Below are 72089 nucleotides of genomic sequence, written 5' to 3' on the forward strand. Positions count from 1 at the left end.
TAACTAGTGAGGTCATAAATGTATACTAGTAAACAAGTTCAAGACAAAATTCACACTAGTCAACTAGTGGTGCAGAATTCAAATTAGGAGGCGGAGAATTCTGGAAATTGAGGCTTTATATTGGCTCCCTATGTCCAAATAGAACATGACAACCAATCACAGCGTAGAATTTAACTAAACAAGGGTCTTCACATTTTGTGGTAACAGATAGTGTGTGTGTGTGTGTGTGAGTGACTGACACTTAGTTCCAAATAGGCCTATAAGATACAGCTATGTAAAAAACTAAGAGACCACTGCACATTTGTCTGATGTCATCCTACAGTTGCTGAGTGACATTTGAATTAGTTGATGGTCATATTCAAAATTAAGAGACAACTGCAAATTTGAATATGGCTCTCAACTCATTCGAATGTCACTCAGCAAATGTAGGATGACATCAGAAAAATGTTCAGTGGTCTCTTAATTTTTTCCAGATGAATATCAGGCCTATCCGTGTTCAGTGTCTCTCTCAGCCACCTGGGGACTAGGGAGTGTCCAGTAACGTTTCAAAGTTAAATGATGGTCATTAAAACCTCGTAAGGCATTTATACATTTCAAAGTTAAATGATGGTCATTAAAACCTTGTAAGGCATTTATATTTATAATTTATAATGTTAACATACTTTCGGTCCTCAACACAACTTCTGAAATAGTCTGATATTGCACTTGGTTGTAATCAAATCTAAAAATCTAGCAACAATCCATATATTAAAACAATAAATAAAACAATCCATACAGCGGGAGAAATAAGTAGTGAACGCATCAATACCAGTAGTGTACTTCCAGTAAGGCTATTCGCATTTAATTTTCACATAATTTGGTTACACTTTACTTGACAGTTTCGACATAACACTGTCATGAATGTGCCATAAACAAGTCATAAACGTTTATGACATAATGCTTCTGTCATTAAGTGTCATTCGGTTTTTGTCATAACAAGTTAGGGTTAGAGGTTAGGGTTAGGGTTCATGTGTCATGACAGTGTTGTGTTCTTGATAGTGCGCTCTCAAAAATATAGTGAAATACTGCACATTTCACTTTAGATCAGGTTTTTCTTTGTCAGTGGGGATCTGTTTCGACCTCACTCCAACATCACTAGGGTCTGAAAAGGAATGAGCTTCTTCGTTTTTGCCTATTCTCGAGACCTAGTCATGCCCATGTCCCCTGAAAGCGGAACATCCCACACTATAAAAGCGGAGCTAACTTTCTGTTTATTCTTGCCTCAGAAACCAGGTGCAGGTAAGAGATTTTTAGCAAGGTTAGAGGTATTTATCAGACACTATTCAATGAATTACCTTTGTGGTACAGGTGCCTTGTGTCCCTGTGAATTGTGTGGTTTGTTAAATGTATTATTGTTTGCATTAAGCTAGTAGCCTATTATGTTATTTATATTTCTAGGTTTTAAGCTGTTAAAATACGGTGCCCTATATCACTGTTTGCAGTTGGTGGGGTTAATGTGGGGTTGGTAAGTATATTTGCGCACTGGTGCAGCCCACGTTTGGGTTGGGTTTGTTACCTTCAACTGCTGTTCACAGCTAGTTGGATTGTATTGTAGCCTATTGCAGCCTTTCTCAAACTTCTTTGACCTAAGGCCTAGTCAAGGCATACTTTGGGGTCATAGGGCCCATCTACATGAACCCACCCCCCATCAAATTATCATTATGATATCACAATTATTATTGTTATGCTATATTGTTATACATGCACTTCAAAGCAGTCAATGTTTAAAGTGCTAACATTGTTCACAAAAAGTTTCTGAAAACATGCACATCAGAAGACTGCTTTACTAATGTAAAATATAATTACAATAGTTTCATTGCTTTTGCATGGTTGCATGATGCTTGCATGAGAAATACTTCTCAAAACAACAGCAATTATATGGGTGCCATTGTTTTGGGATGTTTCCCTTATGCAAGCATCATACACTGGTAGGCAAATGGAAAGAATATTGACATGCTATTTAATTAAATTTAATTTGAATGCCTGAATGTAAGGATTCAGGAAACACAATACCAGTTTTTGTGAATGGTAAATGGCGGATCAGATAGGCTTAAATCACTGATCTGGAGATCTTTAACAGGAAGACTAATTATGCTACAATAGCTTTTGGCCATGTTATATTCAAATTTGACTATACAATAATGCTAGACAGTGTATTTATGTAAGTTGCATAAATCCATGTCGTTCTATTCAATTTTATTTCATAATTAAATAGCCTTCCAATAGGTTGAAGTGGAGCTTCGCTACCAACATTATCGAGTGGTTTCAGTTTCTCTCGCGCAGACGTGCACATGCATGCATTGAATGAAAGCTCATACCACGACTTAATTGTATTCCTCTATAATTGATGACACCAAATTAGCAACTATTTCCTACTGATTGCAGAAACGTTTGTTTTCTTTTTCTGTCATAATTTAATTCCGTGGAACAGCAGTGTCCACGTTGCAGACTGGTGCCGGTCCGCGGCCCATAGTTTGAGAAACGCTGGCCTAATGTACTTAGTTTGGAGGCTAGTCTGGCTAGCACTAGGGTTGGGTATTGTTTGGGTTTTATCCGATACCGGAGCTAAATCAATACTTGAAACCAGGGGTGAAAGTAAGCCGGTACTGGCCGGTACGGGGTACGCCGTACCGGAAAGAAAACTATACTGTCTCTGAAAAATATTGCACTTTCAGCATGACAACACAACTGCTAACGTCAAATTACCAGAAGCAACACGTTTCCCCAAAATATATTTAATATACATCGTTCTGAACTGTATCTGAATTGTGTCTAAACCTCCCGTGCAGCTGGACAGACAACGAGCAAACTATAGCGCGCGTACAGTAGCCTACAGTAATTGCGCCAACGTGCACTGGTATCCAAAGTGTTTTAGCAGACGGACATTTCTTGGAAACTCTCCCAAATAAAAAAAAACATACAGGCTAAAGAAAAATATGTTGATGTTTCAATAGCCTATTCTGGTTTTATGTGTGCAGTGTTTCGCTGGAGAGACAAGAGACAGACGGCTTAACCAGATCTTGCGCAGCAATAATGAAAGTGTTTTACCGGACAGAAGTATGTTGCAGTCTCCCAAATAAAAAGGCATGACTCAAAGAAACGTGTTTCATGATATACAGTAGCCTATATAAAAAAAAAAACGATTGGAAGTGGGAGCGAGCAGAGTAACTAGGCTACCAAAGCACTGAGTGCACTGAGAACACAAAAGAACGCACGCACTTATTCAAACGTTCCATCATGTCCGTGGGAAAAAATAATCCAAACATACCAACAGAAAACCACAACGCTTCGAGAGAGATTCAAGTAGAGAGGACAAGTGGAAACTATACAAAGAAAATGCAGAGAAAAATGTATGATATGTTTATGTTTAAAAAAAAAGACCATAGCAATGAAACAGAAAACCCAGGTAAAGTTAGCAGAATGGTAATTCAAGATGAAGATGATTCAGAGGAAGTTCCAACCCAGGAGTCACAAAGTCAGGAGAATGAAATAGCTGAAGAATCTTCAGGAACAAGTACAGCAGGACCAGGTGATAATGATGATGTTAGGCCTACCGCTTACCCCTCAGTATGGAAAAAAGAACAGTACAAGCAGTTCATGGAAAAAAATGAATGGTTGTATGCTAAATCAGGAATGCTTGGCTGTACCCCATGCCAAGAAGTGAAAGATCTCGGTGTCATGGCATCCAGTGGTGTCAATATTGCTAGTCAGTGGGCTAAAGGAAAGAGAGCCCCATTTGGTACATCAAGGGATGTTCAACTTTCATCACTGCGAAAAAAAATTCATGAACATAGACAGTCTGCAGCACATAATGAAGCGATTAAAATTCAACTAACTGCAAAAAAATACATACTTTTGAGCATGAATGTCGCCAGTGAGGAGGCTGCATATGAGACCACTGCAAGAGTATTTAGGACAGCTTATTATGTGGCCAAAGAAAGCAAACCTTTCACAGACTTCGAGAGCCTAATTGACCTGCAGCAAGCCAATGCTTCTGATCTGGCCGTGTTTTGCACAGTAAGACTGTCTGTGTTGATATAATTGATCATGTGTCTTCACAAATGAAAACTGCACTTCTGAAAAAGATAATAGAAAATAGATGCAAGATCACAATACTAGCAGATGAGTCAACCAGTTCTGGACACAAATCAACACTAATTGTGTTTTTGAAGACCAGTGTTGATGGAAACATGGACCCCGTTGCCTTTCCTTTGGACCTGATTGAGCTGGATAGTCTGTCTGCTGCCCATATCAAAGACAAGATAATGACTTGCCTGTTCAAGAATGGCTTCACTACTGAGTTGCTGCAGGAAGTCTTCATAGGGTTTTGCAGTGATGGGGCCAATGTAATGTTAGGTGTGAAGTCAGGTGTGGGGAAGCTGCTCCAGGATGACTTCCCAGGCATCATGCTATGGCACTGCCTTAATCACAGACTGGAGCTTGCTGTGGACCAGGCACTGGACTCAACAGGGGGAACAAAAGACTTCCAGGCATTTCTTGACACCCTGTATTCTTTATATAGCCAGTCACCAAAAAATGTGCGACAGCTGAGTGAATGTGCTCACAACCTACACATCACCCTCAACAGGATTGGGAGAGTGTTCAGTGTCCGCTGGGTCGCTTCTTCATGTAGGGCAGTCACAGCTGTATGGCAGTCTTATCCAGCCTTGGCACAACATTTCCGGGAGGCATCAGAGGACACTTCCAGGGATGGCAGAGAGAGGGCCAAATTCAAGGGGCTGCTTACAAAATTGTGCTCTGTTAATTTCCTGACAAGTCTTGCACTGATGTTAGATGTTCTCATTGAACTGAAGAACTTGTCAGAAATTCTTCAGAACAGGAAGACCACACTTCAAAAGGCCCATGACATCATGTCACTGTATGTGAAACGTATCGAGAGCCTAAGTACACACCCAGGCCAACATGTTGTTGAAGCAAGCAAGGCAGAAGAAATTATGGAATTCAAGGGAGAAAAGTTAGGTGTTGGCAAGTCCCCCATCATTGACTCCGTGAAGTTCATCAAAGCAGTAGCAGAGAGTATGAAAGACAGACTCTTCACCACCACAGCAAACAGGGCACAGGCCAGTGTCAAAGCCACTAGAAAAGAGGCCTACAATAGCCTCATCGGTAAAATGGAGGTTCTTAATCCTGACAAATGGGACCATGACAATCCTCGGTATGGCGAAGAAGAGGTAAGGGATCTGTGTAATGCTTTTCACCTGAATGAAAAGGAAGCACACCTTGGGTTCATTGAATTCAAGGCAAGTGGAGGAAGAAGCGTTCCCAACAGGTTGAGGAAATTGCTCATTGCTGTGGACACACTGTCGGCAAGTAATGCAGACTGTGAGAGGGGGTTCAGCACAATGAACACCATTATAACAGATTACAGAAACAAACTAACAACAAAAAATGCAGCAAACCTCCTCTTCATAAACACAGTGGGACCTCCATGTAAGCAGTGGGATGCCCTTCCTTATGTGAAGACTTGGCTTGGCAAAGGAAGGAGAGCTGCTCATTCAACCCAAGGCATGGCTCGTCGTCAAGCAGATGAGGACAGCTACTTCAAGCCTCTTTGGAATTTATTTTAAGTGTTTTACCTTTTCTGTTCTGTTCCACTGTTCTGTTTCAACTATTCAGCTAAAAAATAAATAAATCAATGTTGAAATTAAGTGTTTGCAATTTATTCATAATCAAAAACAGATAAAGGTGGGTTAAGGAATGATACTAGAGTGATAAGAAGTCCTAGTGAATGCTTGATAAGTAGACTATAATACAGTAAATAAACAAATAAATAAATAATAAATAATTAGGCTAAGTGAAATTTTCGGCGCGCGCTATGTGCGCGCATTATAACTCTATATTATAGTACCACCAAGAAATAAAAACTACTTTCACCCCTGCTTGAAACACAATCAACACAATGAAAACATAATTTTGAACCTGGCTGTATCCAATGCTAAGATTTCGTGTTTTTAAAAATGTATGCACATTAGCGCATAATTAATTAGATAATGCCTAATTTGCATATGTAAACATAAAATTACAGAAAACTTGTAATACATTTTTTCACATATTAATGTAAGTAATCAGCTGGGGAAGTTTCATATCTGCTAGTTAAAAATTGTACCCTATTCACCTGTAGTGTCTCGCCTTAAAACGCAGTAATTCTTTTTAACATGTTACATTTACCGGTGTTGAAGTATTTCGATTCCCAGCACTAGTAGGCATTTTAACAGCAACTAGGCTATGTGCAAAACATTAGGCCACCTCCTGTCAGAGAAGCTTTATTAGCGATATATCGTACGGTTATGGTTCCGTAGCCTCTTTGACAGCTCGAGAATATCAATGCAGAAGAGGTATGCTTGTCACCTACATATTTATGTTTTTTCAAGCAAACTTTTAGCATGAGCTTCAAATTCATTGTGTTATGTTATAATGAGCCTCATGCATATGAAAGATTACTGTATTTTCCGTATTTGTCTTATTAGGGACTGTACGATATTTAGGGGGGGGGGGGGGGGGGGGGGGGAGGGGGGGTCGCCAGATGATCTGGTCAAATTTTTTTTTCCAGGGGCATCCCCCCCGCAAAAAAATGCTGTCATACTTTTAAATGGCTTCGCAAGAAGTAGGCCTACATAGACCAAATATTTGGTTTATGACTCATAACCGCGGGTGACCTTGCGACTTTTTGGACTCGCCCACTCTGTCAATGAGACGTGAATCATGTTTTGGCCTACAAATCTTTTAAAATATCGAAAAAACGGATCATTGATCAGGGGAAAAAAATATCATGGATCAGGAAAAAATTATTTTCCTCGGCCCTCCCCCCAGGCCAAAAAAATTCTCCTGGGCCTTCCCCTAAGGCTTAAAAAATTCTCTTAGCCCCCCCCCCCCCCCCCCCTGACGACCGGCCCTCCCCCCCCGGTAAATATCGTACAGTCCCTTATAGCTCGATCATTAACTAAACCCACGTAGAAAGACTACTGTATCGCAGGAAAAAAAAAATAGCAGAACTTGTGCATTTACATAACAATATTTAATACATTTTCCCAGTGGTGACACCCCTGAAGTACGAAAGTACTTAAGTACGAAAATGTCTGACCTGTCGCAACTTCACCAAGCTCCCGATCTCATTCCACAAGCCTAGAGCACCCAGACGGTAATGTTTCATGTAGGGTTCATGTCAATTCATACTGACTAACATTTAAAAACATGTTCAATTATATATATTTTGATATATAAGTCACAGGACCAGCCAAACTATGAAAAGAAGTGTGACTTATAGTCCCGAAAATATGGTAATGTCATTATGTAGTTTGGATGTTATCAGAACATACCGTGAAACAAAGTTTTCACGTTACAACTTTGCTGATGCCAGTTATAGTCAGGTTCACTATATATTTTTGTGGCAATTTTTTGGGGATTTGGTAAACTATACATTTTTGGAAAGGTTATTGTATAAGAGTCAGAAAATCGATTTTTGCATTTGCTCAGAAGTCTATGTGGCCATGTTGAATTTTTTATTTTTTTAATTTAATTTGTAATATCTCGGCATAAGCTGGAATGTTGGAATTGTAATTGCTAAACCCACATTGCCAGGGTCAGGGAATCCAATGGTGCTAGTTACAAAGCTACAAGACTTTACCCCATTAATCCATAGATGCAATATCATTGTAACGAAAAGTTCTTAACATTTAATATTCCATGTTCCCAAAAAACATGTTTTTTATCATCCCATTGAAATACATCCACAATACGGGTAAAAAACACTGACAATTCTAAGGGCTTAATAGAAGTCAGTGGTGCCAAACATACTAGAAGATTCACAAAGGTACAGTAATTTCTAATTTGGTATTGGTTGATGTAAAATGTCAACCAAATTTCTGGCATGTTTCCATACTACTGATACCGAAATATAATAAAAAAAGATTTTCCACAGTGCTCTACAAAAAGAACATAAGAGTTATTTGTCAAGACTGCATGTGCACAATAGCTGACTGCCAACCTTAAACACAAGGCTCTTTCAGAGCTATGTATCATGCATAAAATGACCCCCAAATATGCATGCATTGTCAAGGTGATCACTGATAGGGCTAGCTGTTGGCAGCAAATATTTCATTTCTTTAGATGGTTATTGACAGCATATGTGTTCTTATTATACTTACAGCTAGCTGCACACAACAAGTACAGCTGCACAAAAATGACATGCCATTGTGGAACAGGTCTCATTTTCTGGTGAAGTACCTCCATACATACGAATGGTATCACCAGACTCACTCACTTTGGACAAGAGTCTGAGTACTCGGTAACCGAGTTTAGGTGCCCTACCCTAGCTAGCACACAAACTACAAATGCACACTAAGGTAAGTAAATAATTAAAGTGTTTAAAAACTGTGCCCTATTATATCACTGTTCACAGTCTGTTGGGTTAGTGGGGGTCTGCTTAGTACGTGTGCATACTGGTGCAGACCACTTTTGAATTTTACTTTAAAGTGTTGTTCGCATCTAATGGGAAGCTCATTCATTCTTACCCCCTGGCAAGGTGAAGGTGTCTACACCTGGGCCTCAGTGCCATGGTGGGGAGGACAATCCAGAAGATGCTGATATCTGGTCCCTCTTTGCACCCCACTCTGCAGCTGACAATGCATACCCATCAGAAGAAGGCTACTGCTGAGGCGACCCCCATTCAGATAATGCATCAGGAGAGGTTTGTGTCTTGTGGGCTGACCTGGGCTGCCTATCCACACAGGGCTGGCCTTTGCGCCTGGCAGCATCTTACCTGTGTTCTAGCGTTGGTTCCTGCATCTTGCAGACCCACCTGAGCAGCCCTTCTGCCTTTCGGGCTTAGCCTTTGCATCTTGCTGGGCATCGACCCGGTTTGCATGTAAATAGTGTACATTTATAAATAGTTCATTGGTATCGCATGGACTTCTGGTTATGTGCGGAACAATCACCTCGTGTCTTAAAGAGTTACCGAAATATGTACAGTACCCTCCAGAATTATTATATATAGTATAAGTATGTATACTCTTTTGATCCTGTGAGGGAAATTTAGTCTCTGCATTTATCCCAATCCGTGAATTAGTGAAACACTCAGCACACAGTGAACACACAGTAAGGTGAAGCACACACTAATCCCGACGCAGTGAGCTGCCTGCTACAGCGGTTCTCGGGGAGCAGTGAGGATTTAGGTGCCTTGCTCAAGGGCACTTCAGCCATTCCTACTGGTCAGGGTTCGAACCGGCAACCCTCCAGTTACAAGTCCAAAGCGCTAACCAGTAGGCCACGGCTGCCCAAATATTGGCACCTCTGGTAAAGTTGACTAAAAACGGGTATATAAATGAATCTTTTGGCAATTTATTGTAAACTCACAGTGAAAACAAAGAGGAAAAATCCACCTTTGAAGGGAAGCAAATTTATTTTGAGAAAAAGGAAAATTTAATACAGAAAGGAATATTTTTAACAAAAACACGTTGCTCACAATTATTGGCACCCCAAGAATAAGCTTATACAAAATGTTTCTTCTTAATTAATTCTTTAAGTTAATCAAAGTGTCTTTGAACTTTCAAAAGTAGTTCATGACTTTCTTTTTCACAAAGGTATGAAAATAAAGTGACACAGAGGCTAAATCCCCTAGTCATTTTTCAATATTGGAAAGACGAGAATACACTAAATTTAAATAAAAAAGAAAGTGTTGACATTAAGTCAGGGAATGGCTATACAACCAGGGATGGATTACTGCACGGGCCTACCGGGCCCAGGCCCAGGGGCCCAAGGGGTCAGGGGGCCCTGAAGCCCAAGCCTTTGTATGGAATCATTGCCTCAATATCAACAAATCAGGATGTAGACTATGAATCTGATTGAATTTAGTATTGGCCATCCCCAAAATGCACCAGAATACAGGAAATCACATCAAACAAATTAAAAAATCTTCTGGGGGAGGACCCCCAAACCCCCCCTCCCACATATACGACAATAAATGGGGGCCCCTTAAAGGAGAATTCCGGTGTGATATTGACCTAAAGTGTGTTGAAACATGATACCGAGTGTGAACGTATGTCTCATAGCCCATCTCGGCTTGTCCCCTGCACTCTAAAATTCCAAAAAGAATTCAGTGGAAATGCATGGATTCTAGTTGCTGCTACTGGAAGAAACTGGAATCCATGCATTTCCACTGAATTCTTTTTGGAATCTGATCCCTTATCATACATGTTCATTCTTACTCGTCGCTCGACTTATCGTGACTAAATTCAAGATGGCTGCAAACGCTAAACTTCATGAAGATACTGTCTGTATAAATCGTCTTGTAAGTAAACTACCAGTGCTTTTTCAAAGTTCTCAATGTCTCGTTTTAAATGTCAGGGCCTTCGGTAGTATACCAATGAAGTGTGGAGATACATTGAGCCTCGTAAATGGTGTAAAACAGTGATTTATTTGCACGGCTAGCCCGATGCCGAAGCACCACCATTGAACAAGCTGTTGGTAGCATCGGCTAACTAGCACCAGATTTTGGAGTGCAGGGGACAAGCCGAGATGGGCTATGAGACATACGTTCACACTCGGTATCATGTTTCAACACACTTTAGGTCAATATCACACCGGAATTCTCCTTTAATACATCTGGGCCCAGGGGCCCGAAAGTTCATAATCCGCCCATGTATACAACCTAGGAACTTTGTTGAAAATGCCTATATTTTGCTAGCCTGATGAGCCAGACCCACACTGAAATGTAGGGTCTGGGCACTCACCGTTCGCAGTACTCAATGCGAGGGGCGGGATAATCGGTTGTCTTTCAGATTCCCTCTGCACGCAATAGGACAGCGCTGAGTCCCATGCGTTTTCCTACCAGCGGAGCTAGTTGGCTAGTTCAAACTTTTGCCAACTTAAAACAAGCTTAACTCGTGTCACACTGTTGGCCAACAGCAACATTCATCTTCTTTGTTTTCAAGTAGCAGGGAAGTCAAGCCAAACCGTTGCAACTCTGCCATCAATCATTATGTTAAGCCCGCCTAACGACTCTATACACGATTTGATTGGCCTCTGCTTCTTCCTTCCTGAGGATGGTTTGTAGTTAATCAATTTATCAATTATCATAGAGATATTGCTTATTACACATTGTTGAAGACAACTGGATGTGAATATCTTTTTTTCTAATTTTCCCTTCCTACCCAAAATATGGGGGCTGTATAAAACCTGCTGGCGGGCCTGACCTGACCCCCGTGCATTATGTTTGACACCCCTGGTGTAGGCAGACTGAGTGTAGGTGGAAAAAAGTAAAACTCCGAATCACGTCAAATATCATCAACAGAAATGCCCATAGACCAAAGATGTTGTTCGATACAATCAATTCTCGGATTACCCGGAGAAGCAAACTCTTTCAGATAGCCATCTCCAATACTTCACTCCAGTCTTACTCTCCCAGCTGTTTGAAGTTGTGGCAAAGATGAAGGCAACATGTTGTCCTTCTGATGTCATTCAATCACACATTTTTAAAGACATTTTCCTGCAATCAGCCCCTTCATTTAGCCATGATAAATTGCTCTGTCAAATGGCACTGTCCCCTCCTCCTTCAAGCACGCCATTGTACAACCCCTTCTTAAGAAGCCCAGCCTCGATCCAAATGATCATAAAAACTATAGGCCAATCTCTAAACTACCCTTTGTCTCTAAAATCCTGGAAAAAATGGTCTCTTCACAATTATCCTCCTACCTGGACACCCATAGCATCTTTGACAAATTCCAGTCTGGTTTTAGAGCCTTGCATAGTACAGAATCAGCCCTGCTGAGAGTTCTAAATCACATCCTGCTCTGTATTGACTCTGGCTCTTGTGCTATTTTAGTCCTACTTGACCTCAGTGCAGCATTTGACATGATCCACCACAGCATTCTTTTACACCACCTTAGGGATAGAGTACCGTATTTTCCGGACTATAAGTCGCTCCAGAGTCAAAGTCGCATCAGTCAAAAAATGTGTCATGAAGAGGGAAAAAAACATATACAGTAAGTCACACAGGACTATAAGTCACATTTAGAGTTTAGATTCTCTGCCCGAGCCCGAGCCCGAATTTGACCCGACCCGACCCGCGGGCCGGGTCGGGCCGATATTTCCAGCCACTAACCTCGGGCCGGGCCGGGCCAGGTCCTTGATCAAGCATTTTTTTTTTTAAATCATTAGCCTACTTGGGTGGGGAGCTAAAGCTATGCCATAGTCAGACTCAGAAATATTATAGCCTATATTTATCAAATTAGGCCTAAGTAACAAGTGTATACAACGTTATACAAGTTAGGCTCAGAGTTACAAAATGTCATTTGTAATGTCATCTACGCAACACGTGTCATGCGCAGCTTCTCCACTCGCACGCATCACACCAGGCCTGCTGTGCTGTAGGCCTATTGTGTAGCTTAAGTGCAACGTGAAGCTTGAAGATGTAAAGAAAAAAAATGAAAACAGGAGAAATAACTTAGAGCAAGTTTGGAGAAAAGTCGGAGGTATGCATTTGTCAGGTATACTTTGTTGCGTGCATTAAGTGCGCACGATGTTCACCTATGACAGCAAAAAGACTTTAAGATGAACATGAAGCATGCTTGCCATGACAGAAATAATGATAGCCAGCCTTCAATGTCCTCTTTTGTCACTTCTCCAAGCATACACCTGAGAGCGAGGCAAGCCCTCACAGAGAAATGCGTTGAGTTTTGCTGCAGGGACATAATTTTACATTGTAAGTGACGTTTCTTCATTCGGATTCATTTGCAATCCATTCCATTCTGAATAAACAAACATAGTTTAGCCTACATTCTTCATCCTCCGTTGCATTATTCATTAATATAATTCTAAACGGATTTCTGTAGCTCAAACAGCTCGGAATTGTAGTTGAGTCAGTTATAACGTCAGTTATAATGGCCCACGTATTTAAAAAATGTCGGGTTTAAATCGGGCTCGGGCTCATAATTACAGTTAATGTGTCGGGCCGGGTTATGTTAATGAAGACTAAGGGACTGTACGATATTTACCGGGGGCGGAGGGCCGGTCGTCGGGGGGGGGGGGGGGCCTAAGATAATTTTTTAAGCCTTAGGGGAAGGCCCAGGAGAATTTTTTTGGCCTGGGGGGAGGGCCGAGGAAAATTATTTTTTCCTGATCCATGATATTTTTTTCCCACTGATCAATGATCCGTTTTCGATATTTTAAAAGGTTTGTAGGCCAAAACATGATTCACGTCTTTTTGACAGAGTGGGCGAGTCCAAAAAGTCGCAACCCTACCTGAATCTCCCACAACTCCCCTCGTAAGCTTGCAGGTCACCCGCGGTTATGAGTCATAAACAAAATATTTTAATGATATTCGGGTCATTTGCCGGCGGGTCAGTTAAAATTAATTAAATATATATTTTCTACAAATAGGCCTACTTAAAATATCACGAGAAGGCTAGCATCAATACAGTAAAGCATCGATACAGTAAGTCAACAGTAAAGAAGCTGAAGACGAGAGTTAAAATAATAAAGACACCCCTTCAGGAAAAGCGATATAGGCTATAGGAAATATTGGGAAAAGTTCTTAAAGAAGATGACAGTAGTACAAGTTATGGTCTATGTAGGCCTACTTCTTGCGAAGCCATTTAAAAGTATGACAGCCGAAACGGGCAGCCTGCAGGAATAAATCTTATGGCACAGACTACACAGCCATATCTACCGCTATGTATAGGTTCGCGCATGCATAAAAGTTACCTTAGTTCGTTGTGTTTGTGACTTTAAACAGTGGATGTGCTTTAGTAAAGCTTTGTGCTTCATTCAGCATTTTAAACCAGTTCTTACGCTAACGTTTTGACCAGCAATGTATCTTGTGCTTCATTCAACATTTTCAACCAGTTCTTACGCTAACGTTTTGACCAGCAATGTATCGTTTTAACCTTGTAAACGTCATTTTTCGACCAGTTTTATTTGATTCACGTAGGGGGGAGGGCCTAGGGAAAAAAAATTTGACCAGGGGGGAGGGCCAGGCAGAACATTTTTAACCCGATTGTCTGGCGACCGGCCCTCCCCCCCCGCTAAGGAGTGAATGGTGGCAAGCTGAGGCAATAACAAAGGTTGCCAACGAGGGCAATTTACAATAGATTCACCAAACAAAAATGCTGATGTGGTAGGCTACATGAAAATGCAGCTACAAATGTGGAGAATGCAATGCAATCAAGCATTTTGGGCGACATGGAAGCACAAGCCGGCAGCAGAACAAATTTTTGGGTGGTTCGTTTAAAAAGATGCACATTTTAAAAGAACATGTAGAGGAAGGAGTGAATGGCTGCCAGCTGAGGCGAGCTGGGCAATAGAGCATCACAGTCCCGCCCCTCCTCCAAGAGAGCTTAGTTTCTGGAAGTAAGTTTCCCATTAATTTCTCCCATTGACGTTTTGGAAAAATCCGTATCTAAAGAGTTTTAGAGCATGTCTTAGGCTAATCAGCTACGGCGTAATTCATAAGCATACAACATATCATTTTGAGTGAAAAAACGAAGAGAAAGTCCAAAAAAAGTCAAAGGTACAAGACTGTGTACATTTCCAAGTGAAGGAACATAACTCATCCCATAAACCACCATGCCTCACTGAATAATATATAGAAGCAAGACAGAACCGGCGCGAATTGCCATTTGAACAACTTCCAACCGACGACAGCACGCAAACCTTTTCTTCTAAACAGTGATTTTTATATAGTGAATAGCAGTTAATAGCAGTTATTTCAGGAGTAATTGTGTAAATAATAGTGTTTTGGTATTGAATGTTATATTTACCATCGTGTATTTTATATGGTGTGTGTGTGTGAAAGCGGTTAATGTTAATGTTAGCAACATGGTGCAGTGCTTCGTATCTGACTGCCATCCTGATGCATGGACCGGTGCATGGTCTGCTCTTGGACCACCATATTCAGTTTATTAACTTGTTGTGAATTATTACACAAAATGTTCATTAAATGTACGAAGTATTTCTAGGTTAATGATTGATGATATGACTCGTACAGTATGAAGGCTACAGTAGCCTAGCTAATGTTAACTAGCATTAACAACCTCCATGCAAAACTCACCACGCAACTTTGTAGGTCTTGTCCCTCATGCTGGCCCTTACAAAACCCACAAGCTGACCCTCGGACACACAACAGTCAATAATGTGACCCGATTTAAGGTGGTTTTCACCCCTTTTGGACACTCTTAATTTCGTCCTTGAAACAGTGAAATATTCACAGGGGCATGTGTAACACCCTCCCTATGGGGAGACGGTGACTATGCCACCCTTTAAGTTATACCTAGAGCTAGGGGAACTCTGAAGCAGAAAACAGCACTACCACTGATTACAAACGGAACATCTTTTTATTTATACATATTTGTAAAATTTGTGTTGCCCCCTGCAGGTAACCTCCAGAACCTAGTAAACGTCAGCCGTTTCTCAGACGTAACCCCAGGCCTAGGCAGTTAAAACCCACGATACCCCCCTTGAGGTTATTGTAGATAGCAGGGACCTACTGTTGAGCGAAGTCGCACGTCTTCCCTCTGCGGCGCAGATAACCTAATGCCCTTATTTTAAATATCCCCCTTGGAAGTTGATCAGGCTTCTGTGGTGGATTTATTGAGATGTTTATGAAATAAGGAGCGAGGAACAGTTGGCTAACGTGCAAAGATGTTTGACCCTAGAATTTATCTAGAGACACAGGTTATAGGCTACTTCTTGCTCAGGTTTTATAAGGAGTGGAGACCTTATTACCGTCCTTCAGTATAAAGTCACGCTGACCCAAGTCTTAGAAAAGACAGATGAATAACCACAGAAGAGACAAGTTATCTTACCCTCCTGCTGGAATTCGTAGAAAAACCAAGAAAAGACAAAAATACTGCTTGAAGAATTAGATGCCAAGGTTAAATGAGTTCTTTACTTTTCAGCACTTTGGTGATGTTACAAAATGCGGCGTAATATCCACTTGCCGGTTACAATGTTGTAGAACATATAAAAAGAGTAAATCCACAAAATAGGAAAATAGTAAATCCACAAATGGAGAAGAGATTACAATAAAAATAGTAAATCCACAAATGGAGAAAAAGAGAATATACGGAAAAAAGTAAGTCCTCAAAAAAGGGAAAAAGTCAGCTGATTGTCTTCTGCAGTCACTCTCTGTCGGAGTAGCAGGTCTGATATCTGCAACAGGTTCCACGGAGTTTCGGTCCGCGACTCAGCCTGGCACGACGTCCAACACTTTGCTTCTCAACAAATTTCGGAGGACGAATTCTAACAACCGCACGCGACATCATAAAGCAAAAACCCAGCGAGTTGAAGGAAGGAAAAAAAAGAAGCAGCCCCGTTCGTTTAGTTCGACCCCTATTTATACTAGGTAGACTTGACCTCCCCCACACATTCCTGAGACAAATCAATCCTATTTTCCCACGACAGTTTAGAACCTTCTAGAAGTTCCCACGAGGGCTGGGAATATTCTCACGTTAGCTGGGAATATAGCTGGGAATATTCTCACAATAGCTAATACATTCTAGAAGTCACTGATCTTAACCAACAATATAAGATGACACGCATTAACATACTTCTCCGGGTTACATTTCGGAGACGATACATTACATTCAGGTTTACAGATAGTTTCCACAGGTTACACAAACAGTTTACATTCAATGGCAATTATAACCATGTGACACATTACATTTAGCAACATACACTTTTACAGTCATCAAGAGAGATCGGTTACATTCTTACAGGTTACAAACACTTATGGCATTAACCCTTCACACAATGCAATCTGAATACATTCATTTAAACAGTTTAAGGCACTTTATCCATTTCACAGTTTGAGACATACAATTCTTTACATGCATAATTCCCTAGACTTTACAAGGTCAGGCTACTAAAATACTTGTAATGATACATTTCATTCATCGCACTTTATTATTTATTATGAGGTCATTGTTTGCAGTTATGGTTCATTTTCCATTCTTTTATTCACATTCAATAATCATCAACTATTTCTGAGGTCAGGGTGATCTGGTTCTGGTGATCTGCACATTGTTCAACATCTGCTTCAACACATTCATTCACTTCCACGCTTTCAGGTGAACTTAATTCAAGAGTATGTTGCAAGGTCATTGGTTTAACATTACGATTCAATTCCTGGTCAGTTTCTTTCCTAATTTGTCTAATCATATTTTCCAGATCAGAGAGATTACCTTGATAGCTAGCGCTGAATCTAGCCTTTCTGCGTTTTCGCCTTGTAAGACGTATTGATTTTGTGCTATCGCTCTGGGGTCCATACGGTTGGTGTTCTGGCAACACGTCAAGTTCATTTTCTTTCTTTTGTTAAGGTAAAATGACACACACTTACACAATAAGACAGACTATAAATAGACGCACACCACCTAGTGGCTGCAATTATCACAGTCTCTAGCGCAGCCTATAGTTATCCCAGAGCGCTCAAGTAAGACACAGTTGAGAACGTGATTCAATTGTACACCGCAATTCAAGTGTTAAAACACTGCATATCATTCAATACAATACAAACTCCACCACAAGAATACACAGCAAATAGGCTACTATATAGTCCACGGGCAAAGCCCCACACCACTCGTTATAAATGAGTGCCCAAAAATACTACAAGGCCTGCTAGATGACTGAATAGGCCAGCCAGAACAAACGGACATAAAACACAAAACAAGGAAACAAAGAAATAAATTAAAGTAGCCCCCTCCTCTACGTGCGCAGCCGACTAGCTGCAAAAAAAGAATAACCATACACCCTTGAGCAGAGCGCAAATAAAACAAAACAAACCAAACAACTAAAGTAAAACAAACAGCGGCTAGTAGCAGTAATGCGTGAACCCACTGGATCTAGGAGAAACAAAACAATATTCTCGCATTACAATACATACGCTCATAGGAGCAGAAATAAAATGCATTTATTTGATAAAGTAGGTTAGTCCAAACGACGAGATGGCACTAATGTCCTGAAACACTAACTAAGACTATCTTAAGATGCATTATTGTTGACGAAAAAAGACGAGACTGAAATGTTTTGCATGAAATAAAAACTAAGATAAAATCTCTCTTCATTTTCGTCTACAAAATGAGAAGACAGAATATCTAGCTGTTACGTTTTCAAAATATTCCGAATGAGTTCATGCTCCTGTAGGCTAGTCTACGTGCTGTTGCTGCAACCCTGTGGCTGCAACACGAAACTACATGGAACAAGAACACCGGAGATTTCTGCCAGAGTTAAGCTAACTACCTAGCTTTATGACACAATGCTACATACCCAGAAGTTGAAGCTTCTCTCATACAAACTAACATCCCCCAGAATGTCCATACGAAAATGTTTAGCATGTAATGTCACTGATGATGCAAAGTTTGCTAGCAAGTAAGCTAATATGGAAAGTTCGCTAGCAAGTTAGATATGGATAGATATGGAGAGTTTGTTTGGGGGACCATTTAACTAACCCTAGCTAAAAAAAAAGAATAGACCTACTTCACCAGTATATTAGTCTACACAATAGGCCTACTCACTGAACCACCTTGCTTATTGTCTTTGCACTTTGCTTATTGTATCAGAGGATTCATATGATTTAAACTGGCATATCTTACATAGACAGTGTTGCAGAACTGTTTGGAGTTACATACAAGTTGGTTCAATATTGCAAACAACTTATCTATATTATATTTTACCACGTCTGCTCGCGGACCACTTGGGATAGCTTGCGGACCACCACACTTTGAGAAACACTGGTCTACGAATATCATGACAGTGGTCCAGTCAAATCTTTTACTGTCTATGGTCAAATCCCAGCCGAGCTATAATTGTAGCTTGACTTACCTGTGCATGTAAACATACTGACTGACAAAAAATCAGAATGAGTAATTATAACAGACGAGTAGCTCTGTGGACACACAATATTGTTGGAAATTTGAGATGTGTGAAACACTATTTGACTCAAATGGTAATCAGAAATAATTTGTTATAAAAAAAAGACTAAACTGTTTTGACTAAAACTGACTAAGACTAAGATACCTTTAGTTTTCATTTGACTAAAACTAGACTAAAATGACGAGACTTTTAGTCGACTAAAACTTGACTAACAAAAATGACATTTGAATGATTAAAAATGACAAAGACTAAAAAGGACATTTCGTCACAAGACTAAGACTAAATTAAAAATAGGTGACAAAATTAACACTATATTGGACTTATTGTTACAGACTAATTTTAATATATCCCACGTAATACAGAAGAGTAATACACTTCCCAAGCGTGCCTACGCGGCAGCTGCCACAAGAACAAAGAAACATACCACTTTCCAAACAGTGTGTCTTTTTTTCCTTCCCCAGCTGATCGCGGCCCGTCTTCTGTCTAGCTCTAATGGACAATATATACGGTAAGTAGGATATAGTGTAACAGCTTGGCCAATAGGTTTTAAATAAAACATAAACCACCTGACCTACCTCAAACAAACAAACAGGTGAGCATGGCAAGAGGACAAACAATCTTCCCAAGTGAGCTCCCCCTGATCTGTGCGCACCTTGCTTCCGGGAAGCAGCAGATTAGGAAACCGCGGCCATGTCCTACCTCATTTAAATACTCGTGTCAATCACAGCTCATTCATTGAGAAAAAACACAAAACCCTGCCCCCCTCCAAGGAGTGTCAGACACCCAAAGCGGCCAGCTAGTGCACTCTCCCACACATGGACGGTTTGCTAACCATTTTACTGCAGTGTCTAGCCGGTGGTAGCATCCAGCTTGGGCTATCAGCTAGCTAGTTCAAAAGTTTAAGTACTTAATGAGGATATACAGGGCTCGTTATGGCTCGACTAAGTTGATGTTGCCTATAAACAACAATTCATGTTAATAGAAACAACAAGGTCACTAAAACATAATATATTTCATACCTGTGTTGCAGCATCTAGGCTAATGTTAGCAGCATTATAATGACATTCTAATGTCTGAAAGGGAGCGTACGGAAATTGCATGGGATATGCTTGCGAGTGCACAAACGGTAGCAAAGTGTATTTTTCTGTCAATGTTGCTTGCCGTAGCACACCAGGTAGACCTACACATACGCACACGGTGTAATATTGACACAAGCCAGAAGGGCGATTTTCCTAACTTCCACGTTGAGTATAGCGGAGTAAAAGAATAGATGAAGAACATTTTTTATAACAGGCCTACAATGGTTTTACTTGTGTAGTGCTTCTTTACTGAATATAACGAGTTCAAAGTTAACATTCTAGGTAACTTCGCATTGTCCGCTTCAGCAATAAATTGAGGACAGCAACACACACGAGCTGCACCTCTCACAGAAGAAACGCGCTACAACTACATTAGCCTGGCCTTGGCCTGTCTACGTACTTCACTACATGCCTTTTTAAGTTGATATTTAATTGGTTTGTTTTGTTCATTTTTCCGTTCGCTGGCATGCTGCAGGGGGGACTGCGCGTTGCTTCGAAGCCCCTTTGGTCTGACTCGTCAATAATCCAAAAATGTCCCTTTGGGTCTACAGCCCAGTATAGTTTGATATCTCTTTGTTCCATTAAAATTAATCCCATTCTTCCGACAGCTCAACCAAAGGCTATTTTAGATCACCTCCTTCACCTCTTGTACAGTAAGAATCAACAATGACATGCCAAGTGCAAAGACAATGACAAGCTTGGGACTGAAGCCATGCAGACTCGGCTAGATTTAAACACAGCAGGCCGTTGCAGCAAGACAGTGAGCCAATCCTAATATCATAGGAAAACAGGTGGGGCTGTGTCATTAGGCTGATTGCCACTGACACCAGCGACTGTTACATACAAGACTTAAGTGTCTCAATTAAATCAATTAAACGTGACTATATCGCACTGGGCTCCGCACTGCGCCTCTGTGCAAAGAACTTCAGTTCGCGTGCCCCCTCTCCTTCCCTCATCACAAACAAAGTGTGGGCACGGAGCAACAACAACCCGCGCCTTGCCGTGCGGCTGCAGTCTACTTGGAAGCAGCGGGGAACATAGGACCCTTTTTTCAAAAAAGGGTCCTATGTTCCCCGGTAGCGGGGAACATAGGACCCGGGGAACATAGGACCCGGGGAACATAGGGATGACCCCGTCTGAAAGGCTTATGATTAGCCTATCGGCTACCTGAAAAGTTAAGTGTTTAAACTAGCATTTAGAGTGTTCTATTTGATGGTGTATTGGCCCTGAAGTTTGTGTGATATATAAACCACAATCCTTGTTGATAGAAGTACCAATGTTCGTCTAGAAAGTTTTTATTCACATTAAGATTTTCGCCATAGGCAGTAAAAGACTCCGCCATCTTAATCAGGGATTTTCGCTGAGAAAGTTTACGCCCTTTCAACCAATCAGAGGCATCACTGTGGGATTGTTCAGGATTATGGGTAATGAAGTACTTATCCAAGACATCGCGAATAAAAGACATTTATCTCAAAACAAGGTTGGTGCCCCTTGATTTTTCGCTCTCTATATGAGCATATACAATCGCTTAGTACAGCCGTAGCTGGTTTTTAAGTCTACCGTGTATGGTTACGTTTTTATGGCTTATATCCCAGTTGTCAATGGAGAAATTGTATTGAATTCTTACTTCCGGAATTGGCTGTGGGCGGGACTGTGATGCTCCCCAGATAGCAAACATACACTGGGACGGAACTGAGCCACACCTACCAAAACGTCCGGCACGGATCTGCATAATGGACCTGATCCGGCGTCCAAACGCACATCGGTCCAAAATTGGTCTGGATCCGTTTGACGGATCTGGTGCCAATAAGGGGTAAAACTGGCCCAGTTCCGTATGATAGTCTGTGTTACTGACGTGTTCCAGATCTGCTTATCATATGCAATACAGGTCTGCTTATTGTGTGTGGTACGGACCCGTTTATCAGATATCAGCCGGCTTTATTTTGACATGTGAAATGTGATTGTTAATTATCCTGAAAAATCTGTTTGCTACACATTTGCTAACAGGTTCATTATAGGTTCACCCAGGCTAAAGTTCGTAAAGTTTTCCCAACAGCTCAACTGCTAATAAACATAAGCTAGGCTACAAACACAATAGGGGGGAAAAAAACTTTACACATAAGTGTCTTATTATTTTTTATTCAACAACCTGGCTGTAGAAGTGCAATCCCAGACAAAGTTTAAGTCGTGTTAATTCCACTGTTCCCATCGATATTCAGGCTGTCCCCCTCAGTCATCTCCATGGTCAATCTGAAACAACACAAAATAAACATTAGCCATTTATTCCTTTTTGAAAATAGTCACAATTAAACTCGTTTTTTTATCATCAGAGATCCTGTTAGCGTTATCACTGTTTTTCCAAAATAGTTATTGTGATGGCTGTTTTGCTCAAGCTAAGCTAGTATATTGCTGGAAAATAATAGTATAACCTTACTGTAAAGTTATCAATTGCTCGGCTGCTTGTTGTTGTCTCTGAATAAACCAACAGAGATAAAAAGCAGATAGCCTACTTTGAAAAGTTGGGCTGCGTCCTAGTCCAACCCCAGGCTGGCAAATCATGTCAAAAGATTGATAGTGAGCAAACCAAAGATCCTTGATTAACGTTACTGCTTGGACTTCTGCATGCGTGGCAAGAATATGGGGTTGTCTCATAGCACTGTTAGATCTGACACAAACAACAATTGACTACTTTTACCACTGCTAGGTAATAATATAAATAATGAAACGAGCATATGATCAATATTGAGTCAACTATATATTCTTTTCCAGCCTTACTTTAGAAATGAAGTGGCCATGGGAACATAGTGCACCCCCATGGTTTCTAAATTTGTGCCATTCCAAAATAACCTTTTTTTTTCTTTAGCAGCCAGTTGACAATGAAGTAGGGAAAGGACAGTCAATTTAGCAGAATCAGCACCTTAATTAATGTCATTACCACCTGGGTCTGCTGTGAAAAAATGGTCCTTCGGCTCATATCCGTAATCCAGGTTTGGGCCAAATCAGTGTTTTGTATTTTAAACGCATCTCCTGACTTCCAGTTGAGTTGCGGAAATCGGACCTGGGTCAAATCTGTAAAACGATGATAAAACAGCATTGCTAGTGTTAGAATTAAAGTATGTTATGCCAAATGAGATGTGCTTTGAACTAAATGTAAAGACAGAACATAATGTATCAGCTGTAAGAAACTGTCAGCAAAACAAAAAGCTGACTGGCAACTAAGCAAAAAAAAAAAAAAGCAGAACCAATATTTCATGGCAAGACATAATACCAAACTTGGACATGTTCTGCCTGACCGAGAGGGGTATAAAAAGAGAACAGCCCCTTGTTCTTTGGTTCTTGGTTCTTCTTTTTCCTTTTCACTTTTCTTTGGACCGAGCATTTAGCCTTTAGACTTAGACAGTTTTTATTCCTTGTATTTTTGTTTATATTTAATAAAAGTCAAAATCCTAACCTTTGATTAGGAGTTTGTAAAAAGACCGTGTAGCGTTTTTTTTCGTATTTTTCTGCCTCTCCTGTGTTGCTGAGAACCCCGGATGCCTTGCAATAGGGCCTCCTGCTCCAAAGATTTGACATCGCTCCGGGTAAGTAAGGCGTCCGTTTGAGGGCTACTTTCTAAGACACTGTATATGGGCAAAAAACATACTGCACTGACATACACAGGAGTAGCGAACTCAGCCAGGCATTTGGGAAGGAAAGTCCTATGCTCCAGGGCAGACAAAAAACCAAAAGGGCTTTGTTAGCAAATTTATTTGGCGCGACAAATTGTTTGTGAAGCTAAAGTCTAGGACCCGTTGTGGTCTAAATGCACATCACACACCCAAGCGAGGATACGGAAATCTGCCTGATAAATACAAGTGTATTTATAGATAGAATCTAAATTGTTATAGATCCGTTGTGGTCAATTGAAGTTCTTATATGTTACAAGAACTGTCATTTAAAAAAAAGGAGCTTTAATTTAATTTTGACAAGAATCCCCAAATAATAGGGTAGTTGATTTTCTCTCAAATCTGGACGGCCAGACGAACGTCTGTAGTGAGTTTCTGACCTCTCTCAGATTTTGATGACAAACAACTCTTGCAAATACAGCTCTGAATTTCTTCCTCTTTTAGTGAAGTTAACCACAGCGACTAAGAGATAGAAAGTGACTCTGAAGTAGTCCACCTTCCTTAGCCCCCTCACCCCAGATTAGGGAATTTGATTCAGATGGGGAGAGCCTCTCCATCAAGTCAATCCTCTCGTACAGCCTAAACCCGTCGAAAAGGGGCCCCTGCACCAGACACACACACTGAAAGATACTTCCTCTTTTACCCTGTGATATTATCACAGTCCGAAGACGAACACCAACAGGAGTAGCGATCTCAACTGTGTTAAAGGGAATCCCTTTGGACACTAGAATAGTCACAAAACGCACACCTCCTCTTTTACCCTGTGAAATCCTCACAGTCCGAAGATGAGCGCACCCACACCCACAGGAGTAGCGATCTCTACTGTGAAAGTCTTGATAAAATAATAGCGCAGGCGTAAATCGGCCCAGTAAAGGACAAAGAAGGACAATAAGGTACCGGCCCTTATAAATCCTGGCCATATAATTACTGGCAAACCAAGTCGATCACTGAAGCCGACAGAGGCTGACTGTATCCGTAACTTAAGGTAAACCTTAGGTGTCACTGGTTGTATCCTCATGAGAACCCAGAACACATAGTGAAGGGGTAATTGCTAACCCCACGAGGAACCGCACCTATAAAGAGCCCTTATAAATGAGGAACAGTTATTAAACAGCCGAGACTAGGGTGACATGGCCAATGCAGCTGCAGATAGTGAATGGACGGATGACTCAGATCATGCCAAAGATGCAGATGATGAGCAAGAAAGACCATTTAACATGCAAGCCATAAGAGATGCCATAGCCCGCCATCAAAGCCCGGGGGGTAGGAGACAACTTCGTCAACCGACAAGCACATCTAATCCCACACAGAATTGCAGGTTGATCCTAGGAAGTGTGTTAGATTTAGACTTCGGCACTGACAGGAGCACATTCCTCAACCCGGCAAACATCCAACTGTCTCACTCAGCAGGAGTAGCTGCTGCAGTGCAAGGACGATGGAGCGAAGAGACCCGAAATAATAGGGCCCTCTTACTACCCCAACTCCCGCTGAAGTCGGGAACAGTGGTAACACAGAAAATCATTACTGATCCACAAGTTAGCACCGTTCTACATGTGGCTTACGAGGCTCATGATGGAACAATGAACCACAACCAGCAGGCACAATACTTGCAAACATTACGGCGGAAGGCCGTATTAACGGCATCAGGGACAATAATAACCACACCATTTGGTGATAGGGTTTTCTGCTATGAAGCAATAGCAGCAGCAAAAGCACTCAGGAATGTAATACTATTGAATTCAGGGAAACGGTTTGAAATAGTAGCGCTCACAAAAGAAGCCTTCCAAAGACTAAATACAAAATAAAAAAAAAACCCACGGCTCAGGCCCCGATAGTTTAAAAAGAGATAAGGAGTAGTGCGACAAGCTCCCCTACTGCACCCTTGTTAACCGACTTCACACCTCAACTGCCAGACACTCTAGCTCCAGCATTAGAGCCTGAAGAGCCTAGAACAGCCCCAAATACAGACTCAATAGAGCCTGAATTCCCAGACCCTCAGATTATTAAGGGGGAGAAAAATATATTTTCTTAGCAGTACCACCAGATCAGGTGCCCTGTCTTGTTGACATTATGACAGACCCTCACGAAGAAGCTAAAATAAGGACAACATTTGGTTCAGCTAGATACCGTATAGCTCATAGTACAATTGCCATCAGCATAGGAGAGCCCAAACCAGAGCAAATTGTGAGACTGAACACCCCAGGGACAGTTAGGGAGTGGTACTCCGCAGTGCAAATGGGAACCGCCAAGAGTAACCTGACTGTGAGATGCAAGTTGACATAGAAGAAAATTAGGCCCTTTTAGAAAGTCTGATGAAGACAGGCATATGCAAGCAGCCCAGAAGGGGCCTCTCAGATTATCACCACACTTCCAACCGCAATGGAAGGGGAAGTAACAAACAAGATGAAAACCGAAGTCATATCACAAGCAGTTATTTACTGACGGTTCGAAGAGAGTAGGCAAAAACCTTACCAAATGAGCCATAATAGCTAAAACTCCTGAAGGGAATCACATAGTTAGCCTGGGCTGACACCAGAAAAATAAAAATCCTAAAAATAGTGACATATAGTCAGTATTGTTATAATAGATTTACAGAGGACTTAGAGTTTTGGGAACAGAGAGAGTGTTAACCCAAAATACACAACGCAGTAGGACATAGTGGTCTGATGCGAACACATGCTTGGTCGAACAATAACCAAATACAGATAGCAGGTTTTAACCCACTATTTGGAAGAATAAAAAGCAATTGCGAAAACTGTGCCAACAAAGGAGGAGGTCCCATTCCGAAGGGAAAGATGTACCCCATAGCCATTAAAAAGCCAGGGGAGTGCTACTCCGCTGACATCGCGGGGCCTCTGCCTACCACTTCATTAGGAAATTTGTATTTTCTAATTATTACTGACAATGCATTGAGAATGACTCATTTCAAGAACAAAATAGTATTAGACTTACTAGAAGAAATGGGCACTCAAACAATATTCTCAATTGCATACCATGGTCGCAGAAAAGGGCACCCAAACAATATCTTCAATGGCATACAATGGTCCCAGAACAGGCAGAGAGGTTAGCGAGAGAGTACATGAAAGCAAATTCCACTGCAGACTGGGACAAGCCAAGGCAGTTGATGTTGCTAAATGAATACTCATCCCAACCTAAACTCCCAGTAACCGACATACCGCCCATTGATAACACCCCTGAACACTCCTATTCTGTTCCACAAGTCAGACAGAGACTGTAGGTCAGTAGAAGGACATGCGACAACACACAAAACACACAAACGAAGGTGGGGACGTAGTAGTGAACGTAGAAGACAACGTGGTGACCTTAGCGAGAACAGGCAGGGTACATCTCTCACACATACGTTTACAAACATGACAACACCCACAACACTAATGCCCATGTGTCTTGCCCGAGGACTGCCTATTTTTCTCAGCTACACAGGGGAGGGCTCGATCGACTGGGGCGAGGTGACCCCTCGGACCCAGCTGAAGCACCGCTCAGATGGACAGCTTATACACCAGGAGAGTGTGCTCTCTGTGGAGTAGAATGTACCATGCTCCACTGGAAAGGTGTACGAAGACTTAGGGGCAGCCTGCCCAAACTGAAGAAATACAAAACAAATTGTGACAGTATTGAACTGAGTGGGCTATGCAAGCTGACTCGCATGTCCTGTCTTGACTGTGCATGTCCTGTCTAGATGGACAGGGCAGACTCTATAACTATCTACAGTATGGATCATGTCCTGACTGGAAACTGTTTTAAGAAGGGATTCTATAGCCTAATCCCGAGCAATTCCAATCTGAAACCCCTGAACGGGCAAGTAGGATTTTTTTTTTAGCCACCCGGAGTAACACCGGTTACACAGACACTGCTATTAGTCAGTATTTGCAATGTGCTTACTGCACCACTCTGACTGTTGTCAGCAATAAGAGAGAGCTAATAAAAATGCCTGAAGCCTTCTGAGGCCAGATGCGTATGCCACAGGCTACAAACCACAAGAAAACAGAACAATCACTGGACTGTGAAAGCGATCAGTGGAAGCAGTATAACGGGCCCCTATGCTAGGCCCTCTACCAGCCTACATGGTATGATCAATTCCAGCATGAGCAATGGAATTGGAAGAAACTTTTAGACTTGTTTGAAAGGATAAAGTCACCTGAACTCAACTCGTGTACACTGGAGCTCAACTCGTGTACACTGGAGAGGGGAGAGAGCTCAGAGCCATAATAATCTTCAAATGCACAAGACAATATGTAAACTTGAATGTTCTCACCTGCGCTAGCTTTATAGCACATGGGATAACCACAAACCCCTGGACTTTAGAAACAAGTAGAGAGGACCGTTCTGATATGAGAACTGCTCATTTCAACAACATCCAACTAAAGAAAAAATTAGCTGCAGTATACCTGAATACTCAGAAATCCTGACCATGATGGTCAACATGCATCCAAATATATCACTGGAACAAGAAGAAGTATCTCCTATTCACACTTGGAGTTGTAGCAATAGTTGTATTGGTGAAATTATCCTATGGCTTACTTCTCGAATTATCATCCCAGAACAAACCACTAAGAGAGAAAATAGCTACTTCAGAAACAAGTGAGAGAGAAAAGGGGAAGTACGTGGAAAACTGACAGACAGATATGTTTATTGCTGTGACAGTTGAACAGTCACGTAGGCTGGCTGGTTCAACAAAACCACAAACCAAGACACCCAAGATGAACCGTGAACTTGACCTTTGCTGATACATAAAATGACCTGAAGGGTTAGACTAGAAATCACTCCAAGATCATCAGACTTTAAAACAAGACCTCTCATTCTCCACAAACGAAACAAATTTATCCAACAACTCCTTGGACACCAACTCTTCGACTACTCCTTTCCCGGTGGGGACCCAGCCGGTAGGCACTTTTTTGATATCAACAATGATGACATGTTTCCTGCTGCCGAATCTCATATACTACTTTATTGGAAGCATATTGTATGCAGCAATTAATCTAGGCAGACTGTACATAATAGGCAAGACTATACCTAGTGCAACAATTGTTTTCATGGGCTTAGGCGTCAAAAAGACAGGCCTCCCTGGTTGGACAACCATTAACGCCATAATGATGTTGATAGGGCTGTCAAATGATGTGAAGAAATATTACTTCCTTGAAGCATGGTGGGCCCCATTTATCATAAGGGCCACAGACCTCGGTATTGCTGATATATTTTGTCGCAATAGCCTCAACTATGACAACAGTCAACCCTAAGGGTGAGATACTGTTTATCGGCGCTCAGTTCATAGGATTGACAACAACATGTGCTGTGCTTGACGCACTGGAGCAACCCGTGTGTATACTCGTGTGTGCATATGTGTATTACACCGTAGGGAAGGCTAACCAAAGCAGACTCACTTCCCCTATAGACGGCCAACCACTATACTCTTTTCACAAATACCTGGATAACAAGCCAGCTAAAACAAGGACGGGAGGATTACTGCCTTCTACGAGGCTTAGATCAGGCCCCCAACACCCCCAGCCACAAAATAAGAGAAAGAAGGAAAGAATACACGATCAGACCACGCACCCTTATAGACATCCATAGTGACCTGTCCCCCAATTAGCCAAAGAGTCTGAATCAAGGACAGACTGACACCCCACAACCAATCATTGAGTATAGCACAGGAAATGAATTTGATCAACCCCCTGCAGCGCCTAAATTCAATATTAGTTTTTATAGTATTCTCCTTGATGAATCCATTGCTGTTAACAATTTAGTTACCAGACCAGATGTTTCAACACACCCAGTACAAGAATGGGTGAACATGATAGATGGCAATAGTGGCCAATACGCTCCAATGGTGGAGGCTGAAGGAGAAACTATGATGCAAGCAGACATAATGCAACCTATGACTGTCGAAGTGCAAAATGAGTCTGTACAGACTGCAGATATGATGGAGATAGAAGAACATGCGGAGCCTGTACATGCAACAATTAGAAGACGCAGTTTAGCCTGGGTTGGAAGAATTAGGTCTCCGTGAAACGAGTCAGTTGAAAAGGTGTTACCTATGGGCAGATGAAGAACATAGAACACACAAACTGACCGTTAGGGCCTTGAGAGATCCGAACAACTGGAGATGGCTTAAACCAGATGAATACCTTCCATTAAATGAGTCTACACCTCCCTCCCATTTGAATTATCATGTACCACGCCACACTGGCAGGGGAGGTGGAGTAGCTACAATCTATCAATCTAGTCTTCTCACATCTCCCAAGCTCACACACAAGTTTAAATCTTTTGAAGTTCTAGTCCTCAATTTTTTACCGCCAGACTGGAAAACTGATCAGCCTATAACTGTGGTCACATTGTACAGACCCCCTGGCCCCTACACTGAATTCTTAGAGGAATTTTCTGATTTACTTTCCACTTTAACTATCCAAACAGAAAAAATACTTATATTGGGTGATTTTAATATTCATATGGATAATGTGCACGATTGTCTCACAATTGCATGTCAATCCCTAATTGACCATGTCATCGGTTCTGCCAAAATGTTAATTCACCCACGCACCGACATAACCATACTATTGATCTAGTCTTGTCATACGGCATAAACATAGAGCAGTTAAAGGACAATTCCGGCGCAAAATGAACCTAGGGGTTAATAACACATTTGTACGAGTTCGACCGTTCGCTGGGATTTATTTTCATGCTAGTCGAATATGACCAGTTTTATTGCAAACCGCTAATTAGCGTTTAACGCTAGCCTTCAGGGCACACGTACAGTAGAAAGAAATCGCTATTTCTATACCACTAACAAGGCTCAAAATAGCACCACACTTACATAGTAGCATAATGAGGGTCTCTACATGTAAACCGAAGCATTGAGAACTTTGTAAGTGTACAGGCAGATTACCGTTCACGTCTGGTTCACATACAGGCAGGCGCCTTGGGAAAACGAAACTCTGGGATGTGAAGTGAATCTTGTGTGAAACGTTGTTGCTGAAAGAAAGGACTGTGCAAAAGAGAAGCACTGAACGCAACAGGAGACGTAAGAGATGGCAGGCTATTTGAACGAATTTGAAGACATCGAGGATGAACCGTTATTGGACGTCGGAATTATAGCCTACCAACGAAGAGCTGCGGAGCTCCGTGAAAGGGCTATGAGAGAGAGAGCTACCTGTAGTCAATGCTGCACACAGCCTCACACTTCTGGAAACTGTAGGCTACCTGCGGACATTGTGAAGCTATAGCCACCGAAGAGGAGTGCCTGTGTTGCATGGAGTGGGACCTGTTGCGTCGCGATCCCCAAGAGACGCAGTGTTTTGTAGAGTCTGAAGATTTCCCCTCATTTATAAACAGGGCTGTAGTTGAAACTTTTTTCCATGTCCCGAAAAGAAATTGGAGGCGGCGATCCATACCAGAGAGACCAGATGGACATCCACTAAGTAAGTACACTATACAAGTTATGTTACATCGGAGCTATTATTTCTGATAGGCCTATATTGAGCAAATTACGTTTGATTTTAGTTCACATCGCCTGCCTGTGTATGTGAACAACCAGACGTGAACAGTAATGTGTTTCTTTTTAATAAACTGCCTGTACACTTACAAAGTTCTCAATGCTTCGGTTTACACGTAGAGACCCTCATTATGCTACTGTGTAAGTGTGGTGCTATTTTGAGCCTTGTTAGTGGTATAGAAATAGCGATTTCTTTCTACTGGACGTGTGCCCCGAAGGCTAGCGTTAAACGCTAATTAGCGGTTTGCAATAAAACTGGTCACATTCGACTAGCATGAAAATAAATCCCAGCGAACGGTCGAACTCGTACAAATGTGTTATTAACCCCTAGGTTCATTTTGCGCCGGAATTGTCCTTTAACAATCTTGCCACAACACCCGACCTTAACTGACCACCATCTAATTACTTTTACAATGACATTACAACATGCAGTACCTAATTTAGCTGAATACTACAGCCGCGGCTTATCTGAAAAAACTAATGCAGACTTTCTAGAAAAAATTTCGCCTACGCTTGCCCCATTCCGGACTCATGTGGTAGGCCTATCAGAAGGCCCATTCCTTAATCCAGCCGAGGTCGACTTGTTAACTGATAATGTGATAAAACAATACAAAATTTCTCTTTACCACAATCTCCCGCCTGACGAAGAGCCACACCGAAGTAACCGAATCTATCCCTATCAAACAGTAATGACTTCATGAACTTTTTCAATGACAAAATTGAAACAATTAGAGATAAGATTAATATCCAGTCAGTCTCACCAAATATTCATACTCCATTGCTGAACGGTAGCGAAAACATAATTGACTCACAGATGAGACGAACAACGTTGAATTCATTTACACCTATTGACATATTAGACCTCACTTCCACAATCTCTTCATCAAAATCTACAACTAGTCTACTAGATCCTATTCCTACTCATCTTCTGAAGACTGCTCTCCCTTTCTTGGATAATGCTTTGCTCCAGATTATAAATAACTCACTGCTATCAGGCCATGTACCACAGTCGTTTAAGTTATCTGTCATTAAGCCATCCCTCAAAAAGCCTACCCTTGACCCTAACAACCTGGCCAACTATAGGCCTATATCTAATCTCCCTTTTTTGTCAAAAATACTAAAAAAATAGTGTCGAAACAAATTGGTACCTTCTTGCATATGAATAAAATCCAAGAATTATATCAGTCTGGTTTCAGAGCTCACCACAGTACTGAATCAGCCTTAGTTAAAGTTTTTAATGACCTCCTCATCGCTGCCGATAATGGACATATATCAATATTGGTCCTCCTGGACCTCAGTGCTGCCTTTGACACCATAGACCACAACATACTACTCCACAGGCTTGAACATTCGATAGGCATTAAAGACTCAGCACTCGCTTGGTTTAGATCATACCTTTCTAACCGCAGACAATTTGTACAGGTTCACAATGAACCAGCTACCCAGACTATGGTCAAATATGGGGTACCTCAAGGCTCAGTACTAGGGCCCCTGTTATTTTCTCTCTATATGCTTCCTCTAGGCTCAGAAATTAGGAAACATGGCATTAAATTTCATTCTTATGCAGACGATACACAACTATACCTTTCCATAAAACCTGACGAATTGACTCCGTTAGCCAAACTTGACACATGTATACGAGACATAAAGACATGGATGACGAACAATTTCCTGCTTTTGAACTCCGATAAAACAGAAGTCATGGTTTTAGGTCCTAAAAAGATGAGGGATATCCTATCCTCATCACAAGCTACATTTACTGATCTCCGACTATCCTCATCCACATATGTTAAAAATCTAGGAGTTACAATTGACCAAGACCTATCTCTAAGTAATCACATAAAACAGATTACCAAAGCTTCATTTTATCATTTAAGGAACATTTCAAAGATAAGGAAGTCTTTATCCCTACCAGACGCTGAGAAATTAATCCATGCTTTTGTCACCTCAAGGATTGATTATTGCAATGCTCTATACGCTGGCTGCAATAACACCTGTCTAAAAAGCTTACAGCTTATACAAAATGCAGCTGCTCGCACACTCACTAGAACTAAAAAATATGAACATATTTCCCCTATCCTGGCATCTCTACACTGGCTGCCTGTTAGAAGTCGCATTGACTTCAAAATATTACTTCTAACATACAAAGCCATTAATGGCCAGGCACCAGAATATATTAAAGATCTCCTAGTCCCATATAACCCACCCAGACCGCTACGATCACAGAATACTGGCCTTCTTGTAATTCCAAGAATCTCAAAAACTACAGTAGGAGGCAGAGCTTTCAGCTATCGCGCACCCCTCCTCTGGAATAATCTTCCTACATCAATTCGACTAGCAGACACCCTCCCTATTTTTAAGTCTAGACTTAAAACATACCTCTTTACTGCCTCCCATAGTTAGGTATGGTGCGTGGAAATTCACCCACCTCAGGGTTTTTTGGAATGGACCACCCTGCTGAGTCCTCGTGTGACTGGCACCCCAGTCGCGCGTGCGATGGTGGTCACTGACCATACCTGCGCTGGTGTCGACTAACCCTCACCATGCCTTAGTTATGCTGCTATAGCATAGTGCTGTCATGGACTTTTCATGTGTCACGCCGTACAACCCCCCCCTCTACTCTCCCCCCTTCTCTCTCTCTCTCTCTCTCTCTCTCTCAACTCTCCCTCTCTTGCCTATTCCCACCATGGTATACTGTAACAATATATTGTACTACTGATTACTTATTGACATTAACCATTTTGATTTTCAGTAATACTAACCCACTCTACATCTCTCTTTCTTCCCCCTCACTGTACCTCACTTGTGAGGTATATCATCACCAGTCATCAACCATCCGTGTGTTGGCCCTCCTCTCACCCATCTCACCTGAAGTCCCATCCTCGATTGCCCTATTACTGCCCCCTATCTGGACTCCTGGCCCGTACAGCCTAGCGACCGACCACCAGCCTATGGCAACTCTGCCCGGATTACTGGCCCGTCTGCCAACCCACCACATGCCCCTCGACAACTCCCTTCCCCTGGACAATTCCAACGCTGGACTATTGAACTTTCTGTCACTAAATCAGGAATAATAAATTACCATAACGGATACGTAATCATCCCACCTTTTGTAACTTCTAGCTCAAGTGCTTTTAACACCATGTCTTATTCTCTACACCCGACTATCATATGCATTTGTCATGTATACAGATCTTACTGTCATGTACTGACCCTAGGCAGATGGGTCAGGCCCTTGAGTCGTGGATCTGCTCGAGATCTGCTTCCTATATATATCTCCAATTCTAGGGAGTTTTTCCTCGCCCCTGTTACCCATGGGCCTCTCTCTTGCTTTTCTTTTCTTATTTTCTTCCCTTCTTTCTCTGATTGCCTACATTCTGTAAAGCGCCATGATACATGTGTTATGTTTTGGCGCTCTATAAGCACAATAAATTGAATTGAATTGAATTAAGATTGATATCCCACATGAAACCCAGAATTGAGGGAGTCCCTTGGCTTGAGGCCAAATGGACTCAAAAGAAACGACAGGAGATGTATCAAGATTCTGTCCTGATTTTCAATAGGGAAGGACGGAAGGATGTCAACTTACATGACATAGCCAGTGTACGCTCAGTGTCTGAGAATTTATAGATGCATGACGGGGCACGCTGGGGTGCGATAAGCAAGCCAGAGTGCATAAACGGGAAACCCTAGTGTCTTTATGGCAAGATTCTTGGAGCGGGTCACTGCTGACACACACAAACCCATCACAAGGCGGGACATCAAGAACGCAGGATGGTGCAAACACAGCTGACCAGAGGAAATGGACCCACATGCCATCATCATCCTCGACCCCAGCCAAATGAACAACAGACTTGACACCATTAAGCCTCTAATGGACTTTTCCCCTGACTGGCGGGACCAAACGGATCGTCGTGACCAACAGGACCGGAATTATCACATCTCCAAGCGGAGGGTGTAGCGTGACTTTACAATATGAAGATGTGATAATAGTTTAATAATAAGAATCATAATTTACTATTAAAAGATTTTTAGTCATATAACTGCTTAACCCTTAGAACCCTAAGCTGTTTTTAGGGCATCATTTCATGTATTAATACTAGCATTGATTTTATTTTGATTTTTAAAGAATTAAAATATAAAAAGTGTATTATAAAAATTCTTATATTTCGACATGTATCTCACCACAGCAAGCTCACAGCTCTACATGCATTTCATGTGTGTGTAGGGCAGACTGTCCTGAATCGGGCAATATAATTGCCATGTTGGAGGGATACTCTGGGGCTGAGCAATTTACAGAAATATTTGCTGTGTGATTTACGGAAATAAATGCCATTTTGTATTTAGTGATGAAAAATTACCTTTCTGCGCTCCATATCTGTGACACGAACTGATCTGACCTGACTTGATCCGAGGTTGCGTGTTAGCCTGCGTACCTGTGTGTATGCAGTCATAATAATTCTCAACTTTTTACTGCATTGCCATGAACAAAGTAAAGGCAAAAAAGGTGTTTATTTGTTGAAGAAATTGGGATGCAATGTGAGCCTTGAATTGGATGCCATGCAGGAATTTGCTAGGATCTCAAAACCGGAATATGAACATGCTTTGCCATAGAGAAACACATGATAGCATTGGATTATAAACATGCTTTGCCACAAGAACAGACAAAAACGTGGGGTAAGTCCAGCTATATGAAGTTATTATTTTGCTGTCAATTCGTCTGTTTTATAACCCAGAAGGATGTACTTGGTATCAAATGATAGCTCTGAGTCTCCTCTTTCATCTGACATGCATGGCATATCTATGCGATCTATGCGATCCGCGAGTAATTCAAACGAGAGTAATGAGGGTGCAGCGTTGGTTTGTGTACATGACGTTATTATTTTGCAGTCACTTCGTCTGGATTTATAAGCCAGAAGGATTGATAAACATGGTACCAATGGATAGCCCTGTGCCCCCTCTTTCATCTGATATGCTTGCCATATCGATGCGATCACGCGAGTAATTCAAACTAGAGTAATGTGTGTGCAGGTGAACGCAGAGAAGTATAGACTGTAAATATGATGCAATTTGATTTAATTTCATGATTTTTTTTTAATTTTCATACTTGATCGTACAGACAAGTGTGTAGTCTCGTTGGAAAGCCCCACTTCTGCTCTGTCGTGCAATAAAGGTTTCTCGCTGCGATGAACCATTCCGGAGCAATGTAACAGAGAAGAAAGGGTGTGTTTTTTGACGCACTTTGCGTCAATCGGGTTCTAAGGGTTAAATCCAGCTTGCTCTAAAACAAATAAAAATGTGCAAATGCGGCAAGATAATGATAGACAACCAGTGTGAAACAAGTTAGACTTATAATGTTTAAAAACTTAGAAGCTTAACATTGAAGTGTGTTTTCTTAATTAAAAGCATACATTGTTTTTGCTAGAATAACCTGTTATAATTTTGCTTACATTTAGAGAGTGTTTTTCTTAAACATAAAAGAAAGTTTGCTTATAAAACTTAAATTGTTTTGCTCAGACTTAAGGAATATTTACTTGAAACATAAAATGTGTTTGCTTAGATATAAAAAGGTTGTGTTAGAATTAAAGTATGTTATGCCAAATGAGATGTGCTTTGAACTAAATGTAAAGACAGAACATAATGTATCAGCTGTAAGAAACTGTCAGCAAAACAAAAAGCTGACTGGCAACTAAGCAAAAAAAAAAAAAGCAGAACCAATATTTCATGGCAAGACATAATACCAAACTTGGACATGTTCTGCCTGACCGAGAGGGGTATAAAAAGAGAACAGCCCCTTGTTCTTTGGTTCTTGGTTCTTCTTTTTCCTTTTCACTTTTCTTTGGACCGAGCATTTAGCCTTTAGACTTAGACAGTTTTTATTCCTTGTATTTTTGTTTATATTTAATAAAAGTCAAAATCCTAACCTTTGATTAGGAGTTTGTAAAAAGACCGTCTAGCGTTTTTTTCGTATTTTTTTTGTGAGGTATATTTTTTTGTTAGCAAATTTATTTGGCGCGACAAATTGTTTGTGAAGCTAAAGTCTAGGACCCGTTGTGGTCTAAATGCACATCACACACCCAAGCGAGGATACGGAAATCTGCCTGATAAATACAAGTGTATTTATAGATAGAATCTAAATTGTTATAGATCCGTTGTGGTCAATTGAAGTTCTTATATGTTACAAGAACTGTCATTTAAAAAAAGGAACTTTAATTTAATTTTGACAAGAATCCCCAAATAATAGGGTAGTTGATTTTCTCTCAAATCTGGACGGCCAGACGAACGTCCGTAGTGAGTTTCTGACCTCTCTCAGATTTTGATGACAAACAACTCTTGCAAATACAGCTATGAATTTCTTCCTCTTTTAGTGAAGTTAACCACATTTTGAAGTACGAGTCGAAGGAAACAGGGAACAGCGACTAAGAGATAGAAAGTGACTCTGAAGTAGTCCACCTTCCTTAGCCCCCTCACCCCAGATTAGGGGAATTTGATTCAGATGGGGAGAGCCTCTCCATCAAGTCAATCCTCTCGTACAGCCTAAACCCGTCGAAAAGGGGCCCCCGCACCAGACACACACACTGAAAGATACTTCCTCTTTTACCCTGTGATATTATCACAGTCCGAAGACGAACACCAACAGGAGTAGCGATCTCAACTGTGTTAAAGGGAATCCCTTTGGACACTAGAATAGTCACAAAACGCACACCTCCTCTTTTACCCTGTGAAATCCTCACAGTCCGAAGACGAGCGCACCCACACCTACAGGAGTAGCGATCTCTACTGTGTTACGGGAGCCCCGTAGACACCAGAGTGGACACAAAACGCAACACTAGCAGAGCTGAAACCTCTATCAGGAGCAGATCTGGCCCACAGCCAGATACCGTATGTCCGTTACAGGCAGATCTAAACGCTTTTATGCGGATCCGGCCCAAAGGAAATTGCTATCTGGGTCTATAACGAAGGCTGCCAATGAGGACCCGACGCTAAATGTAAAGCAATTTACAAAAGATTCACTGAACAAAAATGCTGATGTGGTACATGCAATGTAATCAAGCATTTTGGGCGATATATAGGCACAAGCTAGCAGCGGAGCAAATGCTTGCTCCGAGAGAGCAAGAGAAAAGCTAGCAGCGGAGCAAATGCTTGCTCCGAGAGAGCAAGAGAAAAAAGATGCGCGTTTAAAAAGAATGTGCAAACTTTCAACAACGCTTTAAAGGAAGCTATCCTTATTTTAGAGACTGTTTTTAGAGACACCTGCCTTTCTTAGCCAGTATGGACATTTAATCTGGAGTAATAAAAGTTATTCAACTACCACATAGAATAGGGTGACCAGACGTCTCGGTTTTGAGTTGCGTGTCCCGAGTCCCAACAAAAGCCTGTCGGGACGCTAAAATGTCCCGGTTTACACCAACCACTGTTAAAGTTAGGTCTTATTATAGCCCGATCATTAACTAAACCCATGTAGAATGACTATAGCCTAAAAGATCCGTCATATAATTTTGATAATGTGTGCACACGTGTATCAGTCAATCGTAACAGTCTGCATAATCTTTGCAGCCCACAGTGTATCTCTGTAAACATTATTGCAATGCCTCGTCATATATGCCTCGTTTTAACGGTTAGGACAATGCAAAAGAGAAAGTCATCATTCTGAAAATAACCTATGGCTATGAGTCTTGTTTTCAAATGTTTTCATGCATGTCTTGATAACAGGTGAGGAATGTTTAGGAGACAGACGATCGTAAAATCCTGTAATTATGGCTGGGGTCTTTTATTTACGTTGTGCAAAGCCCCTTTATTTGGGGCAGGCTTGTAAGGCCTATTCGATGCAGGCCTTTATTTCTTACATGGTGCGTTTTATTGTGAGACATAGCCTACATTTCGTTTGAAGTGGCATACCAGTAGACTATCAAAAGCAGAAGATGTTCGGTTTGTTTTAGGATTTAATTTACGTTTGGACTTATGAGTTAAATCTAAACAATGTAGGCAATTATTACCGGCCTTGTTTTGGCGTACTTATAGTCGCCTCAAAAAAGGCCGATACTAAATAATACAATTTATTCATTGGCAGCGTCTCTCACCCCCTCAGTATTTAAAACAGGGGTCTTCAACCTTTTTCAGCCCAAGGACCCCTTGGCTGAGAGAGACACTGAGCACGACCCTCCACCCCCCCCAAAAAATAAAAAATTAGGCCTGAACCTTTGGGGACAGAGCCTTCTGTTCTGCAGCCCATAGTCTATGGAACAAGCTTTATGCACTACCCCTCCCTAGGCGTATTCAAACAACATCTTAAAACACACAAGGCCTTTGGCTTCTGATCCCCATTCCCTACCCATTACATGCCTTTGTTGTTAAGCAACCTTGCGTATCTTGAAAGGCGCTATATACATTTAAGCTATTGCTATTATTATAACCGCCGCGCAGCGAAGCGGCGGTCATATAGGTTTAGTCAGATTTTTTTTCTTTTTCTTTTTTGCATGTCCAAATTTCCGTCAAGGATTCACAGGACACTGAAAGACCGGGGTAGACGAAACTTGGTGGGCATGTAACCCCATATGGATAGCATGGAACCATTGTTTTTCGTTTTGATCTGTAGCCCCCCCGCTGGACTGCACCCCCCGAAAGGAGGGTAGGGCAGACACAGTTTTCTGTGAATATCTCGAGAACCGTAAGGTTTAGGAGGACCATTTTTTTTGTATGTTGATCTCAAGGGGCCATGTCAACCCATTCCATAACCACTCATTTCATGTATAGCGCCACCTAGTTAAACACAAAAAAGTAAAAATGAGGTGTTGTAATCGCAGGTATCTGTGACCTAACATAGTCAAAACTGCACGAAATTGGAAGTGTAGGATCATTATGACACCCTCTGAATGCACGCCAAGTTTCGTGGAATTCCGTTCATGGGGGGCCACACAATAAATTAATTTATGTTACTATACACCAACTGGCCTGTAGGTGGCCGGAGACAGTTTTCTGTGAATATCTCGAGAACCGTAGGGCCTAGGAGGTCCACCTTTTTTTTGTATGTTGGTCTTAAGGGGGCATGTCAACCCATCCCATTACCACTTATTTCATGTATAGCGCCACCTAGTTAAAAATTAAAAACCAAAAAATTAGGTGTTTTCATCACAATATCTCTGGGTGACATGGTCAAAACTGCACGAAATTGAAAGTGTAGGATCATTATGACACCCTCCGAATGCATGCCAAGTTTTGTGAACTTTCGTTCATGGGGGGCCTTACAATAAAATAATTTATGTGTACATTTAGTGACCGTACACCAACAAGGATTCCCGGGACACTGAAAGAACGGGGTACACGAAACTTGGTGGGCATGTAACCCCACATGGATAGCATGGAACCATCGTTTTTCGTTTTGATCTGTAGCCCCCCCGCTGTACTGGAAAGGAGGGTAGGGCAGACACAGTTTTCTGTGAATATCTTGAGAACCGTAGGGCCTAGGATGACCAATTTTTTCCGTATGTTTGCCTCCAGGGGTCATGTTAACCCATTCCATGTGCACACATGTGCATAAACAGATACACACGCACACACATACATTCACAGTAATCATACGTATGACACATACTCCCACAGTAGACATATGTACGCATGCATGCACATGCACAAACACACATACGCAGGCAAACACACAAGCACGCACACACACACACACACACACCCACACACATAAAGATAAACGTGTACACGCACACATGCACACAATTCAAGAATTTCTCAGAATTATGAACAAGCAAGATGCGGGTGGGGTTGTATAAAATGAATTTTACATGTGAAATCTATGAACTAATCATGTTTTGGTACTTGTTGTCTAGCAGATACCAGTGAGAATTGAGTGTGGATAATGCAATTTAGTGAGACAGTTAGAATCATATAGGCCTTTCAGCGTAATTTATTTTGGTGGAAAAAATGTGCTGGACTGGGCGGCGGTCATATTTTGTACCGCTCTGCGGTACATCTAGTTATTATTATTATTATTATTACGTTTTGTTGTTGTTCCATTGATCAATTGCTATTATTTCTTATTGTTTTTTATTAATTTGTTAAATAGTATTATTTGATTCTTTGACAGTAACATTATACAGAGTATATATACATTATATATTCTTGTGAATTGGTTTCCCTGATGGTGTGTATGAAATGTGGATTTTAAAATCACAGTGGGTGTAGGCTAGGCCGATACAAGATCAAGCTAAGAATATAATAGAGAGGAAATACAAAATCCTATAAGAAAGTATCATAATGAAAATCCTATTGGAAACAGAGGCGCACCTTGTCAACAGGCAAACCAAGCAACTGCTTGGAGCCCCGAGCCGCTAGGGGGCCCCCGACCTGGTCTCAGCGCGTTTGCAGGTGGGTCAAGCGAGAATGTCGTCCATAGAGATTGAATGATGTATTCTGCGTGCTCCTGCCCTGTTGTACAAACTGTACGTGCATATGTAGGCCCTATGCTATGGCCTTATGAACAGCGGATCTGTGTTCAAAAAAGTTCAATCCGCACATATTTAGGCAACTGTGGTAAACGTCAATCGAGGGTGCAGTGATGACGGATCAACATCGGATTTTGGCATTTAGCCTAATGAAGCTATAGTAGGCTAATGTTAATTGGCAGAAAGATTGAACATGGTTTGCTACATCTACACGACAGTAAACTTCAGCTAGCTAGCGGCAGTTACAACTACTTAAGCAAAGAGATGGTTAACGTTATGTTTGTATTAGGGCTGTCAGCCATAACATGTTAATCGCGATGCAGTAAGGTCCGGTGAAGCACCCGATTTGGTTCCCCATGCAATTCATGTTTCCCCTCTAGGTCTTTACACGGAAGCTCTAGTCGGTTACCATAGCTGAAAACACGGAAAACGCAATACAGCACTGTGAATACGCACGGTAACCTAGCAACAACGCAAGAAGTTCAAAACAGTGGCGTAAAGGAAACAGGAATTCCGGGGGAACCAAATCGGGTGCTTCACCGGACCAAGCATACTTTCATACGTTAATTTGTTAGATTGCCCGATTGACGCAAAGTGCGTCAAAAAACACACCCGTTCTTCTTTGTTACATTGCTCCGGAACTGTTCATTACATCGAGATAAAACTTATATTGCGTGACAGAGCAGAAGTGGGGCTTTCCAACGAGTCTACGCACGTGTCTGTACGATTAAGTATGAAAATAAAAGAAAATCATGAAATTAAATCAATTTGCATCATATTTACAGTCTATACTTCTCTGCTTCACCTGCTCACCCATTACTATCGTTTGAATTACTCGCAAACCCGTGATCGCATATATATGGCAAGCATATCAGATTAAAGAGGAGACAGCTATCCATTGGTACCATGAATATCGATCCTTTTGACTTATAAAAACAGACGAAGTAACTGCAAAATAATAACGTCATGTACACAAACCAACGCTGCACACCCATTACTCTTGTTTGAATTACTCGCGGACCCGTGATCGGATAGATATACCACGCACGTCAGATGAAAGAGGAGACACAGAGCTATCATTTGATATCAAGTACATCCTTCTGGGTTATAAAACAGACGAAGTGACAGCAAAATAATAACTTCATATAGCTGGACTTACCCCACGTTTACGAATTTGTGTCTGTTTTTGTGGCAAAGCATGTTTATAATCCAACGCTATCGTGTGTTTCTCTATGGCAAAGCATGTTCATACATAGCCTACACCATGCACTCAAAATTATATTTTGTGAGATACATGTCAAAATATAATAATTTTTATAATACGCTTTTTGTATTTTTATCATTTAACATAATAACCTAATGGTGATATAACATAATGGTGATAACACTTGTCGGTAGGGCCCCCTTGGAATTTTTGCTTGGGGCCCCCACAGACCCTAGAATCGCCTCTGATTGGAAATTGTCGATCTTATAGGACTGTGCCATTAGACCTCCAGAATCTTTTACAATACCAACAGTGAAATTAGAATCTTATTGGAATCCTATTGAGATAAAGAAATCCTGTAGGAGGCTAGGCCTTTACAAGTTCAAACCAAGAATCCAATAGAGAGGCAATACAAAATCCAAGGGCGTAGGTTTGGTCTCAGCTTTGGTGGGGACACATCCCCAACTCCTGTTGTCACAATATCAACATTATTGTTTCAATACCAATAGCAAGTGAATATTGTTTGATCATTTACATCAGTGGCAATCATAGAATTTGATTGACCCTCCACACACACACAGAAAGTGATGGTTGTCATAGGTTTTCATATTTTGGAATTCATATGAACTTTTTATTGTTATTACTAATAGCTAAACATATTTAGTCATTTGAATACATCATATTGATATTTAAATGATAACTTTTCTTTAATATCATCACATTTGTGGTATGTAAGTCTAATTGAGTGCCTGTCACTTTAAGAGGAACGTAACGCAATTCAGTCTCACGGTTTTAGGCTAGTTGAAAATAGTTTTGCATAGTGCAAGGATATGTAGATTCAATTCATCATGTTTGCTATGTCATTAGATACAATTAATGTTCAAATAAACAAGTCAAAGTCAAAGAAAATCTTTCTGGGATGAGATCATAGATGAGATAAGTGTCTCGCGATGTTCATTTCTATGAGTATGGAAATGTACCATAGTTTATGTTTTATTTATTTGCATTGTGCTGGCTACAGTCACAAATACATTAGCCTACATAAACAGAATACAGAAACAGGAAAATGTCTCGGATCCATTGTTTATCGGAGTGCAAGATTGGTAGCCCAATTAACAGTCAATGACATGGTAACTTTTATTCTGTGCTTTATGCGACTGTCCTGCAGCACACCCTTATTCAACATGACTCCTAACCTTGGTTGAACGATTAGCTGTGACAATATCCTGGGTAATATCCTAACAGTTAATGCTATTTTCCACAGTAAAATCCGCATTTGAAAGCCTGGTCACCAGTTGCCAGTTTGTATGGCTAGTTACTTTGCCTATTAGACTCTGCATAATGAAAAAGCTTTGAATGTTCCTTTTCTTCTTTGGTGGCATAACTGATCTACAAAGCACCTAAAGGGGCAAAATTGGCATGCTGAAGGGCAAAGGGAATATTACAAATCTTTCTCACTGGCCTTTTAGGGTTATGTATTGGTAGACATCCCTGATAACTTATACCGACACACTCGCTCACTTTTCTGCCAGTGTCACCACAAAGTGAAGTAGGCCTATGCTATGCTTTGACGCTGTTGTGCGTGTCAGATAAACCCCCTTCGGTTTCAGCCAATCAAATGACAGTGTTTCTTTTACTGTCGTCCTGGCCGTCGGAATAGCACAAAGGAGTTCGCTAAAATATTGGTGGGGACATTTTTGTCATCTCAAAATATTGATTAGGACTAGTCCCTAGCGTCCCACCCTAAACCTACGCCCATGACAAAATCCTATTAGAAAGTATAATCATGATGAAAATCTAATTGAACATTTTTAAATCCATTAGACCTAGAATCCTTTACAATACCGACATTGAAATCAGAATTATGTTAGAATCCTATTGAAATATTAAGAAATCCTGTAGAATTTCCTCTGTCCATTGAATCCTAATGAAAATCCTATAAGATTGTTTGGTAAGGGGTATGAATAATTTTGGAAATGCTTTTTTGATTCCATGTTTCTACCACATTGTCAAGTCAAGTCAAGTCAGTTTTATTTTTAAAGCGCATTTAACATGCACATAGTCTTACAACCTTTAGCCATGTGACAGTGTCGTTTTCAGTCAGAACAAACATATTGGTCAAGATAAAAGCAACATTAAATCAATATTTGCCAGGGGTATGACATTTGTTTCTAACTGTATACAGTCGTAAATTATATACTCTGAGGCTGTAAGGGGAGCTCTGCAGTGAAACTTGCAAGCAAAAAGCGAATAAATGACCAAAACTGCATAGTTTCTCTTTAAGGGATAACAGTATACATGCCAATTCTGTTATCTATCTATCTATCTATCTATCTATCTATCTATCTATCTATCTATCTATCTATCTATCTATCTATCTATCTATCTATCTATCTATCTATCTATCTATCTATCTATCTATCTATCTATCTATCTATCTATCTATCTATCTATCTATCTATCTATCTATCTATCTATCTATCTATCTGACGCTGGTGTACTCTTCTATATGGCCACAGAGACACCTGATCCATCTCCATATGAATGCCTTAACATAGAGTCTCACCCTAAATAAGTCCAGTCATTGCTACAGAAGTAGAACACCATATGGACTGAGAAATTGGGCTGCATGTCGTTCAACATCAAGTGTCGTTCAACATCATGCCATCAGGGAAAATACAGCTCTGAACCAGGAGAGATAATTGGAGTTGACTTCATGAGACCATTTTCTTTGAGCAGAGCAAAAAATACCATTCTAAAGGTAGTGGTGGACTATTACTCAAAATGGGTAGAGTTGTTTGCATGAAGAAATGTCAAAACACCACTTGTATGCAACATCCTTAGAAATTACATTTTCTCAAGGTGGGGAATACCCACATACATTGTCTCAGATCATGGCCCACAATTTACAAATGATCTAATGTAAACTGAGTGAGTCGTAGGGGATATCACAATAGTTGACCACAGCTCATCTCCAAACAAACCTCACAGAGAGGGTCAGTTGAACAATGAGGGCAATGTTGGGAGCTTTAGTTGGACAACATCACCAGGATTGGGATTTGACATTAAAGAGTGGATTTTGGTAAATTAAAATAAAACAAAGCCAAATTAAATTGATCAAGATTCCATTTATAAAAGAATTAAAAGGGGAAATACCCAAGGGGAGTGGATTTTTATATACAGTATATATATGATAATGTTTACTGTTATTGTTGAATTTGACATATGTTTTTAAGTCAAGTTGGATACAAGCATATGTCAAAAACCGTAACCATATTTCCACTGTAACATTCAAAGTTATTTTTAATTAGTTGTCCCTTGAGAGTTTAGCAGAGTGTTCCATTGTATTAAATTTAACATAAAAGTACTGAATAATGATTTTATGAGATTTGATTTGGTTAACCCTGTTGATCACCAACAAGATCTGTTATTTGAACTATAAGATCATGTGAAAATGGTATTGTATAAACAAATGGCAGTAAGTTGAGAAGCTACAAACACATAATAATGCTATTTCATACTTTGTGCACAGAGGATTAGTTATTGATGTGCCTTTAAATAGCCTGGTGTGTTTTTAGAGAACTGCCATATTCTCAATAAATTAACCAAACAAAGAGGGAAAATGTTCTGTCTCCTTGCCAGAAAGACATTATCCAAGAGTACATTTATTTTTCAGTAGCTTATTGGGGAAATGCCTAAAAGGGGCAGAAGGGAAACATTTCATCATTTTAACATGCAAAGGTAGTCCACTGGGTGTGGAAAAGTCAAGTGGGACGACAGAAAAACAACTGATCTATTCTTTCTCTTCCCAATTCAAAGGATATGCATGGTATAAGCTAAATTAATCGAGTGTATAATGAAAGACAACATATTTGAAATAAAATACCCACATGTATGCAGAACAATCAGATAATATTTTCTTCAGAGGTTTTTGAAAGACAAATTAAACTTCTATTTATGTATAGGTAAGTGAATGAGGTATATAGCTGCAGGTATATAGCTGCACTGATTAAGTCAGATAACAGATAGATATTGTATGCATGGCAAAGATTTAGACTACTGTCTGGTACTACTTACTTCTCTTTAAGCCAATTTGATATTTCCACATTAACTGCTTCACATTTGAACACCATGTTTAAAGGGTCTGAATAGGATTTTCCTTTAGGACAACAAGTTATCATTTGGTATCAGGGCATTTGCATATGTGTATTGTGACCTAACATTACAGCCATCTGTTTTCCATCACAGGTTTATGCATCTATAATATTGCCATGACAATCTCACTGGGGAAATTAATTAAAACTACAGACAGGTGCAAGGTTTACTCCTATCATATATCTGCACATAAACAACTCTCCACTGAGGCCTCTTGCCTTACACTTCTTCAGGCTACACTCACCTGGTAAGACCCATCTGCTGTCCCTTTCTCTGACTAAAGAGCAAATTTCATCAGCAGAGGCTCAGAAATGTGATGTTGATCTTCCTTTAACATTAAGTCAGTATGAAAATGAATGCAACAAATATGACTAATGCTGATGGATCGTTTTTATAATATGTCAGTTAATTTCTGCTGTTGACTTATGCCTCAGTTATATCTGCTGCCTGGAGTTGAACTACTCACTATGCCGAGCAAGCTAGAGGGTGCCATGGATGCTCTTATAACTGTCTTTCACAACTACTCTGGAAACGAAGGTGACAAGAATAAGCTTAACAAGGGTGAACTTAAAGAGCTGTTAAACAGTGAGCTGACTGATTTCTTACGGGTAAGTTTTTTCATTGTTGTTTTGTTCAAACAAATATCATTGTGTTATCCAAAAGAGGTTAAACTAAGAGTTTTTTATTGCACATATTTGTTGCAGCCTTTCAATGTTTCTAATCCATTAAATGTATATTTTATATCCTATGAAAATCTTAAAATGTTTTGAATATCTTGCCTTATTATATCTATGCCTTATTACTGAATAATAACAGGTTAGAAAAAGTGTTTGGAAGATGTACATGGTTAATAGATTTACTTTTCTTGAGTGTGTATGTAATTGTGTAAATGGTCTGTATTAAGCATCATTGCATATTTATTATGTCTTTATTGAATAATTTTGTATATATTTACTTTTTTTGTAAATCCTTATTAAGCCACCAGTTGAACTAATTGTTTCAACAAGGAAGCCAACAAATCAACAAATAGTTCACTCCAAATTATTGTCTAGGTGTAGGTGGTCATAAAATAAATTAGTATCAACATAATAGCCTATTGACTCCCATAAGTCCCAAAGTGTTTGAAATATAATAATCTGAAATGCAATGGCTTTCAATTTGTCATTTTTGCCTAGTATTTAATCGGTAACACTTTATTTGGTAACACTTTATTTTAATGTGTCGCTGTTACAGTGTACCTACCTAATTAGATACAGTGGTACAACCTGTGTAACAACATGTACTATCAGGTACTATCATTGTACTTGCATTATGTATTTGTGGGTACCTACATATAGTTGTTACATTGTAATACTGAGTGCTTTTACAAAACTTTGCCAATCTTTGATACAGTGGAATAAACCTATTAAGTGTACCAGTTAATTACTTACATGTACATATGACATGTATGTTATGTCTTCAATGTCTTGGAACAGGTCTACTAATTCACTACATAGTCAACATGTGAATTAGTAGACCTGTTTCAAGACATCGAAGACACAATATACATGTCATATGAACATGTAAGTAATTAACTGGTACACTTAATAGGTTTATTCCACTGTATCAAAGAGTAACAAGGTTGTAGCAGCACAGCTGTTACATGTACACTGAAGACAATGAGGCCTTGACTGGAGCTAAGAATGGTTTGTATATCAAATCTATCATGACCAGATTTACCCCATCCAGCAGGTCTCAGGTCAGCTCTTTGCCTCTGATGAAAATGTAGGCAAATTGGCAAAGTTTTGTAAAAGCACTCAGTATTACAATGTAACAACTATATGTAGGTACCCACAAATACATAATGCAAGTACAATGATAGTACATGTTGTTACACAGATTGTACCACTGTACCTAATTAGGTAAGTACACTGTAACAGCGACACATTAAAATAAAGTGTTATTGTTAATACTTAATAAATGATGCAATAATATGTTTAATATATGGATACATATTTTATAAACCACTTCCTAATACTATAATTCAAGTCAAGTCAAGTCAGTTTTATTTGTATAGCGCATTTAACATGCACAGAGTGCAACCCAAAGCGCTCCACATATAAGACATTGTCATTGACACATAGACTAACAAAGACAATAGCGGACGGAGCGGCGTAGTCGCCAGCTTACCCGTGACACCAAGACATAGAACTACATTTAAGAAATAACAAACGCAAAAGATGCCGGACGGAGCGGCGTAGTCGCCAGCGTACCTGTGACACCAAGACATAAAAGACAGACAACAAACAAATTAATAAAAAAAAAAATAAAAAAAAATATATATATAGCCGCAAGCGGCAATGGCGGGCCCGAGCACCTGCGGGCCGCAACCCGTGACATGTCGGAATCCAACAAAGCACCGACGTGGTGCGTTTGTGAAATGTACATATTTGATGCGTGTGCTATTTGTTTTTGTATTTTATTTTCGGCCACATGTACTTGCTTGGCCAGGTGGGGGCGCAAATCAAGGCAGGCCCATTGGGTGTCATCATAATCATAATATATATTAACCTGAGAAATTTCAGACCATTCATTTTAAGCAAAGAACATTTCTGATACACTTTTTGGTTAGATGGTGGTGCTATGTTAGGCATGGAAATTACACATGTGAATATCATCACAATAATGATATCCAAAATATTTGTAAACTTTCAGATCAATCACTTAAGGCATTGTCCATTTCTGGCACATTTCCTGCTGGACCAGGTGGTGGCGCTATGCCAAACAGGTCCATTGGGTGTCTGGATATCATCATAATCATAATATCTATTAACCTGAGAAGTTTCAGACCATTCATTAAAAGCATAGAGCATTTCTGCCATATTTCCTGTTTGGCCAGATGGTGGCGCTATGCTAGGCCTGTGAATTACGCATGTGAATATCATCACAATAATGATATCCAATATTTTATAAAGTTTCAGATCAATCACTTTAGGCATTTTCCATTTCTGGCACATTTCCTGCTTGGCCAGGTGGTGGCGCTATGCCAGGCAGGCCCATTGGGTGTCTGGATATCATCATAATCATGATATCTATTAACCTGAGAAGTTTCAGACCATTCATTCAATGCACTGTGATTTATGACACATTTCCTGTTTTATGTGGTGAGATATTAAAATCATGACATATTACAACATATCAAAAATCCCTTCACAATTTAACATCAGCGACATGTTGGCATCATATTGGCCAAATTTCACATGAATCTGACAAACCGTCTAGGAGGAGTATGTTAAAATTGATCATGTGACATCAGTGTAATTGTCATTCTTTCTGTTGCCAGGTGGTGGCGCTATGCCAAATATGTGTTATGGGCATGTGCATATCATCACTCCCATGATATTCAAAGACCTGTGAAATTTAAAACATTTCAAGCCATGCATGGTGAATTAAGACACATTTATTGTTTATGTGGAAGGGTATTAAAATTCATAGTTTCGCCATTTCGTCAAATTACAACATATCAAAATAAGCTTCACAATTTAGAATCAGAAGCATATTGGCATCATGTACAGGGCTCCAGAGTGCGACCAATTTGGTCGCATATTCGACCTAATTTTTCAGAAGTGCGACTAAAAAAAATCGGAGGTCGCACCGGTGCGACCAGCTATTCGAGAGAGGAAAAAGTGTCCGCATTGAAACTCTACCTTTGCATCAACAGCGGCGCTCGGGGAGCAGTGAGGGCTTAGGTGCCTTGCTCAAGGGCACTTCAGCCGTGGCCCACTGGTCGGGGCTCGAACCGGCAACCCTCCGGTTACAAGTCCAGAGTGCTAACCAGTAGGCCACGGCTGCCCACAAGATGATCTACAAGATAATTAATTACGATAATTATTTCGTAATTATGAGATATGTCATAATTATGAGATAACCTGATTATTTATTTTTTTGTGATGTGAATGCAATGCGCCACCGTACGTCATAGAAATGATCTATGCTGAAAAAAAATCTTTTACAATTAGTTCTATTTTTGGCTACAAAATGAGTTTTTTAAAATGAGTAAAATGAGTTACTTTGCCTGGACTATAGGGACACACATCGTTCTACAAGCACATTGGTCAAAGGAAAGTGAGCTACAACTTCATTCACAAACAGAGCAAATAATTCAAATCGAGCATATGGCCTACAAGTTAGAAAAACCTATTCGTTGGGACAACCAAACAGCAGTGTAAGCAAATCCTTATTGTTAGGCCTAGGCCTATCGCAAATTGTAACATAAGCTCATTGGTTTCTTTTTTCTTTTCTTTCCCTTGTTCGCATGTGGGGTAGTGAAGCGATAATGCATTTAAAGCAATGTTCACGTCATGTGAGCCAGAGCCGATATGGCCAGAGCTGCTTGCTCTGTAAAGGTATTTCTGTCCCACCCAAATTGCGTTAAAATTGTGTGGGTTTTTTTTTAAATCCTGGAGGTGAAATCTCCCTCATCCCAGAATTTTTAAAAAGCTTGAAACACCTCTATGTGTAGGGTAGCCACCGTTCTTTTTCTTTTTTCTGGGTCACAGCAATCCAGGCATCCTGGCACCAGCACCGTTTTAAAAAGTATTAATTTAGCACCGGTATCAGATAAAACCCAAACAATATGCAACCCTATATACACCAAGTGCAACTGAAATCAAACAACACATGAATTAATGTATGGAAGAATAAGAATAAAGATAAATATCATTTTAGAAAAGGCATAACAAAGGCCATGTACAACTGAGTCTACTGCTGGTATAACAATTACCACTGACTTATAACTAAGCAAAAAACATTTTAATGGAATAGTGAAAATAAGTTAAACTAGATGTACCGCATAGCGGTACAAAATATGACCGCCACTCAGTCCTGTACATCCGTTCCGCGAAAATAAATCACACTTCAATTTGTCTACATCTTTTACTCCATCCCCCACTCTTGAAACTTTTGTGTATGCTTGTTTGGCATGCCTGAGTGTGTGTGTGCGGCTGCACAGAAAGTAGCCTACTGGTGCTGAAAAGGTGAATAGATTGTAGAATAGCCAAAGAAGATGTAGCATTGTTATAAAACCTTTAAAATCTCTAAACAATCACAAGTAGGGCAGTTCATCACAGTTCGTCCATTGCAACTGGAATGATGAAAGGTCACTTACACCTGTAGGCTACATTGTATTTGGGAAAAGCAAAAGGTATCAGCATAATGTTATTTATTTATTTATTTATAAACAAAAACATCTCTGTCAGTTCCATGCCGTTTTCAACAGCTATCAAAAACAAAGGTCATTTTTGGATGGATGGATTTTTTGTGAATGTTTCTTCTTCTACATAAGATTTTAGTCATCTTTAGTTCATGTGATACTTTATTGTCAATGCACAAATTAAGTAACAGTTGTCTGAAACGTTATTGTTAATGCACAAATTAAGTAACAGTAGTCTGAAACGAAATGCTGTTTTACATCTAACCAGTGGTGCAAATAACTGACATGTCCAAATGGGCCTTGATTAAATGCGTCGCTAGACTGTTCATACACATTTTAACGGGCCAAAGTTGAAGAGCTGTTGTCCGTTATTGTTCGTGCAAATATAGGCTGATTCATGTTCCCTTGCATTGTGTAACTGAGGTCCATGGCTAGTCTGGCTTTCACCAGACCAAGCTCAATCTTTTAAGAAATCAAAAAATAAATAGCGGGCAGATCAGGCTGGGTTCACCCAGCCTAGTCCATAGGCACCCGATATTGTTTAATTTTCCGATTGAGATATCCACTCTCTGGCTATTCTAAATGCAAAAATGCATCAGGGAGTTATGACAAAACTGTAACTAACAAACTAGATCCTAATAGAAAGCTGTTAGCTTCCCTAAGCTACAGGTAGGCTTATAAGGTAGGCCTATTTACAACATAAATTGTCAATAGGCTATGCTGGCGACACAAATAAAATCTCCTTTGGAAACCAATGGCTCACGCCTTACAGTATCAAGCGGACTTAAACTGCCATATCGTGGCGAAAAGTTGTAATAAAATTCACGCAGCTCCATGAGTCAAGGAAAGCGCGAATGAAGTAGCCACTTCTAAATGGGACCCACTACACAGTAGCTTAAGGTGTGTTGCTAAAGCAGCCATAATGAAATGAAGGTGTCATTGTTTGGATACTTCACACACACGTGCTTTTTAATTTAACAGACTACAACTACCAAGCTGGAATCAAAGCACATCGATTCCCCTCTCACACCCTGCACGCACTTAAAACAAAATAAACAGGCGTCTCAGTCTCACGCATGTATAGGCAAAACTGTATCAGACCGGTGTAACGTTGGTAAATCTTCCATTGCACAGAATGATTTTTGTAGCACGTGCAACAAATGACAGTCGAAAGATACAATTACAGTGCTGCTATCAATTTGCTTGGTATAACCGCATTTATAGTTTTCTACAAATGCAATCAATCAAATTGGCCTCCATCACTCAACCAACGCTAACGGTAACATTACCTAGGTCCTTATTGATATTATAAGATTAACGTACCTGCAGTAAAAACCAAGCATGTCCGATAAACATCCTCAGATTTATTTCGGCTTCAAGAACATTACATTACATTCGTCCTATCCTTATTAGACGTTCTCTGCGGTAAACTAGTCCTTGTAGGAAGCGTCCATTGTTTTTCCAACCCACTTTTAACTTCCAACAAAATTACGTCTCACTGCAACGATGCGCCATCTAGTGGACAAACGACTACTTATCGGCAATACTGGAAATGCAGCCATGATGTTGATGATGAATATTTATTATGACCGCCGCGCATATATAACCATATAGGTTTAGTCAGATTTTTTTTTTTCTTTTTTTTTTTGTTACTATACACCAACTGGCCTGTAGGTGGCCGGAGACAGTTTTCTGTGAATATCTCGAGAACCGTAGGGCCTAGGAGGTCCACCTTTTTTTGTATGTTGGTCTTAAGGGGGCATGTCAACCCATCCCATTACCACTTATTTCATGTATAGCGCCACCTAGTTAAAAATTAAAAAGCAAAAAATTTGTTGTTTTCATCACAATATCTCTGGCTGACATGGTCAAAACTGCACGAAATTGAAAGTTTAGGATCATTATGATACCCTCCGAATGCATGCCAAGTTTTGTGAACTTTCGTTCATCGTTCATAAAATAATTTATGTGTACATTTAGTGACCGTACACCAACAAGGATTCCCGGGACACTGAAAGACCGGGGTACACAAAACTTGGTGGGCATGTAACCCCACATGGATAGCATGGAACCATCGTTTTTCGTTTTGATCTGTAGCCCCCCCGCTGTACTGGACCCCCCCAAAGGAGGGTAGGGCAGACGGAGTTTTCTGTGAATATCTTGAGAACCGTAGGGCCTAGGATGACCAATTTTTTCCGTATGTTTGCCTCCAGGGGTCATGTTAACCCATTCCATGTGCACACATGTGCATAAACAGATACACACGCACACACATACATTCACAGTAATCATATGTATGACACATACTCCCACAGTAGACATATGTACGCATGCATGCACATGCACAAACACACATACGCAGGCAAACACACAAGCACGCACACAATCACACACACACACACACACATAAAGATAAATGTGTACACGCACACATGCACACAATTCAAGAATTTCTCAGAATTATGAACAGGCAGGGTGGAGGTGGGGTTGTATAAAATGAATTTTACATGCGAAATCTATTAACTAATCATGTTTTGGTACTTGTTGTCTAGCAGATACCAGTGAGAATTGAGTGTGGATAATGCAATTTAGTGAGACAGTTAGAATCATATAGGCCTTTCAGCGTGATTTATTTTGGTGGAAAAAATGTGCTGGACTGGGCGGCGGTCATATTTTGTACCGCTCTGGGGTACATCTAGTTTTGGCTTTCTTTTAATCCTACTGAATTTGTAATTATGTATCGGCCGTTCTAATACCGATAGTATGTGGGTGCCTGTGTGTGTGTGCATGTGTATATGTGTGCACCGCCATCTACAGGCCAATGAGTGTACAGTCACTAAATGTACACATAACCTAATTTTTTTTAGACCCCCCCCATGGATGAAATTCTACGAAACTTGGCATACCCCCAGAGAATGCCAGGTCAATCATACACATAATATTTGGTGCAGTTCTGAACGTCTTAACTGAAGATAAGCAGAATAATATTGCATTTTCATTTTTTACCGGGGGGGTGCAAATCACAAATGAGTGATTATGGGCCAGGTTGATGTGGGCCCTTGAGACCAACATACCATAAAAGATTCTTCATCCTCAGTGCCACGGTTCAGGTAGTTATTTAGGAAAAACTGCTTTTTTTGCGGTTCGGGGGGCCCAGCACGGGGGGGGGAGTCGCCCCCGGGGACGAAACAAAATTTTTCCGTAAAAGTCTAGTGGGGCTACATACCCACCAAATTTCATGTGCCCCGGTGGTTCAGTGTCCCCGGTATCGTTGACCAAAAATTCAGGAAGTAGATGACGGGGAAAAAAAAAAAAAAAAACTTTGAAAATCCCTATATGACCGCTTCGCTAGCTTCGCTAGCGGCGGTCATAATAAATAGTGCAGTGTGAATCATATCATCACAGGCTGATGGGGGAATAGATGGTGGCCATCAATTTAGGCCATCAACGACATGTAGAAGCATGACACCGTGGCCCAACTCTCAGGAGAAACTGAGCCTTTATCCAGTCGGTCTTATACACAAGCGTGCTATAAAAACATTTCTGACCTAAACCATATTCTCTGTTATGTTTCAGTCTCAGAAAGATCCAATGCTGGTGGAGAAGATAATGAATGACTTGGACTCCAACAAAGACAATGAAGTGGACTTCAATGAATTTGTTGTACTTGTAGCAGCACTCACAGTAGCATGTAATGACTTCTTTCAAGAGCAACAGAAAAAGAAGGGCATTTAATGTAACACAAGGTTAAATATTGTAATTACAAATTATTCACATAAACCATCTTATATCTGCCAAAATGTTAACATAAAACATAGAGAACATTTCAGACTTTGTTTAGAATTTGAACACTAAAAACATTTGTGTCATGTTTCCATGTTCTTACATTACCCATTCCTTCTTGCATCACACATTCTTTCATTCATCCACATTTTTCTTACATTTGCATTTATTGTTAAATCTGTAGTTCGATTAATTGCCTTCACAGTTTCTGGTTAAGTGGAAATACTATTCAGTGCTATTAAAGTATAGTTAATTCCGAAAGATTTAATGTTGTTGATTTAGTGAAAACGTGTCTATCCTCGTGTCTTCAGAAGGTGTATAACACCCACCAATGTAATAACTTCCCAGCAACGTAATAAACCACCTACGTAATACAAATCTGCACAAAATCTGCACGTTTTAAACATAATAATCCTGCCAACGTAATAATTGCCCAGATAGCTGGCGGTCCGCTGGCATTCTGCTCATTGGTTCTCTGGCGGTCCGCTGGCGGGTTGCAGACAAATTGCCCAATATTTTTCCACTATTGGTCTAAAGTCTTTTTCATTTGTTCAGTAATACCCCATATCATTTTATTAACTTTTCTTAATATTTGTGACAAGTTAAATTTAAAGAGATGGTGGTCCAACGGCGGACCACAAGTCCACTATCTGCCAATCTGATTTTGCTATATTTGCTATGGTGTTGCCTACTAATTATTACGTTGGTGGGAAGGTTAAAAAAGTTATTACATATAGTTGAACACCTTTAGTGGGGGCCAAGCAGATTACTGTGTAGGATATCATTGTCTTTCTACCTTTAGTTATTGTTATAGAAGATCGGCCTACCGCCGATCTACTGACATGTTCGGCCCTGGAATGAGCTGGTTGACGCGCTAAGCTATTGTTACTGTTAAGAACAGTCCAAGTGTTGTCCTTGCTTCAAAGTGCAATCCATTTATTCCACAATGTAAAAACAGCATGGCAAACGCACCTCCACGGTAGAACGGTCAAAAACCTTTTGCCCTTCCGGGGTCAACACCTAACCACAACAGTAGGCTGCCTACCTATATACGCTCATACCTGATGCACCCCCACAGATACACAGCGACACTGTGCAAGAAAGGGACATGAGACGTCAACCGTAGCAACATATTTGGCTTCTACAATTATTTTCATCACCTTTTTACTGGGGGCCAAGTGAAATTCACCCATTGTTTCTGCCTTCTTTAATTGGAGGCAAAGTAGTAAAGCTGCAGTGTTTCTACTCTGCAGTGTTTCTGATTTATGTTTTGTTAATAAATTGAGGTGTCCCAATATACGGAATTAATGGACAAGGCGGAGGCAGAGCTCCATGATGCCCAGCGGAGTTTCCTCCACCAAGTCCATTAATTCCGTATATTGGGACACCTCGAAGGCCGTCATCTCGCTTATTCCCCAGTTGCCACTCTGTACATAGGCAATAGTCATTCCTTTATAGTACACAAAGAAGACAATCAGTTCAGTTTAAAAATAAACTTATTCAGTTTGTTGTAGGCCTACTTCTTTCTTTGACAGTGACAGTGATAGTGACGGGTAGCTTGTTTAGGGTTGATTCCATTGTTGCGAAGCCTGCTTTCAGGTTAAACCTTTGTTTATTGTGGTTGTTAGTTACCATTGAAAACAGCATTGATATGAAATTGTGATCAACTTTTTTTACCAGATCGACTTCATAGCCACCAGCCAATCGGAGAAGATTGTTTCTTCTCTCTGGGTGATAAATCATATTATATCACTATAATGATATTTGCTATCGATATAATCACTTTCGTTATACTAGAGTGTTAAACTTCTTGGTAACACTTTACAATAAGGGTACACAATTAAGCATTAGTTAAGCATTAGTTAAGCATTAACAAACACTTAATTCATAATTATTAAATGTTTTCAACATTACTTAAGGATTAACAAATATGTTTTTCCTCATTAAAGGCAAGAGACGGCAGGTGAAAACATCGTTTTTACATGCACTGGTCAATTTCGAGATTTTGGGCTAATTTGCTACCTTAGCATGTATTCTTTCTCACTACTACAACAACAAAGTCCAATTTACACATTTAGGTGTTTATCCTTCTAACGTTTCAGGCTCTACCACGACCGTGATACGAAACATATCTCATATACCGTTGGAAAGCTCTGTTTTTTCTGTATGACGTTGTGCAATCCAAATATGGACACTTCCTTTGTATCCGCAACCAATCGCGAAAGTTCAAAGGCGAGTCTAGGCTGAGAACGGAATCTCATTGGCTGTGTTCCAAGGTTGTTTTCTCAAATTGAGTTTTTCTCATTTTCCAGTAGAAACATCTCAGCCTATGTAGCACCTATGTACACCAAACTTTCCAGTTATAATACAGCAGTATTCTGAAGATATTTACAGAGGGATTTGTTAATAAATCATTCCTGGCCTGATTTATGTGACATTTTAATCAATCAAATATGACAAAAATCAAATTTTTAAGGCTATGGAGAGTATATTTTGATTTCCTAGGTAATGAAAGCAGATATTCTGAAATCCCTATGTAATTTTATTTTCATCTTGTGTGTAAACAAAATGAAAAAATAATTTTGTACCTGGCTTTATCATATGTTCAGATCTATCTCTCAAAAATGTATGCAAATCCGTGCATATTTAATGAGATAATGCCTAATTTGCATAATTAAACATTAACATTTTGTTCATACTTGTGTAAGTAATCAACTGAGGAAGTTTCATGATGAAATTTTACCCTATTCACCTGTAGTGTCTCGCCTTAATAGAGTCTTATTTAGACTCTATTAATATTGTCTATCGCCTTAATAGAGTCTTACTTATTAAGAGTAACAAGGTTGTAGCAGCACAGCTGTTACATGTACACTGAAGACAATGAGGCCTTGACTGGAGCTAAGAATGGTTTGTATATCAAATCTATCATGACCAGATTTACCCCATCCAGCAGGTCTCAGGTCAGCTCTTTGCCTCTGATGAAAATGTAGGCAAATTGGCAAAGTTTTGTAAAAGCACTCAGTATTACAATGTAACAACTATATGTAGGTACCCACAAATACATAATGCAAGTACAATGATAGTACCTGATAGTACATGTTGTTACACAGGTTGTACCACTGTACCTAAACAGTGATGCCAGTAACGCGTTACTTAGTAACGCGTTAGTCTATTTTGACCACTTTTTTCAGTAATGAGTAATCTAACCCGCTACAATTTACAAACCAGTAATCAGATTAAAGTTACTTATCTAAGTTACTGTGCGTTACTATTTTTGTCATTTTCCTTAATATAAAAATATATATTCTTTGCTTTCTTCTTGTCTTGGGGATTATTGTCATGTAGGCTATGCTCACGTTTTCAGCATGAGGACAATTCACGTGCACACAAACGTAAACAACAATGGAGGGAGAGAGAGAGAGGTGCACATTTTATCAGTCATTACTTTGAGTTTGTGTCAGCTAACATGACAACATTAAGGTACATTGTACATTCTGTGCTGGCGACAAAGTGCTGTCTGAGCGAGACATCCCAAGTCTCCCGAAGTTTTGGGAGTCTCCCACATATTGATAGCGGCTTCCTGACGCCCACAAATTACATAAAATCTCCCGGAACCTAGAGCGAACAAGAGCACGCAAGCCAGACCGGACTTCAAATCAAAGATTCTAGAATCTTTGCTTCAAATCGCGTGTGCATAGCTTAATGCGCACACAACGGAGAGGGAGAGAGAGAGGAGTGGTGCGTTTGTGCCTGAAGCGCATCCAAGACAGAGAGCATCCTGTTCTGTTTTGCTAAATCAACCAATCAGTTTTCAGTGTAAGTGCTTATATCTCTTTTCTCCCAAACATAATTAATCAGTTCAGTCAGTGTATCTAGGAACAGAAGCGTCATGGCAGCGTCAGTGCCCCTCAAAAAGGAAGATTTAAGACCCATTTCACATCAGACTACACAAAAGTGTACCCAATTGTTTCAAAAGATTAAAACATAATGATAATCTTGCACGCTGCACTGTTTGTAACAGCGACTTTAGCATTGCTCACGGTGGGTTAAATTATTGCAAAAGACTTGTTGAGGTGAGTTTAACAAGTGTAATTTCATTTGCATATTACTCAGGCCTATAGGCTACAAGATTGCTAGTTGCCAAGGCTACATGAAAAAAAATCTACATATTTTACTATAACAATTTCTATCAATAGGCCTTTTTTTATTTGGTGTACTTAGACATTATTGAACAAACATCTGAATTTCAGTATCTAAGTAGGTTAGGTTGGGATGTCTGCTATACATTGCTTATAAAATGCACTTCCAGTATAGTGAGTATTGGCAAAACCGGTTATCATTTTTATGTTGAGGCGTTGGGGGTGTTGTCGGCAGCTGCTGAAAGTAACTAATAAAGTAACTTGTAATCTAACTTAGTTACTTTTAAAATCAAGTAATCAGTAAAGCAACTAAGTTACTTTTTAAAGGAGTAAAACGTTCAGTAATCAGATTACTTTATCAAGGTAACTGTGGCAACACTGTACCTAAATAGGTAGGTACACTGTAACATCGACACATTAAAATAAAGTGTTACCGAACGTCAGAGTGCAAAGTTGAACCATTAGCTAAACTGAGCCAGTAGCAGACAAGATGTGTTGTAAGCTCTTATATTTTCTTTTCTGGGGTGTTTTATGTTAACCTGACTCTCGCCAGATGAATTTCGTTCGGCCTAGCTCCACTCACATCCATCTGGGATCGCTCCATTGGAGAGGTGTTTCAGAAGTCTGGGCCTTATCAAAAATCCTTTCATATGATTGGATAAGCCACTTGTCCGTCATCTATTGACGTGCTACTTCAACCACTCACATCGAAGCCAACCCATGGCGCTGAGAACAGTCTCACAGTCGGTTCTACGCTACGTCACATCTATGAAACTCCCGCCCTGAGTCCTGATTGGCTCTACCATAAAATCTGCAACGTTACGACCCGGCTGGGTCTTCCTCAGGCAAATGTCATTCAGCAGTGGTTCAAGCGTATAAATTGAGTTTATACCTGCTCAGCTGATCATTCATCAGCTGAGCCCATTCACAGTAATTACCAAGGCCTAAGTATAACCTTATCCATCACACATGTGTCATCACATAAGACAATTAGTGATAAAAATACATATACAGTTTACCCACAAAAAACAAAGAAAATAGAAAAAGACCAACACCATGGCTCACAAAGTAATACAATTACATTGTATATTACATTATCCCACAATGACATAATTTGTCACATCAGAGTAATCCCACACACAATATTACATGAATATACAAAAAAGTACATTAGAGAAAAGGCTTTATGTCAAATTCCTCATTTAATCCCCCTGGCGACATTGAGGTAATAAATCCAAAAAGTTTCAGTGCTCTTACCATACCATGTTGTTATGCCACCAATCAGAATGCTCTCTATTCTGCCCTACAAAGGCAAAAGGCAGTAACTGACCAGAATGTCAAACTGAGAAAAATGACTTTAAAGTTTTTTGTTTTGTCTACACAAATGTATTATAGCTAGAGCAATGAAAATCTGGTGAATTGTTGCCCTGATGAAGAAATGTGTGTATGTGAAAAAATTTGTGCTCAAAGTTGACCTTTGACCCTTATTTGTCAGATACTGTACTCTGCCTTTCTATTATGTACAAAAAATAAGGAGTCGTGCAAAGGCAAAAGGCAGTAAGTGACATATAATCAATATTTGCTACCAAAGGCAGAGTATGGTAACTGGCCTTGTGTGTCGAAGAACAAAGCCAAAGAACAGTAACTGCAGTTGCAGCTTTCTGCCATGGTTGCTTGTATGGTTTGGGGAGTTACGGTGAACACAACCCTCTATTTTTTCAAAAAACAGTCAAATTGAGTATAGATATTTATCCACATGATAAAGGAAGTCTTTAACTCATTGAGTGCCAAAAACGTAATATTAAGTTTTTCCTTCCCATGCGTTGAGTGCCAAAAACGTAATATTACGTTTTTAGTTTTTTTAAATTACGAAACTAGACACTCTAACACACCTTATATGTGATTTTGGGAACTCTGTGATGAATGGAAATGAAATATATGACGATCATGAAACTCATGACATCTGGACATTTTATCTGGACATTTTATCATAACTCAGTTGCCGCTTTGGGTCGAATCAGTGACGCATGCACGTCAGGTCAAAACCAGGCCATTTTCGTGGGTCTATCACTAGGTGGCAGTCTCGCCAGGTCTCGCTGATGACTTCCCGGAAGGTTCACACAAGTAAGTAACAGGCAACACTTCATATTTCATGAAAGACGTTATATCTCCATTTCTAGAAAAAAACAGCGATTTTGGTGAAAACTTGCCACTGTTTAGCTTGGGATTTCTCAGGAACAGAGGCGTGTAGAAATACACGGTTTGCACCCACCGAGAGCTTAAAGTCTCACCTTTTAATCGAGCTATTGTATGTGTTCATAGCTATAACACAGAATATGCTGTGGCTGTACAAAAATCATCAACAAGCTAGATTGCTGGCACTCTAGGACAAAGCTCCCGAAAACAGCTTGGCATTCAATGAGTTAATATCCCAAAAATGACAACAACTCATTTTCAACCAAAAATGCAGTTACTGCCTTTTGCCTTTGTAGGGCAGTATTGTGCAGCGGTAAAAGTTGGTCAATATTTTGTAGTCCATGCCAAATTTCTGCAGACGGCGAGAAAAGAAGAGCCGCTATCTAGCTGTCTTTGTGACCACAATATGGTGTGTCCAGCTCAGATCCTCAATGATGTTTATACACAGGAATCTGCAGCTTTTGACTCTCTTCACAGCTGCACTCCTGATGTGAATGGGTGCGTGTTCTTCTCCCTGCAACCGTCTTTAATCCACTATCAGCTCCTTGGTTTTTGTTACATTGAGCAGCAGATTGTTATCCTGACACCAAGATGTCATTGTTGCCACCTCTGCTCTGTAGGCAGACTCATCACCATTCTTGATGCAGCCGATTATGGTGGTGTCATCAGAAAACTTAATGATGGTGTTAGAGCGGTCAGTGGCTGCACAATCATATGTGAACAGTGAGTACAACAGGGGGTTTATCACACAACCCTGTGGAGCACCAGTGCTGTTAGACTGGAGGAGGTGATGTTACCTAGCCGTACTGCCTGTGGCCTGCCTGTTAGGAAGTTTAGTATCCAGCTGCAAATGGAGGGACTGATGTTCAGGTCTTGCAGTTTCATGATGAGCCTAGATGGTACTATGGTGTTGAAGGCGGAGCTGAAGTTGATAAAGAGCATCCGTACGTACGTGTTGTTCTGATCCAAGTAAGAGAGAGCAGTATTCAAGGCCAAAGCTACAGCATCATCTGTAGACCTGTTAGATCTACAGTAAGCAAACTGGAGTGGGTGTAATGCAGTAGACAGACAGGATGTAATGTGGTCTTCAGTGGTGGAATGTGAGAAAGTACAAATACTTCGTTACTGTACTTTAAGTATTTGTACTTTACTGAAGTAGAATCTATAGTGCATACTTTTGACTTTTACTTTGTTACATTTTGCAGTAATTATCAGTACTTTTACTCTGCTACATTTCTACAATGCATCATTCCTTTTTCAGGCCTGACAGCGCTCGCCGAATTTCTGGCGTACCAACGTATCTGCAAGGGAAAAAAATCAGGTTCGCGTTTCCCACACTGGCAACGCGAAACATTTTTTTTTTCCCCGTCATCTACTTTCTGAATTTTTGGTCAACGATACCGTGGACACCGAAACACTAGGGCACATGAAATTTGGTGGGTATGTAGCCCCACTAGACTTTTACGGAACAATTTTGTATGGTCCCCGGGGCCACTGGAAGTGGATATTGTCTCACACATACATACATCAACACGCACATACACATGCACACATACACACACATGCACGCATGCACACACACTCACATCCACAGACACAGACACAACGGCATGGGAGAAAAGAAACAGGGCTTCAGAATGCATTGCTACGTTTCCCCGCGATTATAAAAGTAATGGCTGGCCTATGTAGCCTACTACACAGAAGTAGATGTTCTATATAGCTAACAACTCAGTTAACGCAATGACGTCCTGCCAGTTGCTGCATCTTCTGGTGAGGCTGCCAGAGTGCCAACGAGACTAGAGGTATGACATGACACGGAAACTTCCACATATATTCATTTCTGGCCAGCATCGTTCAACAATCACATTGGACAAGGAAAGTAGGCCTACAACTTAATTTACAAGCAAAGCAAATGCACTGGAAATCGAGCATACAAGTTAGAAAAAGCCTAGCATTCATTTATGTAGGCTCAATGTTGCAGGACATGACATGAGACGGTTGGCTGAGAAAACAGATAGCCTGCTCTGTCGCTCTGCCCGAGTGGATATGCCTAGGCTATTATAGCCTAAATATAGGTCTACCCATAATATAGCCATTGTTTTTAGGTTACATTGTCTGTATGGTGAAGTTATAACCAGACTTCTAGCAATGCAAAGCAGAAGAATCAGCTGCAATGTATTGGAAGACTGCTTTTCAATCCATAGCCACGTAATGCTTATTCTGGCTATGACAAAGTATATTAAATAAAATATAGTTGAATTGGGCTTTTAAAATATGTTTGACTATATGATTAGCTTACAGAAGAGGAGAAAAGCAAATAGGCATAAAGGATACTTTTGTATCCCTTTAAAGGTCCATCAAAAATATAAAAATGTAAGCCTACAAAAAAGTAACTTGTTAGGCCTACTTGAGTAATTTATTAACAAAGTCCTTTTTTACTTTTACTTGAGTACTGTAATGTGTATTCTGTATAAGTTCAAGAACCATTCTTATGCATTTTCGTTCACCTTTATTTTGGGCACAAAATCATTTTGGCTGGTAAAAAAACACTGTGGCAGGTGGATTTCAAAATTCACCTGCCACAGTGGCTGGTGGCCAAAAAAGGTAAATAGGTTTTTCTGCTGTTGATTCGCTCACAGTCCTTGGTGGCCCTGTCAGTGCTTTGTAAAATGTTGCATTAAGACCACAAAAAGTCTCAGAAAGCATCTGAGCTAACGTTCGATTCCCAAACACACACTAGGCCACTTCAATCCTCTATTTTCAAAGGTGTTTCAAGTAAGGAAGAGCATGGCTCAAAGTAAAGAAACTAGGGCTGAGACGACGTAATTGACTACATAAATTCGTCAAAGTGAAATTTCGCCGCATTGTAGATTTATTAACGCACCCGTGATGATCTACATCTCCATTTAACCAAATATTTTAGAACGCACTTTGAGAGATGTATCTAGGGCAGGGCTGTATGTCATACCTGTCAACACTCCCGTTTTTCCCGGGTTCTCACGTATTTCAAGGTCATCTCCCAGCACCCTCCCCTTTTGTTATTTCTCCCGGAAAACTCCCGTAATTTGCATGGCTATCAAACTTCATTTTAAAATCATTGATCCATTCATTTTTTCTATTAGTTTGACATCTCCCAGGTTGCCAGATTGTGTATGAAATACACCCTACACATACACGATTACTTAGTTTCAATTTCAACCGTTTTGTCATAGGGTAAAACCAGGCAACCCAAAACCCAAATAAGGAAGCGGGTGCCGACTGCGCAGCCTGAGTCTCATGGGTCTCGTGGGCAACAAGCGGGCTAGTTGAATGGCCTACTCCAGAACTAGCTATTGTGAAATTGTTGGTAATTTAATTGATTAACACATCACATAAACTGTTATTGAGTGTTGTTGATACACTGAACTTGTGCCCTCGGAACCAAATCTGACAGCAAGCAGGTTGGAGTTTTGGAAGTAGGCTGCAGGCAGGCAGCTGGTGGATACATAACTGGCATGCGTAAGGTAATGGTAAGGTAAAAGCAAACGACCGAAATGCAGTGTTGAAACACGTGTATGAAATGTATTATATATGCAAACACAGATCCGGTATAAACACTGCCCCCCCCCCCTCCCCAGATGTGTACATACAGGTATGCTGTATGTACACATATTTGTTGCACGTGCTACAAAAATCATTCTGTGCGATGGATGATTTACCAACAACGTTACACCGGACAGTTTTGCCTATGACTATACATGCGTGAGACTGTTACGCCTGTGTGTTTGTTTGAAGTGAAATGTATTACGACTTTTCGCCACGAGGTGGCAGCTTAAGTCTGCTTGATACTGTAAGCCAGTGTTTCCCAAACTTTTTTTCTTGGGACCCACACAAAAATGACAGACCATCGCGACCCATTTCACTTCAGATCTAACATGCAACCACCAATATTGTTTTAGGCCACAGGTTCTCAAACTTTTATAGCCCCCCCCCTAATCATTCTACACTGCCATATGTATACATAATAGCGCCTAGGTCTGGCCTACTACCACTACTATTACAGGGGTTGGTGATGCACTGACTCAGTTTCCCACAACTCTGCAATCTCAATTACACATGAAACAATGTTTAATATTTTAAAAGCTATAAAATTCTCGGTCAGTTTTGTACAAACACACAACCTCAGGTTTTCCTCATCCTGCTTTGAACACAGTTGTGTTGCATTTTGAGCACCATCAGCGTGGAAAGTTACCTAAAAGATAACGTTTTAATGCGCATCCGAGAGTTTGGGGATATTCTTGCATTCTACGCAATCGTCACTCTTCAACACAGTAAGCTGTTCCTGTATATCTAAAGAGTGATGTAGGCTACGTTGCGTTGCAGACAAATGGATCCATAACAGCGTTAATTCCGACGTAAACATAGCAAATAACTCAAGTCGTTATAGTGTAGCCTATTCTGGAGGTTTCTTTGGAAAGTTGAATCCGCATTGAATCCGCAAGTTAAACGTTTGCTTGTTTGTAGGCCTTATACTAAGGCTGTGTATTGATGTTGTGACAAGCTATGTTGTTGTAAGAATGTGAAATGAATAAATATCAGAACAAGAGGCTTTTGCGCAATAGCCAAAAGATAATAGAGTTTGCGAGGTGGAAAACAAGAGGAAATAATAGCTTTTAAAAATTGTAGCCTTATATAATGCATTGGTGTGCATTTTAAATCCGAAATAAAAAGGAATGTGAGGAGGCTGCTATTAACTTTAAAGAGTGCATCTACAATCAAAACTATCAGCCTATGACGCAAATTGAATAGCCATGCCCGGTATACGGATGTCTGCGTTAGTTGACAGCATGGTAACTAGATTTTAATCGGTCAACGGAAGCAGCTGTCTATGGCAAGCCGATTGAGCATTTATTCTGATATCTTGATATCAGGCATAATTGTCATGTACATGTAAGCCATTTTTGCTAACTAGTTAACTAGTGAGCCATGTTTGTGTGAACTAGTTAACTAGTGAGGGCCAAAATATGCACACTACTTAACTAGTGGGAGCCAAAAGGCTCACTAGTTAATTAGTTAACACATTTTAGCTTCACTAGTTAACTAATGAGAGCCAGAAATGTCTACTAGTTAACTAGTAAAGGCCAAAATGCATACCAGTCAGCTAGTTGAAGGCTTTTGGGTCTCACTAGTTAACTAGTGACAGCCAAAAATGTGCACATGTTTACTAGTGAAGGCAAAACACATCACTAGTTAACTAATTGCAGTAGGTCAATGTCACTAGTTAACTAGTGAACCATAAATGGCTTACTAGCTAGCTAGGTGATGGCAGTAGGCTCACTAGTTAACTAGTTGATGCATCATTTGTCCAGTGAGGTCATAAATGTATACTAGTAAACTAGTTCAAGACAAAATTCACACTAGTCAACTAGTGGCGCAGAATTCAAATTAGGAGGCGGAGAATTCTGGAAATTGAGGCTTTCTATTGGCTCCCTATGTCCAAATAGAACATGACAACCAATCACAGTACAGAATTTCACGAAATCCCACCCAGAGCATTTGCATGTGGCACACAAGTTAACATGCTGGCCAAAGGAACTCTAGCTAATAAACTAGTGGCTTCAGTGTGACACTTACATGTAAACTAGTGAAGGCAGAACTGCTCACTAGTTAACTAGTGAAGACACAAATGCCCACTAGTTAACTAGTGAGGTCTAAAAAGTGTCACTAGTTTACTGGTGTGCACCAAAACACCCACTAGTGAACTAGTCATGGCAATTTCCATTCGACTAATTAACTAGTGAGGTGCAAAAAGTGTCACTAGTTTACTAGTGTGCCCCAAAATGCCCACTATTTAACTAGTGAAGGCCATTGCAGCCCCACTAGTTAACTAGTGAGATGCCAAACCGCTCACTTGTTAACATGTAAAGGCCAAAATGCCCACTAGTTTACTAGTGAGGGTGTTGTGGGCCTTACTAGTTAACTAGTGGCATGCATATTTTGTTCAGTAGTTAACTAGTTACACCTAAAAACACAAACAAGCTGACCAATTTAAGTCTCACTAGTTTGCATGTGTGGCAGTAAAGCAGCTCACTAGTTAACTAGTGCGCACAAGACACACACTAGTGGCTGTTTTTGGAGCTATCTAGTTCACTAGTAATGCAAAAGGTACTCTTACTAGTTAACTAGTGACACATTGGCCTTCACTAGTTAACTAGTTGACATGTTTGGCCTTACTAGTTTACTAGTAATGGAACGGGACATGCTCAGTAGTTAACTAGTGAGCATATCTGCATTATTAATGCCTTTCACTAGCTTATAGAGGGCATTTTGAGCCTTACATGTTAGCTAGTGAGGACAAAACACTGTCCATAATAAACTAGCAGGAGAAAAATGCCATTCACACTAGTAAACTAGTGGAATTTGAATAAATACACAAACGGCTGGCATTTTGTGCAACTAGTTAACTAGTGGGACGTAACATTGTCCCACTAGTTAACTAGTGTGCAATGTCACACTTGCATGCAAATGAAGAAGGCGGAACAAGGATTTTGATTGGTCCATTTAGGACTCAGAAACCTAGAAAACATGGCTGACTTCGTCCAGGCTGTTCTAAGAGCAAACTTTTATAAACTAAGATCGTTTGAGCATAAAAATATGTTTTGATAATATGTCTAGTGACAAAGTTGTGGTGTATTGCTGTAATCTTCGTTCAGTTAATGTCTACAATCTTTAGTTTTTCAGTTATTAGTCTGAAAATCGCGATAAAACTGGAGGCATTTGTATATGGTTACCTAGCAACAAAACGTTTCAGTAACATGAACATTGATGGTAGCATTGCTGATGTGGTAAGACTAGCTCAAGTGGTTAAGCAGCAGGACATCATGTGGGAGACCAGGGTTCAATTCCTTAGAAGTGCATGAAGTTTTTTTCTTGAGCTTTTAATTACTTTTGAAACCATGTGCAGTTAATGTGTACAATTTTTGTTTTTCAGTTATTAATCAGAAAAGCGTGACTGAATGGATACATTTATGTCTGTGGTTGCCTAGCAACAATAAACAAAGAATAATATTAAAATCGATCCCTTGAATCTTTGGTGTGGATCACTAAGAGCTCACTTGTTAAAGCATGGGGTTTCACTGAAACCATTTTGACAGAATATGAGATACTGCATACTGCAGGCTCTGCTTTACTATCTATACTGATGTACCATTGCAGAGCAGTGTGTCACTTTAGCCACTAGGGGCACCCATCAGGACCTGATCGCAAGGCTATGAACAGTAAATTTACATTTAGACTGGGTGGGATTCTTACATAATACCCAATAGGAGTCTTCTACCCACCCTCTCATTAGAATTTGCATAATATCCGTTTCAGGCACTAGTTAACTAGTGAGCTGCTTCACTGCCACACATGCAAACTAGTGAGACTTCAATTGTTCCACTAGTGAACTAGTGGACAAAAACGGTCAGCTTGTTTGTGTTTTTAGGTGTAACTAGTTAACTAGTGAACAAAATATGCATGCCACTAGTTAACTAGTAAGGCCCACAACACCCTCACTAGTAAACTAGTGGGGCTGAAATGGCCTTCACTAGTTAACTAGTGGGCATTTTGGGGCACACTAGTAAACTAGTGACACTTTTTGCACCTCACTAGTTAACTAGTCGAATGGTATGGAAAGCGGTTTAGGACATTTTTGAGGAGTAAAAAATTGACGTCTGAGCGTCAGACGTGATATTTTTACGTGTGCCACGCGCAAAAACTTTGCGTCTGACGTCAGAAGTAAAAAAATGACGACTGGATGATTTGCTGCAACCACATTCTATATCTACACTTCCTCCCCTTTCCAATGACACCCCACTTGTGAAATTCTATGGTTGAAAATGCCCTTTTTTGCCCCTCTGAAAATACAGTATATATTTTGTGAAATTGCAGAATTTCAACACTAGAACAGCGACTGATGTGCCATGAAGGATTTTGCAAGGGATATTTCACCACATTCTATATCTACACTTCCTCCCCTTTCCAATGACACCCCACTTGTGAAATTCTATGGTAGAAAATGCCCTTTTTTGCCCCTCTGAAAATACAGTATATATTGGTGAAATTGCAGAATTTCAACACTAGAACAGGGACAGATAGCCCATGAAGGATTTTGCAAGGGATATTTCACCACATTCTATATCTATACTTCCCCCCCTTTCCAATGACATCCCACTTGTGAAATTCTATGGTGGAAAATTGGATATTTAGCCCCTCTGAAAATATAATATGTATTTGTGAAATTGCAGAATTTCAGCACTTGAACAGGGACAGATAGCCCATGAAGGATTTTGCAAGGGATATTTCACCACATTCTATATCTACACTTCCTCCCCTTTCCAATGACACCCCACTTGTGAAATTCTATGGTTGAAAATGCCCTTTTTTGCCCCTCTGAAAATACAGTACATATTTTGTGAAATTGCAGAATTTCAACACTAGAACAGCGACTGATGTCCCATGAAGGATTTTGCAAGGGATATTTCACCACATTCTGAAACTACACCTCCTCCCCTTTCCAATGACACCCCACTTGTGAAATTCTATGGTAGAAAATGCCCTTTTTTGCCCCTCTGAAAATACAGTATATATTTGTGAAATTGCAGAATTTCAACACTAGAACAGGGACAGATAGCCCATGAAGGATTTTGCAAGGGATCTTTCACCACATTCTGAAACTACACCTCCTCCCCTTTCCAATGACACCCCACTTGTGAAATTCTATGGTGGAAAATTGGATATTTAGCCCCTCTGAAAATATAATATGTATTTGTGAAATTGCCGAATTTCAGCACTTGAACAGGGACAGATAGCCCATGAAGGATTTTGCAAGGGATATTTCACCACATTCTATATCTACACTTCCTCCCCTTTCCAATGACACCCCACTTGTGAAATTCTATGGTTGAAAATGCCCTTTTTTGCCCCTCTGAAAATACAGTATATATTTGTGAAATTGCAGAATTTCAACACTAGAACAGGGACAGATAGCCCATGAAGGATTTTGCAAGGGATCTTTCACCACATTCTGAAACTACACCTCCTCCCCTTTCCAATGACACCCCACTTGTGAAATTCTATGGTGGAAAATTGGATATTTAGCCCCTCTGAAAATATAATATGTATTTGTGAAATTGCCGAATTTCAGCACTTGAACAGGGACAGATAGCCCATGAAGGATTTTGCAAGGGATATTTCACCACATTCTATATCTACACTTCCTCCCCTTTCCAATGACACCCCACTTGTGAAATTCTATGGTTGAAAATGCCCTTTTTTGCCCCTCTGAAAATACAGTATATATTTTGTGAAATTGCAGAATTTCAACACTAGAACAGCGACTGATGTCCCATGAAGGATTTTGCAAGGGATATTTCACCACATTCTATATCTACACTTCCACCCCTTTCCAATGACACCCCACTTGTGAAATTCTATGGTAGAAAATGCCCTTTTTTGCCCCTCTGAAAATACAGTATATATTGGTGAAATTGCAGAATTTCAACACTAGAACAGGGACAGATAGCCCATGAAGGATTTTGCAAGGGATATTTCACCACATTCTATATCTATACTTCCCCCCCTTTCCAATGACACCCCACTTGTGAAATTCTATAGTGGAAAATTGGATATTTAGCCCCTCTGAAAATATAATATGTATTTGTGAAATTGCAGAATTTCAGCACTTGAACAGGGACAGATAGCCCATGAAGGATTTTGCAAGGGATATTTCACCACATTCTATATCTACACTTCCTCCCCTTTCCAATGACACCC

The 72089-nt window shown here is 40.3% G+C and overlaps 1 protein-coding gene and 1 long non-coding RNA gene across 3 annotated transcripts; one reads left to right on the forward strand and one right to left on the reverse strand.

The window, feature by feature from the left end:
• Positions 1-21089: 21089 nt before the first annotated feature.
• Positions 21090-28151, reverse strand: LOC143123477 (uncharacterized). Of its 2 annotated transcripts, none has more exons than XR_012986836.1 (3): positions 28072-28151; positions 22939-23069; positions 21090-22250 (listed from the first exon to the last, which is right to left on the reverse strand). It is a non-coding gene; the product is annotated as an uncharacterized LOC143123477 (long non-coding RNA). The 2 variants fall into 2 exon arrangements; XR_012986837.1 differs by having other exon boundaries at positions 22918-23069.
• On the forward strand, positions 23517-56151 carry s100z (S100 calcium binding protein Z). Its single transcript, XM_076284926.1, has 4 exons — positions 23517-23581; positions 47079-47232; positions 47420-47593; positions 55753-56151. The coding sequence occupies exons 3-4, from the start codon at positions 47453-47455 to the stop codon at positions 55909-55911; spliced, it is 300 nt and encodes a 99-aa protein (XP_076141041.1). The 5' UTR covers positions 23517-23581; positions 47079-47232; positions 47420-47452; the 3' UTR covers positions 55912-56151.
• The last annotated feature ends 15938 nt before the right edge of the window (positions 56152-72089 follow it).

The sequence above is a fragment of the Alosa pseudoharengus genome, unplaced genomic scaffold, assembly GCF_046254945.1.
Source record: "Alosa pseudoharengus isolate Yale_2024_CS ecotype anadromous, Long Island Sound unplaced genomic scaffold, YU_APseudo_1.1 YU_APseudo_1.1_scf_14, whole genome shotgun sequence".
In the NCBI taxonomy this organism is placed as follows: Eukaryota; Metazoa; Chordata; class Actinopteri; order Clupeiformes; family Clupeidae; genus Alosa; species Alosa pseudoharengus.

Excerpts from the sequence above, each read along its gene's own strand:
- s100z (XM_076284926.1), top strand. The coding sequence starts at position 47,453 with ATGCCGAGCAAGCTAGAGGGTGCCATGGATGCTCTTATAACTGTCTTT. Across the intron at positions 47,594-55,752 it reads AGCTGACTGATTTCTTACGG|TCTCAGAAAGATCCAATGCT; the intron begins GTAAGTTTTTTC and ends GTTATGTTTCAG.